The sequence below is a fragment of the Corvus hawaiiensis genome, chromosome 26 (assembly GCF_020740725.1).
Source record: "Corvus hawaiiensis isolate bCorHaw1 chromosome 26, bCorHaw1.pri.cur, whole genome shotgun sequence".
In the NCBI taxonomy this organism is placed as follows: domain Eukaryota; kingdom Metazoa; phylum Chordata; class Aves; order Passeriformes; family Corvidae; genus Corvus; species Corvus hawaiiensis.
Genome location: NC_063238.1, coordinates 13454745 through 13526833, shown reverse-complemented (window position 1 = coordinate 13526833; position 72089 = coordinate 13454745). Strand labels below are relative to the sequence as shown.

The window sequence follows — 72089 nt, the reverse complement described above, 5'->3', positions numbered from 1 at the left end:
TCAGCTTTTTCTTCTGTGAGGTATCAAATCTGCCCCTTTCTCTTTGTGCCTTAAATGTTCAGATTTGAACCCAAAGTCTAAGCTGTGGAAACTGGCCAGAAAGTTCAATGATACAATAAATCCTTGGTGAACTTTGTGACTTTAATTTAAAAAACTTTTTATATCTATTTTTTATTCAGCTATACAAGTTAAGTGCAATGTGGTCACTTAGATCTTCACAGATACGGTGACTACTGTATTTGTAGTGTGCAAGATCTAATAACCAAGAGAGGATTTTTTGCGTTTCAATATACCCTCCTGAATACCAAGAGTATTGTTTTATATCTTGGTCTGCAAAGAACAGTGCTATAGGAATGAAAGATCTCATACTGCAAAACGACTAGGCCAGAAGGAGGTTTCTTTGTATTACCCACTGAATTCACTCCAGATGATCCACACAAATTTGAGTTTAGTTCAGTGTGTATATTAAGGTGATAGTCTACAGCATGCTAAACTTTTATGATTTTGAAGGGGGAAAATAGTGTCTTCAAGTGGCATATTAAGCTGGAGTTTCTGTGGGAGAAGGAAGATGCATTTATCTTACTTTGGATATCTACGTTAGTGTGTACGTAAGATGTAAAATGATACTGCAAGAGGCAGTTTCTTCCTAAAACTGATGAAGCAGTTGGAATATTTCAATGTTTATTATATAATTGACAGAGAACCAATAAATTGTATCTGCTAAAAATTCCTAAAACATTGTGCCAGTCTTTATGTGCATACAGCAGTTGATCACTGAAATATAAAAATATATACATATATAACTCCTATGTGTATATACCATAATCTGATGCTTTATTTAAATAAGCTTACAAATATACACTTTTAAAATAAATAAATGTCTAAAAATTTTTCAACAGGACCTTTGCTGTCAAAAAATATAATTCTGAAGGCTCTCAATACCAATATACATCACAGCTCAATTTTTTCTAGCAATCTCAAATTTTTACTTCTCTTTTGTTTTTGTCACACTAAAGTGAATTGGAGATGTGGGTTGTGTGCTGATGTGTATGAGGGTTATGTGTTAGAAATATGGCATCTCATTTTCTTATTCATCTCCTCTACAAACCTCTGGCCTGTGGAGTTCTTATGAAATTTTGTGTTGCAACAGAAAAAAAGAGATTATCCATCTGACATCTTAGCATGAATAAGTCAAAGATCAAAAGCAGCAAATTTAAAAATCTCCATTTTGTCTTTGGTTGGAAGGATATTATGAAAAATGGGGACGGTCAGAGGTGGCTTTGGGTTAACGAGCAAAGTTAGAGAAAAATACTGTGGAACTGTAGGCAGGGGCTGTATGTGTCCCACAGGTCCTGGACTCTCCTAATTGTTACAGTTTCATCCGTTTCATGCAATTTTTAGGAATATATTAAACAAAGTTTGAGGTAGGGAAGACTGTGCCTTGCATAAGGAATCTTCTGGGTGCTGGGCTGCAGCACCATCTGACACTCAATGGCCACTGCACTGCCACAGCCCTCCCTGCCTGTGGGACCCCCCAGAGATGCTGGCCAGCAAGGCAGGCACCCAAGGAGCATGCTGAGTCCCAGAGATGAAAAGTAGACATCACACGGAGGTGAGATGGGAGACAAATGTATTTACAGAAAAAATAACATGCTCTCATGAGCAATTCCTCTTTTTCCTCAGGGAAAACTTGGTTTAGTTTTACTACCATAAGTTACAAAGATAATAAATGCAGGTTTCTTCCTCTCCTCTGCTCCTATTTTCATATCACCAAGAAACATGAGAGCTGTTTTCTTACTCATCCTTTCAACTGTACTAAAATTTACTTGTTCTTTTGCATTTATCTTTTTTTGCCTTTTACTGAGAAAAAAAAAGAAACCAAACCTGTTTATTACCTTCACTCTTATAACTTTTGACTTACTTAATAGATTAAAAAGTTTTTTGGGTGACCAAATATATTTCTACATTCCTTTTCCAATGTTTTGTTAGCATGCTCAGGAGAGCTCTGGTATATAAAGCTTTGATTCATCAGATCGCTCAATCCCAGGTTTAAATCTTTTTGAAACACACAATTAGGTGGGTGTTCTACTGAGTCAGTTCTTCAAGATGTGATTTTCTTTTATGAAAGTGATGTGACATAATAAAATGAAGGGACCATTGAACTGGTTCAAAATAGCTCATTTAATTTCTGTGGGGTTTTTTTCCCTTTACTGTGCCTGGTAAGATTAATATACTTGTAAGTCTCAATATAATTTTATACAGTTTATTCAGAAGAAAAACATATATTGTCTCTTTGTCAGTCGTGTAAGACCTAATACAAAGAACAACAGATTATCATGGTATAGTTCAAGTATCCTACTGTCAATGTGTTAAGCTGATTGACCTCAATGTGTCTATCTTGCAGGTAATGTAAATTTTATTTTGCCTTGACCACCTCTCTGAGCAACACATGCAAACTAGGGTTGTGCAGTCATTTAGCATGTGTGGCCAGATGATTCCCTGACCTCTATCCTCCAGAGGAGGAATAAACAGTCTGGCCTGTGCTGTTCCCCAAGGCATGTCCAGGTCCTATAAACCCCTGGAGGGTCAGATATACTTCCTCTGGAGCTCAGTCTCACATCAAAACCCATAGGCTCATGCAGAAGTTCATACTGAAGTTGGCAGAATGCATGAGGCCAAATACATTATTGCACACATCTAGTCCTTTTTCATGGTACTTTGAAGGTCTGGCTAGAAATAAAAATGTTTCCCATTCGCAGAGAATATGTACAAGCCTGTAAGGCTTAGGGGATCACAGTAAGTTATTGGTACTGAGGTGGTCTTGGTTTGCCTGTGTATCAGCCCTGGAGACAAACTGGCTCCAGACAATACCCTCTCCTGAGGCATTTATAATTGCAACAATTGATAGAATCACAGGAGTGCTCTCCTTCCACTGAGCACTTGCTCCTTCAGTTTTCTGACTAGCAATTTAGCCTCCTATACATAATATCAGTGCCCTGACTCCTGCTTATACACTAAATAGAAGAATTATACAAATAATGAAACATGCAAAAAAACCCCAACCAACCAAAAAACCCCCAGAGAAAGCCTCATCCTATTCAAAGCTAAATCCAAAATTTCTCAGTGCTCATGAAGCTTAATGTCAAATTTTGAATAGGGTTTCATATATCCAATAAGTCTTTCCTCTCAAGGCTAAAAATTGACCTTCCTTTCTGAAGAAAGAACAGGGAAAGGTGTCAGAACATCTTGAAAATGCTTTTTTGGTTACTCATTTCTGTCTATTTATTTCAGCAATTGTGCCCTTAGTACTTCTGGACAATCACTAGATGACATCTGCCATCTCCCCGCACTCTGACATTTTAAAGGCTAGTTTAGTTGTACTGCATTTTATTACCATGTGGGAGACCAATACAAATCTACACTGTGGGAAATGATAAGTCCTGGAAAGAAAAGGATCTGTGCCAAACATCTTGACGGTGGGCACAAAAAGATGTTATTTCATTCAGTATATACTTACTGGAAATACAGTAGCACCAGTCAGCTGAATATTTGTTGGAGTGATTCTGGCAGAGATCCTTTAAATCACCTTCCTATTCCTTTGTTACCTCACCTTTTAAGTATATGGAGTTTAGTAGATAGTTATGAAGAAGATCATATACAGTTTTCTGCAATTTTTTCTATTACTAGCATGAACTAGGGCATCAGAACAAGCAAATGACTGGAGAATATTTTTCCCAGTTTGTGCTAGGTTCTGGTTTCTGCCCATTGACTTCAGTGCCTTGAAGTATTTTGTAGTTTTATTTCTTGAAAAAATAAGCTGCAGCGCTATATTTCTCCAATAACACTCGCCTAGCAAATTCAATCAGCAGAATTTGCTCTGCAGGCACTTGTTTGTTTTTTGGTGGTGGTGGTCAATTACACAGTGACAATTGTCAGGACACTGGAACAAGACTGAGTTCCCTAAAAGGCAGGTCAAATGATATTTCTGCTGGTAAGTAGTAGAAGCTCAATTAGTGCATGAATCATTTAAAACCAAAATGAACAGAACAGTCAATAGCATTCTTTTGGGAGTAATCTTGCACTTGCAGAGGGATCTGTCTGTTTAGCAAAGCTGTCTCAGGGCTTCTCTAACCTTTGCCTGAGGGCTGGTCCCCACTCAGCAGCCCAGGACAAGGGGAGGGCTTAGGTAACTGTTCTTGTTGTGCATTCCCACCCTCCATCCCCAGATTGAACCATGCCCTTAATCATCACCTGGCACTATCAGCATTTTGCTCCTTAGCCACTTCTTCACTATCCAACACCTTAAATCAAAAGCCATGGGAACATGAAACCAAGATCGTTCATTTTACTATAATTGCAAACCATTTTTTTTTCTATTATTTTACTATTTTTATTGCAACTTTTGAACTTGCAGAATTGGGACAATAACAGCAAGCTGAGAACATTCATAGCCATCAGACTTAGGCATGTACTTACTTCTAAGCATGATGAAACCCCATACATGCTTAAGTCTCACAAATTTCACCACACTATTTCCAGTTAAAATTATTGCTGTCATCACATTTCATTCTCTATCAGCTTGACTCTAGATTCATGTAGCAGTTATGTCATATTCAATTATATTTATTTTTAGAATTTACTTATTTCTGTCACCATTTCTGCATGCATAGGATAATTAAGAAATCAGACTTGGGGAAGTGGCAAAGAATGCTCCTAAGATAGCACTGAAGACAAGGTCTACAAAGGAATCCAACATAAGTACGTGCCTGTGCTGCACAGTGCAGCATATGTGAAGAATGCCAAATTAGCACAGACATACCTGAAAATGCAAACGTGGTTCTAAAAGTAGTTTAGTCATATCAGTGCATTATATCTTTGAGATGATGTTGTACTGACACAGGTATCATGTCAGCTGATGACAGCTGGCTTGACAGTGAGAGCCCAGAGGTGGTTCAGAGGCCACAGTATCATCCTGCAGCATGTAGAAATTGCTGAGCAGTGATTGTTCAGCATCATCAAGTTTTGGAGTGGGATATCTATAGGCTGTTTTTTGCCTGTTCTCCAACATCAGGCTAGATATAAGGAAAAACTTTTTTACAGTGAGGATGGTGAGACACTGGGACAGGTTCCTGAGAGAGGCTGTAGATGACTCATCACAGGAAATAATCACGGACACGTTGGATGGGGCTCTGGGCAACCTGATCTAGTGGAAGTTGTCCCTGCTCATTACTGGACCAGAAGACCTTCAAAGGTCCCTTCCAGCCCAAACCATGATATGATTCTATGACCAAAGAGGAGCTGTGGTGCTAACTGCCATCCTCCAAATTCTTCTCCATCTAACACCATGGTCCTGTGAAAAAGCTCCTAAATTTTTACTTGTATAGACAGCCAGAAATATCTTAGCCTCAACGGCTCTGAACTTGAACAAATTTCCTCAAGGAGACCCAAAAAAGGGAAAAGGGATGAAGAAGAAGGAAACCACCTGTTCTGCATTTTAGTAGCCAGCTCAGTGGTTAGCACACATGTGAATTCCCACAGGAGAGATATCTGCACTAGGAATGTTTAACTTCCTAGCTCACTGGCCACCTGTCAAATTCTCATTCTTGATTTGGGTTCTCTGTCTTTACCATATTGGAGACATACTTTTAATGATAACCATGGCAGTCTAGTAAGATAAATTATGAGATCCCTGAGTTACCCAGCAGTAAAGGAAGGTTTCATGCTTGTTCCTCAACAGGGGTTTGCTCAAAGAGGCTGAGTGTCTCCATTCAGGATGCATCCTTCCCCAGAACTGGATGTTTGAGATATGTCAGTCCTTTGTCTTAGAGAGAGATTCTGCAGATACAAAATTGGGCAAAGGCTTCCACAAGGGAAAATATATCACTGCTACTGTAAAGATCTCAACTTATTCTTTTCAGTGATTTATATACTGCTAGTATATAAACCTTTTTGTCCCTATATGTACCGTAAATGGTGGCCACATTTTTTTCAGATATGACAGACTCATGTAATAGGTTATTTTTTTCCATTAGAACACATGCCATTAAATCCATTATCCTTTCTAGTTTCTCTGTCAAGGCAATCAGTCTCTTTGCTTTGCTACAGTTAATGCCACTATTAATTAATCTTATCCTTAATTCATAACTCATATTTTTTTTAAAGTAAATGTACAGCTTGTAATGAGCTGGACTGGCAGATTTTGAGATCAGAGGCACATATCCTCAGAGATACATGCACACTTAATTACTATTTAGGTAACCAGCTTCCATTGATTTCTGTGGTGGTTAGGTGACTAAATATCTTTGAAGATCGGTGCCAAAGTTTAGATTCATGAGTTATTTATAGCCCAAAGTTCCCATCACTAGATCCATTTTGAGGAAGGCTGTGTGAAAAGGTGTTAGAACAAAGTGCAGGCTCTCATAGTCCCTTCAGCCTCCAACCTTGCTGCAAAAATGTGAGTGCAACTATTTGTGGGCACAGCTTTGATTGGACAAAACTTTCTACCCAGCTGGTGGCTGAACATTCAGTCCCAACAGTACTTCTCACACAAATCATAGAATCACAGACTCATTAAGGTAGGAAAAGACCCCCAAAATCATTAAGTCCAGCCTTTGACCAAACACCACCATGCCCACTAAATCATACAGCAAAGTGCCCACTTACGTGGGAACCATGTTCCAGTACTTAACCACTCTTTCAGTGAAGAAATTTTTCCTAATTTCCAACCTGAACCTCACCTTGAGCACCTTGAGGCCATCACCCTTGTCATATCATTAGTTGCCTGGCGAAGAGGCCAACCCCTACCTCACCACAACTTCCTTCTCTTGTCCAGGCTTAACAATCCCAGCTCCTTCAGCCACTCCTAAGACTTATTTTCCAGACCCTTCACCAGCTCCATTGCCCTTCTCTGGACATGGTCCAGCACCTCAACGTCTTTCTTGTAGTGAGGCACCCAAAACTAAACACAGGACTTGAGTTGTGGCCTGATCAGTACTAAGTGCATGGGGATGTTCGCTGCCCTGGTCCTGCTGGCCACACTATTTCTGATACGTGCCAGGATGCCACTGGCCATCTTGGCCACCTGGGCACACTGCTGGCTCATGTTCATCCAGGTCTTGACCAGCACCCCTAGGTGTGGATGGAAAGAGCTGCATGTTTCCTTCAAAACCAATGTCCAAGAATTAAAATCACAACTTTCCATCTGTGATTAATCTTATATTCAAAATAAAGAGGATTTGAGAGAGCCTTTGTGATTCATAGAGGACCCTTATCTCAGACTAAACTTGTCTTCTTACATTATTTCCTGTAGATGGGAGAAAACATCCATTCTGCTGAAAGTAGGTGGGGTCTTTTTACAGCTGTGGCTGAAGCAGCAATAATTTGTATGATGGGCTGCAGCACTGCAGTGCTTTCTGTTCCACAGGGTGGCACGCAGTGGCACACTGTCTATCCCTACGTGGTACAGCACGTCACAGTGTGCTCTCCTTTAAGCCTACCAGCAGCTCCAGTGAAGTCAGCCATGACTCTAAGTTAAGTTTTGCTCAAGTGCTCTGTTAGATCAGGTCAGAGTGCTAAAGGTTGTTTGGATTCTATCTTAAATATCCTAGCCTGAAGAGCTCTACCTTATGTTCTGAAGGCAGGTACTTTTATACACTAGGTTATAATAGCAAATGATACCCAAATACTCTTAATTTCTAGGATCCCTATTATCTTTCCTCAAGTTGGCTTACTCATTCAAGAAAGTGTGACCAAACTGTAAGGTAGGCTTGCTATGGCCTTTAGTAAAATTTTCCTTTCAATAATACTATAATGCTTTGTATTATGTCACAAAAATGCACTGTAATATTTTTCATATAAAGAAACAAAATGCCCAGCGCATGGATAATAATCATTCCAATGTAGCAGCATCTTTAGTGGAGGCTGAGCTACCTTTATTCCACAGAAAAAGAAGCAAAAAGTAACTCCCTTCCAGTCACAGGGTGATGTAGCCCTACAGACATGCTGGAGCAGGCACTCCGCTGCTCCCTAGCATTAGGGGTCACCTGTGCCACTTAGCCTCATTACCAGGGAGGACATGTGTCACGTGGGACTGACCAAGCACTCTCAGTGGTATTCCTCATCATCTGAAATGAAAGAATATTAAAGGAACTCGACATTTTACTTCAAAGGTCAACAAATAACTCTCAGTGTCTCCATATATAAAGCAAATGACAGTAGACAACGGGCACAGCTTTGGCCCTGCAGCGGTTGTAGTTTAAAACAAAGTGACAGGAAATAATGAGCTTTAAATTGGTGAACTGGTTTGTTTGTACTGGGGATTAACCTGTAATACACAGTGCACCCACATTACAGAACTTCAGAGATGAGCCACTTTAAAGCATTGTAGCATACACTCTGACTGCAATGATGCCTCATTTACAGAAATGCTGGTATACCTCATTATTCTCCCACAATCACATCACAAAGTTAGACTAAAATCTTAAACTACCTTGCAATGAAATCAAGTAGTTTTAGAAGATAAACACAGCTGAAAACTATTTTAATAAGGTGCGTGATAGAGAAAGTGAGAGGCATCAGCTGAGGTTTAAGTGTTACATTTTTACTAATATGTCAACATCAGTATTTATGAATGAAATGACGTGCAAAGAGCCAAAGGATGACTCAGACATTTGTGGTTTTTAAACAAAAGAACGGGATGAAATAACTGTGTTGTTTGCATCCTTCTAAACACTCCCCATAACAATCCAGATGTGGCTTTCACAGAGAAAATAAGTGGCGGCACGTAGACCTTTGTGTCACCATATGTCTCCCTGTGACGTGAGGAACTACCGTGCAGTCGCTAACATGTGCAGAGGTCATACAGAGTAGGGAGTGAATTCAGCAGCAGTGAGTAATAGAAATGACAGGATGCTCTGCATCCTTCTAAATCTGCTGCTGTTTTGTCTTTCCTTTTCTAGATATTCTAATAGGTGAGGGGATTGTTTCAGGAAACAGCCTGAGTTCACATGAAATGGGGCTGGCAGTGTGACAACACAAGTGTTGTAAGCTTGATGGGTTCAAGGATTCTCAGGCACAGGATTCAATATAAATTAAACTGTAAATAAATAAGGACTCTTACTGTGAGAAAGATAAGATTCACGTGAGAGGGAGGACAGGGCAATGCAATTAATAGTTATTGCACTAAAGAACCTTTATCACCAGCAAACAATATTATTAGGGTTGAAGACAGTAATTTGAGGAAATGGTTCTGTTCACATGCTTTAGTTGAAGTAGGTTCCATGAGTCTGTTTATTGTGCTGGAGAAGGTATATTCTTTGGATTGGAGAGTTTCCACAGCTTTGGCTTTTTATTGACCTTTTTATGTCTTCATTCACTGCCCCCACATCCCCTTAGCAAGCAGAACACTAAGATGACATCTGACATATCACAGTCAATTCCAAGCATTTAAAATCTGAAAAGAGCACTCAAAATACCAGAAAGATTGACGTGTATAAAAAATCAATAAACTGAATTATTTCCAAATCAAAATAATATTGCACCTTATTTTTCTGCATGTAAGTTTCATTGTTTGAGGAGGTTCTCTGTTATCCATGGTGCCTTCAAGCTTGCTTTGACCATGACTAAAGAAAGATCCCTTTCACATATTGACATACCTCCAGAAGCTGAGGCATTGCAAAAGGCAATAGCACCGTGTTAGTTCCTTGACTAACTGCCCTTCTGTGCTCTTCAAGCCTTCTTGAATCTATCCTAACTGGGTACCTTTGAGACTTAGAGCACTATACTTCTTTTTCCCACTATTACCCCTATCTTCAAAGTGAAAATTTCTCCTTAAGTAGGTGTCTCCTTCTACACATCAAAAGCTGAAAGCTCCAACAGTACCTTCCTCATGAACAGGGAAATGGGGATTCCTCTCCTGCCCTCCAGAAGGACTCCATCCCTCTTTTCATTTTCAAATTATTTGTTGGTTAATGAGCAGCACCTCAGGCTGTCAATCTCTGAAGAGGCACAGTGTCACAGGGATGGAATATCTGCCTCTATGTTTTTAATCACACAATGCAATTTTAATCAACCTGCAAAAAAGCCCACATTAAAATAGAGGACAGATCATGCTACAGTTAAATTGTGATTTTGGTGTTGAGATAAAAAATGGATATTAATGTTCATGTTGCAAAAGAAAAGTGTACTTCACAGAATATAAATTAAATATGTAAACCTTGTTATTTTATAGTACATCTGTCTGCATATTTTAGAGTATTGTTCCATTTTATTACGTTTCTGATCAAGACTAATGCTCATTAAAAATCTAATATGACAATGAAAAATTTTATATGGAAAATTCTTGTCCTCTATTACAATTGCTATCTGCTCCACTTTTTGGAAACCACAGTAAATTAGACTTGGGCCACAGTAATCTTAATTATATCTTGAAACAGATGATGTTGGAAATATATTGAATAAACTCTTTTGGTGAGATTGCCTTTGCCTCTTAATTCAAAATCTATGTTCATATGCTTACATTATTTAAATTACAAAAGGGAGGCATCTGAAAAACAGGATGCTTTGTTGGGCAGTCATATTCATGAAAATTCATTCAATTGTGAGGAGGTCAAAAAAACAGGGGAGAAAAAAACTGCTTGCTGATCAAAACGTAACATAAGCCTCACCATTTCATTTAAGCAGCAAAATGCATAGACTAAAGAAAGACAGTTCAGTATGATCTCAAAACTGTGTTCTGTGAATTTGTCATAATTTTAGCTAGAGAGCAGTTGTAACCCAACCTATTTAATCGCTTTATTTGAACAAGACAAGAAGTAGGGGCCATTCTAATAGGCGACACAAGCATATTGGGCAGCTGATGTGAAAGTGACAGATGAGAATATCACCAGATCCAACACTTTGGTTTTTTCTCCAAAGTTTTATCAAAGTGAAATGTTGACTCTGAATGCAACTAAAAACCTGACCAAATTTTTATCTTGTCTCAGTTGGCCTTGTGAGAAGCATGAAACAGAGCATGACATAGCAGGTGATACAACTGGCCTGTTCACCTGTGTCACATGCAACAAGGTGTGATGATAAAAGGGGATTGGTGACAGTAAGCACTGCCATGGGCTACATGAAGGGTATTGTTTCACTCCCATGGCATTACTGCCCTTTGATAAGGAATGTATTTACATAATACTGAGAGGAAGGGTCCCAGAGCAATGATGCAGAATGTGGCCAGACCTCCCTGTAGATCAGCCCTGTGAAGACCCAACAAGCTGCCAGTGGGAACTTGAGGGCATGTTAAGATGCTGGGATACATTTCATCAACTGCTTAATAAAAACTGTAAATAACTCAGCTGCTCCAGCTGAGTATGAAGTTTGCAATCTACAGGTGATATACTGAACCACAAACCAAACTATATTGAGCAAAGCTGTCTAATGTTATACCTCCAGTGAAGAGGTTTTCTTAATCTCTTCATGGAATCAACAGCACATGCCAATTTTTGCATGTCTTCTTTCCTTCCTCCTTTCACTGAAGTCCCTTGAAACACTGAAGTACACCTTATTATGTACTCTGTATTTTTCTAACCCATCACTAACTCCTCTAACTTGTTCAGGTGATTTTACTCCCAGAGACACATCTCCCTGCACAATCTTTATGATTATGCTTCCTTGAAGACCTTCAGTATTCTAAAACTGAAACAGCAACTGTTGTCTGTTTGGTCAACCTGCCAACAAACTGGCAAAGGAGGTTACGTAGGAGGCCAAACCGCAAAATGTCACTGAGCCTAATCAGACACGAGACACTCAACTGTTCAACTCTTGCTCCATTAAGACTCAAAGGGACCAGCCAGTGCTATTCAGATCAAAACCAAAGACATTTTAAAACTGTGGATTTCTAGGCTTTCTTCTTTAGTCTCAGAGGAGAGTGCTAAGCTTTAGCTGAAACTACCTCTTGATCAGACTAGCTAAAGTAAAATCTTCAACACTTGCTGCTGTTTACCTCATCACATTAGACATCAGTGAGATTCACCCTTCCAAAAGGAAGAAGTGGTGTCAGGCCCAAAAGCACTGGGTAATTAAGAGATCTGTGCTGGTGCAAGGGTGTCCCGCCACAATGTGACTTGGAGAAGCTGTCACATCAGGCCTTGTTTGTGAGGAGGTGGCAACCCTCTCAGCAGCACCAGTAAATCTAGTGTTGATGTGGCATCTTTGACTGACACTGGATTCAGATGAACTACCAGATAATGTCAGTAGCAATCATAGCTCCACCACAATATTAAAGAATAGAGATCATTGTCATAAGAACATTTTTAGCCATTTGTCTTGATGAGATTTTGCCCATCCTGTTTAGAAACTATTTAGTTATGCTGGTGTTCAAAAGGAAATTATTATAGCTGGTGATACAAGATGGAAGTTCTCTTTCACTGTCATTACATAAAAATCTTTGTATTTGACTATGTCTTCAAGTTTCTTACCCTTTAATAGAAATATTTCTGGTTTTTTTTAGAAATCAGGTATGCATTTTAATTTTTATGAAATAATTTTTTGAAAATATATTCCTGCAATTGAGTACCTTTAATCCTCTCTGCAACCAAATTTAGCTTTTGGCTTCATAGAGGGCTTTTTATTTACACATAGACTATTCAATTAATGAAAATACTTGGATTTGCCACAAGAAAATAAGGAACCAGAAGAAATCAGTGATTGATATCAGCCTTGATGACAACCATCTCCTCTATCTCCATATTAGAAAAACAATAGAAGAAAGGGAAGTGCAATTATATTGCTAATGTCATAAAACTAAATTTGGGAATAAATACTTTTTTTCCAGTTCTTGGTTATTCTTAGGGAGAATAAAGGGAAAGAAGTAAGCTAATGCTTTAGCTAAAGCTAATCAGGGCCAATATGAAAAATGTAAAAATTAATTGCAAACCAATACAGAAGATTTTTGAAGGACTTATTGAAATGTGGATCTAGGTATTTCTTTACTATGTGCTTTAGCATAAGTAATACAAATGTTGGTGGTGCACAACTAGTAATAGTCTGTTGAAAGACATAAAAAAATGTTAGTCCATCACAGACTGACAGACATCCTTGAGGTAAAACCAGAACTTTCAAGTATATGAATATAACAAAGAATTAAACAAATTTTTTTACATTCTGTGAATGCTAAATTTTCTGTCACAGAATATTCCTGGAGCTCAGTAAATATCTTTGCTCACTTTCAGAATTTTTTAGTTGGGTGGAATTCTTGATAATGATTAGAACTGAAGGCTAGTTCATCCATCTGTCTCTGTAAAACACACAATCCTGATTTACCTATTGAAGCTTCTTGTAAGGCTGATTTATGGAAATCCTTGAAGAAGGGTCTGTCAGCACTTCACAGCATTGAAGTTGTAAGGGGGTTTCCATATTTTCTTCACTGTAGGCTGAAAAAAAATGTCTTCAGTCCCCTAAAATCATAAACCTCCTACACCCCACTCAGCATCACAAGCAGAGGTTTTCTGCAAGTAGAATAAACATCCATTGACTCAAGTTCCTCAGAGAGACCAGATGATCTCCAGCATTCAAAATGGAGTCCCCTCTTCCTCCCATGGCAGCTTTTCCCTGTAGTTGTGCACTCCAGAGTAGAGCCCATTTGAGCAAAAGTAAGCAGCCCAAATCCAAATCACTGTATTATTACTACCACCACCACCACCACCACCAAAAAAAAAAAAAAAAATATATCCCTAACCCCATCTCTATACAACTGAACAAAATTTCCAAGGCTGAGGAGATACTGGTTATCTAAAAAAAATTTTGTAAAGAGTTTTTCTAAAGTTTTCAACATCTTTATGAACAAGTTGCACCTAAATTTGTCTAAATAACAATGTGCTGGAGGAAAGGCAGTGATTTCTTAAGTTATCCCTGACCAGAAAAAAACAGGCTGTTGAACATATGGTTCATTTTAAACACAGATGGAATTAAGCATATGCTTCAGTCCTTGTCTGAGTCAGAAGTAAAAACTGAAGACCATAACAATGTAATACTTTGCCATGTTACAGCAGAATCAACTAAAATGTTGCTATCATATTCTTTCATATGATTTCAATATCCTGCTTGAGCAGAGGGGGTTGGATTAGATGACCTCCAGAGGTCCCTTCCAACCTCAGCCATTCTGTGATGCTGTGAACACTGTAGAGATGAAAGCATGTTAGTTACATACTTATCCATAGTGTAAGCATTATAAAATATTCTCATTGTTTATGTAAATATGAAAAAAAAAATACTAAAAGGCAAATGTGTCATTTGGATCATTCATTTTTCTTTATTGAGCTTTGATGAAAAACAGTCCATTTGAAATATTTCCAGCTACCATTCCAATTCCAAATGCTCAATACAAAAACTTGGTATCAGAATTCAAACATATAAAGTTACATCTCATTATAATTTAATATTTAACAGCACTAATCATTTCTGATTTTTCATAATTAAGTTTACAAAAATAATGTTACATTTATAAAATAAATCAGCTTTTCCCAATAAATTACAGTGGTAATTTTACAGTGGAAATCTTATTCAAAAATGTAATATATCATACAAAATAGACAACAGCTTTTTGTCAGATAAAATACTAACGTATATTTTTCCTCCAGTACATTTTGGCAGTGTGTGAAAACATTTTATTGTACACTTGATATCTAAAGTTCATTGTGAAAAATAAACTAAACTATTATGCACATCTCTTATATAAGGCAAGGGTGGCCAGCTTGGGGACTAATCTTTATTTCCGGTTATATGTTTTTTAGTCAGACCAATACTGCCATGTTTATGTTTATGCAACTGACTTCATTTATCTGACCCAATTAATTCATGCAGATCCACCTAGAGTCCAACACTCTTTCTATGACAAGTACACAAAAGTGAGCCTCATCAGTAAACTTTTCTTTTGAGCTGCTCAGTATCTCTCACATTTGTTTTACCTTTGTGTATCACTGTAGAGCATTGGTGGCCACCTTGTAAAAATAGCACAGTCCAGATACCCTTAAAGTTAATGGCAGAACTTCAGTACATTATTCTGTCATAAAAACTCATACTAAAAGGAACTTGTAAAAAGAGCAATGCATTAATAAAAAACAAACAGTAAACAGCAAAAAGAAAAATCATCTAAAAAGCAAAAGGCAAACATTAATAGCTACTGTACACAGACTTTACAAAAGCAACTACTTTAAAATAAAAAAGAAACACATTGTCTACCTGGTGATAGGTGCATTCTTATTAAAGCCTTTTGAATGCTCAGGTCAGCTCAGCATTTACTGTGTTGTATTTCCTGCCTACAAAAATGTATTTGAAGAATCATTCCAGATTGTTTGAATAACTTTTACAAGCCAAAGGAGTAACTGCACCATCTCTGGATGCTGTGATCAATGAAGGTGTGTGGTTCAGGATGATCCACATCTTACCTTGAAGAATTTCTGACTCCACTATGTTTTCTCTTTGCAATAGTTCAGCAAACTTCAATATTTTATTATCTCTTTTCTGTCTGTTTCTCTCTTACCTATCTTCTGGGAAGAAAGTCTACTTTAAAGTACTAAGAAAAAATCATTGCTGTCTGGAATAAATAAAATGTGCAAAGTGGTGATTTTCTTATGATGTTAGTATTGTATGAACAACATATCATTTCATATATCATAAAAGATTACTTTCACAAATTGTAACTGAGTAGTATAAATGCTCCAAGTGAGCATGTGTCACAAGGTTCACTTTGTGCAAATTCACAGAGGGTTCAAATCCAGATGGGTTGTTACGGACTCCAGAGACAAAAGTTAGTCAATGTTGCACCCCCGCAGACTGGGAGGGGCGGAAGAGGTGGAGAAAGGGGTTCATCACAGAAAATCAAGTCATCCCATGCTTCTGAAAACTCTTAAAAATTGAGAGGATGAGTATTTGGTGTGCTGTCTTCTGGCTATCTTCTCTTGAAATACAATGGCTCAAACCAGGAACACTTGGAGCTGAATTCAGGCACATTTGCCACTGCAATTAGTAAGTCATACCTCTCCAAACACAGAGCTACTATATCAATTACAACTTCTCTGTAGGTGAATATTAGTGATTGCTGAAACATGCATTTACCAGCCAGTTAGACAAATAAACACAATGGCTACTCTTACAGTAAACCAAACATCACAAAGTATACTCCAGCCCTGAGGTCAAATGGCATGGTCCTAGTTAGACCTCATTGCAGTCTACAGCTTCCTCGTAAGGGCAAGAGGAGGGGTAGGCACTGATCTCTGTGGTGTCCAGTGACAGGAACCAAGGGCATGGCCTGAAGCTGTGTTAGGGGAGGTTTAGGCTGGATATTAGGAAAAGGTTCTTCACCTGGAGCGTGGTTGGGCACTGGAACAGGTTCTCCAGGGAAGAGGTCACAAAAAAGCCTGACAGAGTTCAAGAAGCATTTGGACAACCCTTTCAGGCACATGGTGTGACTCTTGGGGATGGTGCTGTGCAAGGCCAGGAGTCAGACTTGATGATCCTTGTGGGCCCCTTCCAACTCAGGATATCCTATGGTTCTGTGATACTCTCTGTACCCCTAAAGAGAGGGGCTGTACCCAGAGAACCTGGTGAAAAGTTTCCCTAGACTTGCCTAATTCCCAAAGCGTGCCCAGGAATTTTTTGGTGAAGTAGTACTAGTTAGTCCTAACCAAAAAGCCTACCAGTCCTTGTTCTAACTATTTATCAATATAAATGCTTCAGCACTGGCCAATCGACTATATAGAGACCTTATTGTATATATACTTTCAAAACAGGATTTTTTAATATAGTTGGGTTTTTCTTTCCATTATGTATGTTTTCCTTTTTTTTTTTCAATTTGTGTGCTTTTTGGCAGCGTACTGTTCTACTCTTAGTGGAATCTTGGCTTTTGCCTGATTAACCCACTTTTCCAAGTCTACAATTCACAGCTAAACAAGCACTAAACAGTTCCATTACGATGAAAATTATATACACACCTAAAACAATAATATTAAGACAACAACTAAAACAGGAAATAAAAACATGAATCTGTGCAGTAATAAGATCTAAAAATAATATCAACCTCTATACATATTTGTCAGACTGCAGCATCCATAGTTACAGTTTGCATGCAGCAGTCAGAACAGCATTACTTTCCAAATCATAAGGTGTTTTAAGGAACACCCACAGTAGTGGCTGCTGAGGAAATAATTTCCTTTATCAACCTGAGATTTAAATGTGCAAGTGTTCTACCAATCTATCTAGTGCATGAAAAGGAAGGGGAGAAGGGAAGGAAGGAAGGAAGGAAGGAAGGAAGGAAGGAAGGAAGGAAGGAAGGAAGGAAGGAAGGAAGGAAGGAAGGAAGGAAGGGATAAGACAGAGACAGAAATATTATCACAATGGTTTTTGTTTCAAAATAGATTGCTGTGCAATGACTGAAGCTTGATTTGCAGACATTTTGTATTCTTGCCCAGAGCCTTGTGGAGGGGAAGGTAATGGAGTTTCTGGAGTTGCTGAAAAAGAACATAGAAAGAGTTACATCTTTTTATAGACTGGTGTACTCTGCATATACACACTACTGCACTGAAAGGGAGTCCTGTTGTATTTGACATGCTAGGGAAACAGGATATTTTAATTATCAGAATTTTTAGTTTATTAAAGATTGTGCATGTAAAAACAATGATATATCATAATGATGTTGAATTTTTAAAATTTAATTAAATTCAAGTCAAAGTCTCTTACTTAACACCCTTTATATACATACATTTTTAATGCACAATTATTTTAATTTAAAAATGATGATGAAATAGCTCTATGAACACTGACAGGCCACCATTCTAATTAATATTTTAAAATTAAACAGTGAAATGTTATGACAGAAGGCTAACTTGCAATTACTTACTTATCTGTTCTGTATGTACAGGCGCAGACATTGAACTTATGAGGACAGTTTGGCCAGTTAATGGATCTTGGGCTAAGTGAGGATGCATTGGATGATGCAGATGACTGGCATCATTAGAGGTACCTGCAAAAATAACATGAGCATATATCAATTCAAAAGAGCATGTTGTTGCCAGTGACTTATACTTCAGTAATTACATTTCCACAGAGTAAATATTTTGATTGGCAATTTGAATAATTGCCTCTGGGTATTCATTAAACAATTTAACCAGACTTCAAGCATATTAAGCACTGCGTTTATTTTCACTGTTTTGACTGCAATTACAGTGCATTTCATGAAATATTTGTAAGGATTCTTTAATCTGCCTAGGGAATTGTAGGACAACCCAGCAGTTACTGAGAAATACATAGCACAATCTGTCATTGTAGAACTAAGTTAACAAGAGGAACTGCCAAGACAAGAAGACTTTAGCTAACAGTTACACAACCCAAAGCTCAGACAGCGAGTCAGAGTGGTAGCTTAGATCAGGATTCCCTCAACATCTCAACATGCTAAATTCAACATAAGACGGTAAATTTAACAAATTGTTAGCCTACCTCCCAGCAACATTTCCTGAAGCAAACTGTCAATTTTAACAATCCCAAATAGCTTAACCAATTGTATCTGCTCAATCATTTGCCAAGTGATACTTTGGAGTGTAGGCAGTAGAAGAAGAAGTTCTCCAAATCTTCCTCTGGAGTCGTACTGACGGTCATTAATATAATCCTCTAAACTGATCTGGACTTGGAATCGCATATTCTTAATCTTCAATGGATTACTCAAGCCTTTTGCATCTTAAAAAATGGCAAAAACTGAAAGTCAAGGCATATCACGATTTGGGAGGAGCATCTTACTGTTTTTCATTTTATTCTTTTCCATTCAGCTAGATAACATGAACAGATGCTACATTCACAAAAATTACTTTCAATACAATCACATGTAAAATAATTGAGAGATATTTTTGCAAAAATACCTGGATCAAAAAACACAATTGCTTTCAAGCAAGCATATTCATTGTCATCTATCTGAATTTCCTGGAAGGGACGAACTAATTCATCCAGAATCCGATTTGCCACTCGACAGATCTCTACTTCAGTGCTGTTGCGATGAATTATGTAATTGTTGCCTTAGAAAGAAAGAATACCAACATGTGAATTAATAGAAACATTTTGATGTAATGTATTAGTTGAAGGCAATTTTCAAAAGTACATTTCATATTGCTTAATCAAGTTAATAATTTTTTTAAGTAATGACTCTCCCTTGCATCACACACAACTTTTCCTTGTAAACAGAGTATATGTGCAAATTATAGCTGTCACCCTGTAAATAATCTATACATCAAAGTATGCCAACATGTGGAGTTACTGATTAGTCCACAGGACCAAAGTTTGTATTTGAATGTACAAGTATGAAGGAAGTAGACCTTTATGTTTAAATAACAGATAAATATACTAATGAATTGATCTTAAAATGTTTTCTTCCCTAATTAAAATAATATATCCCAAGCTGAATGACAAGGATTTGTCAATAGACAAGAGGAGATACTGGAAATGCTTCTTTTTCTAATGGATGTTTCTGTTGTTCCTAATAAAATTAGCATTGTAAAATTTTCAGTCAAGAATTAATTTTACCTGGGGCTTTTGTTTTTTGGTTTTTTTTTTAAATATCCATTTTGGAGGTCTCCACTATGGCATCTTAATTCACCTTCTGGAGAACAATAGGAATATCACGAAGCTTTCAGAAGCCACCACGCAGTTTTTGAAAGAAAAACTGATAATTATATCACAAGAGATCCATGTCAAAATTACTCATAAACTTTACAGATACCTGCCTCCAAGTATCATAAACAAGCCTTGAAGCCTCAAATTGTTTCTTTTTTTGGTATATATGCTGATGCTGGTGATACTAAATATAATTTTCTTACTATTATGTTATCATTATTTTTCTTATTACCTTATTATTAATTGCAATGAAACTGCAATTTTTTTTGTTTTGTTTCTGTTAATTTTGTTAGTGAAACTGTATGTAGGGAAATAGCTACCTTAAGAAAGCCATTTGTATAGCTTTTATCTTGAAAGGTGCTGGTGAGAGAAATACCTTCAGACCAAGCCCTTCTTGTCCTGTTAATGTTTTAATATGTGTAAAAATAAATTCAAGCTGATTTAGGGCTATGAAAAGGCAGGCCCAAAGAGGAAGGAGAATAAGTAGTAGAAAACGTCCTTGTACCACACTACCAGTGAAGAGACAAGTCTGAGTCCATATCCCATATAGTCTTGCCTCACACCAAAAACCCTGTCCAAGACGACGGTCTTGGGGTGTCTTTATGATGTGTATCCCCTATCGCTGCACTATGCCCGGAAATTAACTCTGTGCCTCTCTGTGCCTTTAAACTGAGCCTGAGAGGGGGGGAAAGGAAAAAACTGAGTGAACTTTTCAAAACAGTTGTTCAAGGACACAGACGCACACTCCTCTGCTTCTGCAGCAGCAAGAGTGGAGGAAGCACCCTTCTTGCTTTTCAGCCAGTTTTCGGCTCCTTTTCTCCAGAGGGAGATGGAGAGGTGAACTTTGTTTTCCTGGGACTTCAGTTTTTCCCCTTCTTCTCTTCTGGACTGTTTCAACATCAGAACACATCGAGAGAATTTTCCACCGAGGCCCTGGAGGTAGGCCCACACCGGCCCAGCTCCAAGGAGGAGGAGAGAGACCACACCTACAGAAGGACTCTGAAATCTTCCCAGGTTTCTATCCACAAGGAGAGGTTTTATTATTTAGCATTATTATGCTTTCGTTGTGTGTTTGTTAAATAAATAGTTTTTTATCTCTTTCACTTTCCTTCAAGGAAAGTTTCTTTTTTTCCTGAACCTGGTGGGGGAGGGCCAGTTGTGACCTGCCTTCTATCAGAGGACATTTTCCTCCAAATTTGTCCAAATCGGCACAACGACCTACAGACTTCCTCGCGAAACAGCCCCAGTGCTGAACATGTCTAATGAAACTCTTTTTGGCAGAGTACACTTCAGAGTGGCAGAGTATTGTGTCAAACAAGGCTAACAAATGCCTCATCACATCACCCTCCACACAGGCTCACATCTAATCTTGCAACTGGGACTTCCCATTGCATGAACTAGAAGACATGCTTCCATGACGTGACAACATCCTCTTCCCTGACAGCCATGCTCCCTTTATATAACCCAGCACAGGAGCTGTTTCAGCTGACCAAGAATATGCTCCTGCAGGTGTGCCTCGGCACTGTGCCATGGATGCACCCATCTGTCACACAGCAGGGACAGTATGAATGATGTTTATGTGGTGGCCCTGTGGCAACTGTCGAGGCACCTGTGAGAGGGCTCTTGGGAAAGTGAGTTGCAGGGAACAGGCTATTTAATATTTTAGGCAGTAGAGTCAGAAGGACTCCTGAGAAAGCTCCAGACAGATGGTTTTCATGAAGACTGAAAGTACTACATGGGCAACATGCTGGCTGTTCCTTTCCTAAGCAAAGGGGTTTTTATGGTGTTTTTGTGGTTGGTATTGTTTCGTTCCATTGTTTTATGGGACAAAGGTGTAGAAAGGACAATAATGTAAGGAGGCAATTGCCGGGAACTCCCTTAAATTGTGGTTTCTGGTATCCAATAGACCTTTAGCTGTATTAACTCACATTAAACCATCCACCTGCTTTTGCTAGAACAGGCACGTGACATTATGTCATTAATAGCTATTTAGCATTCACAGAATGCATTGCTTTGATTGTGGCAGAACAGTTGTCCCACTTAAGTGATTACATCGTTGCTAATGTACTATAACATCATCATCAGTAAGTAAAACAAAACCAATATTTACCTAAAAGTAAAATGTCCTTATATGCCATGGATCGTTTTGCTGCTCCAAGCAACAGGTGCTCCCCAGCATGTGCTCTTAGCAGGGCAACCTCACAAAAAACCAGCAGACTCGTTAGATGATAAAGCAGTAAGTTTCAATAGGAGCAAAAAAAAAGAGGATACATATTACTGTGTGTTTGGTACATGTTTAAGACTGTTAAGATTCCAATGTAAAATGTAAAGTGAATGTAAAAATCTTAACATGATAAAAATAGCACTCTCTAATTAAACTGTCACCCTCTGTCACTTCTAGCATTCTGTCTAGATTTTAAGTATCAGGCTCTGCAAAATACTTTTCAATAAATACACTACCTCCATTTATTTCCTAGTGCGTATTCCCTTGACAAAGTTTTCTCTGGCTTTCTAAGTTGACATTAAAGACTCCAGTGGGCTGGAATGAACTGTTACAGTAAATTTGGTTCCATCACTGCTTTTTCTCTTGAACCAAAAATTTATGCAGCATTTCAAAGAGCTTTTTCCCAACAAAGCCAGATATGCTAAAAGAGCCACTATTGTCCACAAAGAGGAATCCAAATTTGTACTGCGAAGGCACTTATTAGTTTACTCTTTGTCACCTATTTACTTTCCTCTGGTTTTAATGTCTGCTTGAAATCTCAGCAACAGCCTTTATTTCCTCAAGGAACTCATCTCTTGACCAGTCATTCTAATCCAAGACAATCACTTTAGGAGAGATATAAAGGTACACAGCATCTGGGTAACACTTATCTGTTAAGACATATCGGGTTCTCAGTAGAGTTACCTTAGCTGCTCTGGCCTCCTCTGTGGTTTGTAAATCAGGCTGGTTCCCAGATCAGGAATCGTTTTTTCAAAATCAGATGGCTTATTTTATAACTGAATGCACAATGCCCCTTAGAAACCCGTTATCACAAATGAAAAAGTGGCATTTGTTTCATTTCTCAACGTCTTTGTCCCTACTTTACTAAGGTACTTAAGGTTTCAGAGTATTTTCCAATATGTACTCTTCAAGCACCGCAGGAGTGTTTTCAGCTTATCATTCTGAGCTGATATTTTATTTTTTTAAATGCAGACAAAAACATTTTAAGGACATTTAATACGTTCTCTTTTCCTTCATGCCATCATAACAATAAAAGCCACAATATCTTTTGCTTGCTTTTGTTGCCCTTGTGTAGCCAATGCATTTGAAATTCTCTTTCACATGAGCAGAGTTTTAACTTATTTGAGTATGTTGAGATTGTGCACGTATGTGCTCTGTGTGTCTGCAAAGACATCACTAAACTCCTGTTTTGGGGGGGTGTCCTGTGGCCTTAAACATGATATTCCTGAAGAAGGATATAAGAGAGAAAGACTCAGTTCAAAACCAAGGATGATCTAGCACTTGCAGGATTTTGTTAAAAACTGAGAGACAGAAGAAACAAAGATTTACACAATTCCAGTTCACAGAGTGATTTTCAAGATTAATCAGATTTTTGTGTGGAATCAAGAGATCCCAAGCAATGAATTAACCTCCTGCTGAGGCTGCTTGTCAGAGAACTGCTCACCACAATATGGAGATACTGGTTCTGGGTTTGCCAGCACAACCTACTCTGAAAGCCAGTGATATATTAGGATATATTACAGATATGATGATAGATCAGACCTCTGTCATAAAAACACTCATGAATTTTCAAGATTTGATGCTTTTTCCCCTCTCATTTATTATATACAGTATAATTTCAGTACATTGGATTGTATGAAAGATTATTTGCTATGGATTGATATCAGTATGCTTGGAATTTTTTTGAGATGCTATTCACTTTTGGTTTTTGCAAGTAGAGAAGACCCACTTCAAATTAAATAACATGCTGTCTTAAACCATATTATAATGAAAAGTGAACACGAAATAAATACTTTTTAAGGTCACAAAAAAGTTCTGTTTCCAAAACACTAGAGAAAGAACAAAACACTTAAAGACATGCTGCTTTGCTGCTTCTTTTTGTTAATGTCTTTTCTGTGGTGGTGGTGGTGTTATTTCAAAACTTTAAAAAAAAAATGGTGGTCTAGTAAAGGATGGGTCTAGTACCCCACTCTATTTGTTCAGACAAAAAGGAATGAGTGCTTCATCATGACATTGAAATATCACAGGAGTAACACAGCATTAATTAGAGTTTTCTCTTTGTTTTCCTCTTATACCTGGTCATCGAGTGGTAGTTCACAGAAGCCTGGAATATATTTAGCCCATTCCACCAGGACCAAAAGTTGTTGCTTCATAGATTCACAGACATCACTAACACTAGCAATTTTCTTAACATTTATATCAGTGCTAGCACCAGGACTGGAGATTGAGATCTGGACATAATGAGAGAAAAAAATGAACAAGGTTAAATTCCATATAATTTTATTTTCACTGGTTAACAGCATATTTAAGAAAAAATCACAGCAGTAATCGCAGATGCTCTTGAGAAATTCCTTGACCATAGGGACCACTACCCTGCACGTAAATTATACATTTTTATTTCTCATTATTGCCAGTGTGCATTGCCGAATGCTAAAACTTTAATTAATCATATCATGATACAATATCCTCTCATTCCAAAATACTATTTTTAAATGCATTAGAGCTCTTTTCATTTGTAGAAGGGAAGTGTTTTGGAGTTTTTTTCCTTTAAAATGGTTGACATTTACTTCATTTCAGAAAAAAAGAAGAGCTCATAGTGGCATGCAGTAATATTAAGGGATAGAGATATTAAGAGAAAGAGAGTGATAAAGGGTTAGCATGTTCTTCTAGTGAAAAGATAAGTATCATTAACTTTAGAAGGTAAAATAGGGGGGGTTTAGTGCCTGAAGGAGAATGGTTTGCAATGATGAAGCAGCGGTATAGGCAGAGACCTGCGACATTTCAGAGGAAATGTAAAGGATATGAGAGTGCATTAGACCACCTGCAGTGAACAGTGCTCTGTGAAATGGCAAGAGAACAATATCTTTCTGGGCCTGAAGCTGGGGCACTTCTACTGAGCCAAATTCTTAAATTCTTAATGACTTTTCAAGGAAAGGAACAAAACCAGGCTTTCTCTGAAGCCAGGAAGGAAAGCCAACTTAAGACAAAGCCAAACTGGAGAAGGTAAAGTCAGTTTATAGTTGCTATCATACTAGGGAAGCAAAAGAAAAAGGAAGCTGAAAAGGAAAAAAAAAAAGAAAAAAGGAAACAATGAAAAAGGGAGAAGAGAAGAAGAAGAAGAAGAAGAAGAAGAAGAAGAAAAAGAAGAAAAAAAGAAAAAGAAAAAGAAAAAGAAAAAGAAAAAGAAAAAGAAAAAGAAAAAGAAAAAGAAAAAGAAAAAGAAAAAAAAAGAAAAAGAAAAAAAGAAAAAGAGAAAAAGAAAAAAAGAAAAAAAGAAAAAGAAAAAAAGAAAAAGAGATCACTGTACAAGGCCTATGAAACTGACTTTCCCTTTATGTTTTATTACCAAAAGCATACTCGGGAAATGATGTAGCATGATCATCTTCCTCAGGAAAACAAAATAATTGTTTACTCTTCCAACACTACATTCCTACACTTTTCAGGATAGTGGAAGCTACTTAGGTTGACTCCTACCAGTTCCCCTTCATTCATATATCCATGTTAAATCCCACAGTGGGATCTCTGGTGAAATCCCTTATCCTTGGGTAGTCAAAAGGAGTTGAACTTCTGAACTAAAGCTCTGTGCTTCCTACATAATTCAGTAGTGTAAAACACTGAAAACAGCTTAGATATTAATGTCAGTTAACCAGATGAACATTAGTTCTCAGGGAAATACAGCAGTTAGGCAGGTGAAAAATTCCTCTGACCCATAATTCAAAGGCTATCATGTAGGAAAAAGGTTAGAGGTATTGCCTCTTTGTAGACAGAGAATGTGTGAAATCCATGCTATAATCATGAATCCATTTCTGGCATCTCCTGTACAAAAACCAGGTTGAAAATACTGAATATTGTTCAGGTGAGAGCTATCAGAGTGATTCAGTCTAGAAAACCTTCAGTACAGAAAGACAGTAAAGAAATTCAATACCCCTTTTCCAGAAGAGTAAAAGGGGTCTTGATCATGATTCAAAGGTACAAAGAAGAGATTTCTGATAGTAGGTCGCACTCTGATCTACCTGAAAATGATACTAACTATGCACCAACTAGAAGATAATACATGAAGGTAAAGAAGAGGTAGATTGTTTAATTGTTAGACATAGTGACTCATGAAGTTAATACATTGTCCTTCCCTTAATATATTTTAATCAAAGCTGTGCATTTTTATAAATTACATCTTATATTACAAACTGCAGTCTCCAGGCTGAAATTACTTGGTGAACTTCTGCTGGGGATTCATGGGATAACTCCAGTGGAGTTCATTATGAACCTAGGATTTCATCTCTTGACAAGGATATGAAGCTATGTGTTTTTCAATTTCTATTTCTGTATTACTTTTACCTGCCTCTCATTTATGGGATACAACACAGGAGTCATTGTGTTAGCACAGGTTAGGAGGGACCTTGGAAGATCATCTAATCCAACCTTTTGTGGGAAAGGAATCCTAGAGGAGATTATCTAGCACCCTGTCCAACTGCATCTTGAAAATCTTCAGTGACGAGGACTCCACCACATCCCTGGAAAGGTTGCTCCAGTAATCGCTTGTTCTCACTGTAAAAATTTCTTTCTGGTATTGAGAAGAAACCTTTGCCAGCATAACTTCTACCATTAATGACTTGATGAACATGACAATATAACACTGTATCCCAATTGTTCTGCAATCCTTCAGGGACAGATTTCTTTATTCATATGAGAATCCAGCATGCCCTTTTCATATTTACATAATCCTGAAAGCCTCTCCCAGGTCTGTTGGAGAAAAATTATACTTAGACAATTCCCCCCTGTAAGGGATCTTAAGGAACAAAATAACTATTTTTCCCTATTTAATATGAAAATTTCAAAAGGGATTAATGCCACCCTCTTCCTCATTTCACAGCTGAAGTACTTGGATAGTGTTTTGGGACACTATCAACTCCTCTAAGTCTCTTCTCAGGACTGAACTCATCATACAGACCTATGAAATTGAGGGAAAAACAAGTACTTTTAAGACTTTGATTTTCCATCATGTTAATGGAGCCTCTTGGATTTTGAGGCCAAGATTGTATCTTCATATACGCTTGACATAGTGGAAGCAATTCTGTTCTACTAAAACATACCAAATAGTAAGTACAATAAATTTGTGTACACACAAGGTGATGTTTTAGGCCCAGAACCTACTGTTTGAAAATAACTTTGTGCTATGAACAGCTGAGGATGTGATTCTGTTCAAGACAGTTCTTATTCCTGAATTGCATATACCAGTTGGAAATGATTAAGGAGTATTATAAGAAAAGCACAATAAGCAAGTTAAAAAATTACTAAGGAGATAAAAATAGCTATATTTTTTCATATTGTATAGGTATGAAAGGTAGGAAGGTACATTATATTCATCTGCTCTGCCTGGACATGCAATATGTGCCAAAGACTACTCCCCAGTAATTCCTGCATCAATTCTTTACAGACAGTTCCAGCCTAAGAGAGATGCTGATAAAGGATGAGATTACAAAGCATTTTGGGATGTATAAATCAGTCAGCATGAAATCATAAAGGTGGCAGTTAAATTCTAAGCAAGTTAGTAAGAGGTGCAAGAATGCAGAATCAATGACCATGATTTATCTGAGGTGCAGAAAAGGACTGGAGACTGTTCCATTCAGCAATTGATTGGATAGGAAAAAAAAAAGAAAAAGAGAAAATGAAGTTCAGATGAGACAAAGAAAATTTAAAAGCAAGATGTGAATAGACTCTGCAGTTGGAACACTTCTGTTTGCCTTACTTATAATGTCTAAGGATATTAAAAATGGGATTTTCAAAAGAATGTAAGGAAGTGAGTGTCCACACCCCTTTGAATGTAATGGCTTTGGACAAATTTTTCCCTATGTTTGATGGGAAAGGCAGCTTCAAGGATAGATAGATGCCACCAGCTGCCTAAGACAGCAACTGATTTAAAAGCAGATAGAACAATAAACCTTTATTAAGAAAGGTGCCTAAGACATATTGTCCTGGACAAAGTAGAATTTTTTTTTATTGACTTTGCTTCAAGAATGTATTCTATTACCGCTTCTTTCATTGAGAAGAGGAAGCTGTGTGCATTTTGGAAGTAGAAAAAAGTAATCTCAACAATTATATTCCTAGAATAAGAAATTGAACAGTATTTAATTTTAGTAAAAGTGGTCTGAACATCACTAAATAATTTTGTGATAGTTCTCAGTACCTGACGCGAGAGTGTCTCAGCTTGCGACAATGTGCTAATAGAGGGACTGTTGCAGCCATCAAAAGTGTTTCTTCTCGTACTTATCCTGTCCCGTTCATTTTGTACAGCTGGAAAAGAATAATCATCTCATTTATTGACTTGAAAACACTGACACATAGTATAATTTCAGAACTTTACTAGATTTCAGAAGATAACTGTAAGAACTGAAAGGTATGACATTCAAAGAAGATGATCTGCTTTTAGCTCTGAGTGATGAGGAAGGATGATAATACATGTTTATGGTCTGTATTGGTACACTACTTGCCCGTAAAAAGCATGTATAACTAATTGTAGAGGGATTATTATTAATTATCAGCACTTTTGTCACTGGATTAATTACAGTAAAACCTCTTCCTTTGAACTTGAACACATGGTTTCAATTTTAACCAATTTATTAAGTCAGGCTTTATGATAACAGCAGAAATGGACATCTCCAGACTGCCAAACAGGTCAAGTAGTACAGCACCACTACTGAAAAAATATCTGTCAGAGGAAGTATGAAAGCCCTATTCATGCTCTGCTGTGTGAAACAATGAAACAGGAATGAATCATGACTTTAATCCACTAGTAAAATAATTTTGAAACTCAAATCTCATGCTCCTCGTCAGTGACATTGCATTCATAGCCAGTTTATGGAACATTAATTTAAAGGAAAAAAAAAATCAACCCAAAAATAACACACCAAAAAATTTTAGGACAGTAAATTCAGTAAGTTTTGTCTCATGGGGTCCAAAAAAAAGCATTTGAAAGAGCTTTGGATAAGGAATCTGCAATCAACACATGCGAAGCCTATGAAGCAACAAGGCATACTTTTGAACTAAAGGAAGAAGAAAAAGTAAAAACTATCAGTCAGATCTTTCTAAAACCTAGATCATGTCCAAGATTAGGCCAAGGAAAATAAAAAAGGAGAGAAAAAAAGAATTGCATCAACAGAAATCTTTTTATTGTATAAGGACTCCCATTGTCCTTTAAGAGCAGCAGCTTTATTTCCAAAGATACATTTGCTGTTTTGTGGGAAACAATCTGCATTACAGAATTTAGGAGTAGTACAAGGGGCTTCAATAAAAAAAAATATATTCTCTGCACTGAGTAGGTTCAGGGTTTATCTGAACAATGCACACTGTTTATTCCAGAGGTGTACTAACTTTTTGCAAGGACACTCGCTGATGGGCCTTTTATTAAGGTCACTCTAAGAAATCTTGTGGGGTGATAAACACATAGTATGTTGTAGACAGGAAAGAGGAAACATAACCTTTTGTAAAAGAATGCTGAAACAAACATCCACTGAATCTAAGCAGTTTAAGTTCTGCACAGATAATTAAAATAAGTTCAGCACTGATTAGTCTTACAAAAATAGTAAGGTGTTCTGACAATACTCCACCTTTGAAAGTCACTGGTGGAGTACACTGAAAACCATAGTTGTATGCTTTAATTTTCTTCTACACAGACATAATTTTGGATTATTAGACTAGACTATCTGGCTAAAGCCTTTTTGTCAATTCAGGCTAAAATAGCCTTAAACAGACTCCATGAGGAGGGTGGTATATTTGCTCAAAGAGGACTTTTAAAGCTTTTACAAATTGAAGCCTTTCTTATCTTTGTCCTGAAGAAAGAGATTTTCTAGAAACAACATGAGAAACTATCATAGACTCTATGCCACACTTACACTATGAGACATGCCCTAACCATGTAGAGAGGTTATAACAAAACAAAAGTAGTGTTGAAAGTTTTAGACACAGTGGGATCAGAGTAGGGCAGAATAGTGTTAAGTAGGTTAAAAGTTTTGTGCCGTGCACCAGGTTGCATTGGTATATTGAGGGAAATGAGCATTTCTGTGGTTTGGGATCTCCAGCACATGAAAGATACTGGAAAATCAGGCAGTGTCCAGCAGAGGGCTACGGAGATGTAATCCACAAGATGCACAAGGTGAAGCAGAGACAGGCATCTTTGCTTATGTGGAAACGAGAAGACCAACATGGATGTGAGGGTCTTCATTTCTGTAGCATACAGAAAATGGAGCCAGATTCTTCTCAGATGCATAATGAAAAGACAAGACCCAATGGACACTACCCTAACTGCAGTAAGACATATTCCAACTAGTTATAAGGAAAAAACCCTTCCCATTGAGGGTGGTCGAGTACTGGAAGAGCTTGCCGAGCAAGAGGTTGTTGAATCTCCCCTCTCAGGACTGTGTAAATCTGTCTGGACAGGGTCCCAAGCAACCTGACTGAACCTAGATGTCAGCCTTGGTTTAAGCGGGGAATAAACTAGATGAATTCCAGATGTCCCTTCTGAGATGAACTATTCTTTAATTCCAGGTTTTGAAAGTCTCTAAAGCTTGCTATTTCCAAAACTTTTATGGCTGCTGTGGATACACAGATCTTTCCCTTTCTTCCCATTAGATTGATAACATATATACAATACGTTACTGATTTAATGGCTCAAATTCCAAAAGGCCGAAGTGTCTTAAAGGAGAGCCACAAGAGTTAACTAACCTATTTCATACCCTGTGTAACACTGTTTAGAATATCCCCATCCAGCTTCAAGGAGAAAAATCCATTTTATCTCATACCAGTGACTTGAACACTACCAAAGCACTGCTACAGTACAGATACTTAAGAACATAAAGAAAAAGCTTCCTTTGTACAGACTAAAAGAATGATTGCCGCGTTACAAGAGAACTGAGCACTCACATTTCAGACTGGCCTGCAAGCAGATGCACATTGCTCCAAACAAAAAAGGTAGCAAAGTTTGTGACAAATGACTTTTGAATGTGTATTTGAAAAGGATAAGGACATCTTTTGCCTCCACATCATAACTGCCCTTGAAACAACAGCCCCAACAAAAAAAAAAAACCACCTCTAATATTTGCACGGCCCTTCTTTCCCTATTGCTCTGCTCTGTGGTCATTTGGTCCTTCCACTCTCACAGAAGAATCACTGTTACACGTGTTTCTCATATCTGTCAGTGAGATGCATAAGTAACAATTTTCCTATATTAAGCCCTAAGGAAATTAGATTTTTTGTTAATTAATGTGAGCACTCCACTGACAGATACCACTATTCTTCTCACTATTTTTTCACTCAATTTCACATTCCTTTCTCTGGCTTGAATGCTTCATACACTTACATTTAAGGGAAGAACCAGTAAATTGGCACTGTCATTATTTAGTGTAGGAAAAAAAAGCCAGATAGATATTTTATTACACAATTTGGTGGAACATTTTAAGTAAAATCTATTGGTTTGAAATATTCCAGCATATGGCTCAATAGGTAGAAATCAATGAATTTTGGTGCCAGAATTCATGAATTAAACAGTTGCAAATTCACTTTAAATCTATGGACTTCCTTATGTTCAAAGTTCTAGAACTGCTTACCCACTTGAAAGTTAGAAGACACATATTTCACCTTAGTATAAAAGCACTTCCCCATTATGAAGGCATTGTAGCAGATTTTCCATTGGTTTATTCTGCTGGAGTTTTTTAGAATTTTCATTATATTTCAAAGCTAATTCAGATTTTTTCTCTTTGTATATCAAATAATAAACGACTCCATTACCTTCCTTTTTCATTCCTGCTCGAAAACACTTTTTTAAACGACAATATCTGCATTGATTCCTTTTGTCCTTGTCAACAATACATTGTCGGTTGAATCTATCAGAGACAAGAAAAGGCAAATGTATAAAGCATTAATAAAGTAGGACCCTGATTACAAAGAAGCAAACCAACTAATCTGTCCTGTCAGAATAATTTCTATAACCACAGACTCTCTTCTTCAGTTGCACTGATTATTCTTCTTTATTAATCAGTTTTGAGAGCTGTTTTGTACCTGCTCATTTTCTAGGAATATATGCATGTGTACAAACATGTGTATGCATTGGAATAGGCAAGTGCGGAAAATTTTGTAGTTATGTACATCATTTACACCTCAACTGATTTCTGAGGTATATCAGTAACTGGCTGCATCAAATGGTGGTGGAGGAAAAAAAGAAGAAAAACTGCAAATAGAAAAAGGAAAGCACAATCAAGGAAAAAGCCAAGTGTTGCTGCCATGGAGGAGCCCCTTAGCTGCAAAACCATTACCCTTGTCTGGCAGTGTTTACTCCTTCTGGGAGATAACAATGAACAAGCTGCATGTTTTATCACTACAGGTGGCAACCTAAACAGGAAATGAGAGGAACCAACACAATGAAATAAAGGCTTGAGGAAATACACGGAGCATGACACTGCAAGGTGGCTTACCCAGGCTATTGTGCACATCTACAGGTGTGCCTAAAGTGAATGCAGATGAGCCATTTGCCCCTCTCCTTGTCTAGGTCTGCCTTTTTTTCTTTTCATGTGTTTGTTAGATAAACAGACTCTGAAAAAGCAGAGCTCTTCCTGAAATCACTTGTGTCAGCTCTTGACACACCACTTTAGGGGTATGCCTATGCTATATCACTGTGCTATGCCTGTAAGGGAGAGGCTTCCTTATAAGAGTATTACACAACCAAGGAAGAGTGAAGGAAACAACATTTCCAGTAACAAGCCATTCTTAGAAATGTTTTCTCGTTACCCCATACAATGGCATAAGGGACAGAGAATGGGGGCTACAGCCAGTTCACCACATGTTGTCTCTGCTGCTACTTCCTCCTCAAGGGGAGGACTCCTCACATTCTTCACCTGCTCCATTGTCAGGCCCCTCAAAACAGAGACAGTTCTCCATGAACTTCTCCAATGTTAGTCCTTCCCATGGGCTTCTTCATGAACTGCCCCAGCATGGTTGCTTTCCACAGTGTGCAGTCCTTTAGGATTGGGCTGCTCCAGCAATGGGTCCCCTGCAGGGTCAAAAGCCCTGCCAGAAAACCTGCTCCAGTGTGGGCTCCTCCTTCCATGGGGCCATAGGTGTGGCCAGGAGCCTGATGCTGCAGAGTCTTCTCATGGGGTCACAGCCTTCTTTCAGGCATCCACCGTCTCCAGCAGGAGGTCCTCCGTGGGCTGCAGGTGGATATCTGCTCTGCTGTGAATTTCCATGCATTTCACGAAGACAGCTGCCTCACCATGGTCTGTACCATGGGCTGCAGGAGAATCTTTGCTCCAGCACCTAGAGCACCTTCTCCCCCTCCTTCTCCACTGAACTTGGTGTCTGCAGAGCTGTTCCTGTATCACGTTCTCACTCCTCTCTTCTCTAGCTACATTTTGTTTCTGCACAATGATTTTTTTTTTTCTTCTTAAATACATTATCCCAGAGGTACTACCACCATTGCTGATAGGCTCAGCTTTGCCCATCTTGGAGTTGGCTGGCATTGGCTTCACCAGATGCTGGGGACACTTCTGACAGCTTCTCACAGAATCCACTTTTGTAGCCCCATCGCTACCAAAATCTTGACTTAAAAATCCAATATAGCCTTTCAGTGATTTGTTTAAACTCATTGAGTTTTCCATATGTTCTGCTCATGGCTCAAAATGGACAGTTTATGGACCTGAGCTTGCACAGAAAATTTCATCAAAAATTGTGCAGGGTGATATTTTGGGCACCATTCAGAAAGTAACAGGTTGTCATTCAGACTGACGGGGGCAAATGGCTGCTCAAAAAGACCTGTGTGTCACACCAAGTGGGAATATGTGCAGAGGTGTTTGTATGGCCCTTAAAACAAGACTCATAAATCTTAGACTTACTATTCAAAAACAACCTTCAAAAGGAAAGAATTTTTGAAAACAGTTACGAATTACAGTTTTCACATTGCAGTGAAAATATGAGCATTTTTCCTTTTTTTTTTCAGGAAATGACCTTTGTAATCATAAATAAAAGAGTGAAACAGCTTCTGAGTGATGTAATGATATCAACAACATCAACAAGTATCTGGAATATAGTCTGGAGTGTGTAATATCAAGTAGCATTCCTTAAGAAAAAGCTGAAAATACCCCAACATAATCTGAAAATTCTGATAAGGTCTGAATACAATTTTTCCTTAAATTCCTTAATTTAGTGCCTCTAGATGATCTTTTGAAATACCTGCATGTATAGACGTGGTTTTTCCTTATGCTACGTCTAAAAAATCCCTTGCATCCATCACAGCTGGAAGCACCATAATGTTTTCCGGTCGCTCGGTCTCCACATATTGCACAGAGACTACTGACCCCGTTGTCAGCAGCATTCATGTTGATAGCTTCTCCTGAACTGTCTGACAAGAGACAAGAACATACACAGTTATGGACAAAACTTCCAACAACAACCTCATGCGCAAGTTGTACCTAAATAGAGGTTTTTTCTGGCCTTTTCTCTTAATTGCCACTTAACAATTTATACAGCATGACCTATCTCATTACGTCTGGTTCTTACTGACGTGAACACTTTCAAAATGATAGAGATGTTAAAAGAATTTATGAAGTTCAAAACAACAAATAATTGTGTTCTAAACTCTTTTCAGCTGAAGGGTTAAAAATTAAAGTGCACTTCTTCATTTATAATTACACATACATTCCTACTAAAGGAATACTGAAAGATTCCTGAAGTTCCTGAAGAGGAACTTTGGCACAAAGCGGTGTTAACTGGTAAAGATCTCTTGTATCAGTTCTCATACAAGCTGGCAATAGCCGGTAACTCTCATACAAAGGTTTGTGACATTAAACAAAGAAACAAAAAAAAGAGGGGTTTTGCACAACTTAATTTAAAAAAACCCAAACAAAAATGCATGCTAAGAGTCTGTTATTTCCTCAAATATATTTTTGACAGGAACACCGGTGCAGTCTCTCCTTGCACAGAATATTAGCTATGTGATTAACAATTAGTTACTGAATATGGTAAACACTACTGAATAAGTTCACCTGAAAGCAAACCAGTTATATTTATACTTTGAGTCACAATGTTAGCAGACATGTTCAAAACAACAACTGCAAAATAGCTTTTTGTTTTGCTTCTGGTTTAAATGAAAGGAAAATATGCCCTAAGCATTTGTAGCTGTTTTGTCCAGGAGAGGAAAGAGTGCTACATTAATTAGATATGCAAACAGATTCAAAAGTCAAGTACATGAGGTCATGAACAGTGTACAGGATGAAGAGCAAAACTGTTAATATATATATTATTCATATTATATAGATCCAACTGAAATGTATAACATAAATACATTATAAAATTTTCATTGTGTCTGGCAGAGCTTAAAAGTTAAAGAGTTCTTTAGATACAGAGAGAAGCAACCTTTCTGTTTTGTTTTGGTTTACAGAGCTGTAATTGATAGGAATTACATTAAAAATGATTAAATAAAATGAAATCTTATAAGTAAGAACTCAGTTCTGTAAAGATTTTATTTTAAAATCAGAATTTTCATGACTGGAAAATTATTTTTCAACTAGGTTACAGAATTGTTTTAGAAAAATATAAGACTTTTCTTTTGTGGTTTTTTAACTTTGCATCATACAGCAGAATAATTAAAAATACAGTATTTGAATGTTATGATGAAAAATTTCACAGCAATATAAACAAGGACATATTTATTTTCTTTGGTGTTATTCTGAAACAAAATGTCTGGAAAATTGACCCGATGTTGAAAAATTCTTTGATTTCAATAGAACTGTGTAATCTGCCTGAATGTGGCTTGTTAAAGTTCTCTAAATGCTCCCAGTTAATTTAGACAGCTAGAAAAGATACACAGGAAGGTTCATAAGTGGCAGCTTTCAGTTCCAGACTAGCACTGTAACAAGACAATGTATTTATAAATGCTGTAAGAAAATATTTAGGCTAAACTCTAAACAAACTCTAAACATAAGAAGGATGTACCTGATAACTAATAATTATCAAGCTAATCACTTACAGTGATAATTTAACCAGCTCTATCGCCAGCACATAATGCAACCAAGCACAATCTCCCTAATCTGGCTTCCCATTTTATTTAACATTAACAGATCCAAAAGGGTGCTATTCAGCAAAAAACAAATGACCAATGAAATACCCATATTAGAACAAAAAGCAGAGAAATCATCTAAAGTTATATAATCATTGTTGATAGCTTCAAATTCAGTTAGGGCATAAAGTTCTGTTTTTTCTTCCTAAATCAATAACCAAATCTACTCTTCTATTTACTAAGCTTGCTGTAATGCAACATCAGAAATTCAGATAAAACTTAAAGCCCAACAATGAAACCTTAATTAGTTTCTATATGGCAGGAATATGTGGAAATTCAGGTGCTAAATATTTTTCCTGCAAATCACTACATATTGGTTCTGCCTTTTAAAAATACATACTACTATATATCTATGAATTGTTCTTTAAGATACAATAAGCCAACATTTTTAGTGTATTAAAAGATTTGGAAGGCCATTTTTGAGTAGTTTAACTTGCCTGATACTTTTATTCTTTTATTCACTTTTTTTTTTTTTTTGGTCAGTACTCAATAGCAGAATGAAATGGCATGCTTTCTATTTCAAGCATAAATTATTGATACAACTTCTCAAAAATTGCATATAAAAAGTCTGCCTAAAGTGTTACATTAGCCAAATGCAAATACTTTTTCTCAGCAAAACATTATCCTCTAGAAAGCCAATGTGATTCTTTTTTAATCACTCTTGTTCCTATATACACTTAGCTAGAAAGGTTAGATCAACACTTAAATTAAAAAAATATTGGTCCAACAATTAGAAACTAGGCATCAAGAAACAGTAGCTAATTTTTTTCACAAACCTCTGGATGATTTTGTCCTTTCTTTCTGAAAGTTATATACGAAATATACTTCCATGTCCAAACTGTCAATACTAGTTATTCATTTGTCTTACAGTAAATAAAACAACTGCTGAATAGACCATTTTCTTCCTTTGATTAACTGACTGGTGACAGTACAGCTACTTTATTATATATAACCTCTCTTTTATTTTCCTTAAAGAATTATAATGTTACTAACTTAGAGTCAGCGATGAAGCGTAAGAGAGCAGATTTGTAGTTTGAAAACAACCCCCAAATGCTCCATTAATAAAACATTTAACTAACACCTTATAGCATTACTAAACTTCACTTTTTCTGTTAACTGGCTTGATTTTGCCTCACAGGGCAGAACTCACCATTGCCATCATACAGAATCTGCATAGTTTCAAACTCCAGTGCTGTATATGTCGGATCTAAAACTTCACTGTAGTTTGCCATTTCCATGTCCAGTATTGGTTCTGAGAGCCTCATCATTGAATGCAAAAGCAGTGAAAAAGCTGTTCAAATGTACAACCTTCCCATTCTGTTTCACAGTGATTGATAATCCAAAGTTAACTATAACTGTGTCACTTACGTGCAGCAATGGGAGGAGCTGGAAAACTGCTTCTGCATGCTGTATTTTACCTGGGTATTTTTTTCTTTTATGATACAGTGCAACCCTTCTGATAATCTTGGAATGCTTTTTGAAATAATCTTATCAGGAGTTGTATTGGTTCCAGTTCTTGCATGAACCCAAGGACGTGCAGGAAGCTTCCTATCCCTTATTCTTTGCTGCACATTTTGTTGTCAATGTGTGGTAAAACAGTTCTAAACAAACTACTCAGGTTGTTCTGTGTAGAGACTTTAATTTCATATGCCATTCTGCTCTCTCTCTTCAGAACAATAAGGAAATGTGATATGATTATGGACTATCTCAAACTATACCCATATCGCCCACCTTCATATTTTAAAAGACAGCTGTAAAAACCTCCCATTTTACAGCTGGTAGTATTCTTTCCCACTGTCAATGACCTAGCTCTGTAGGCATCCTTAAGCAAGACTTCAAGTCACACAAGCGTGCAGCAAGGCCAGTTCATAAATCCCCTCTATCACACACTGTGCTGCTGCAATGGCTCTGGGCACCGGACCCTCCACACTCTCAGACAGTGGCTTCCTGCTCTAACCCTCTTTCATACAAGATGTGATGGCTGCATGGCATTTCCAAGCACCATTCAGATGCACAGGGGGAAAAGAAATATTAATCACTTTCTCTGTAATGAAGAATCTCTGGGTAGGTCCACAGCTCATCAGTTGGTAGACACGGCATGTACAAACCCAGTTAAAAACCCCCTGTAAAGCTGCTTGAATCTGTGCCAAATATATAGCTGAACAGCAGAATTTCACTTGCTAATCTGGTGCTTTCAAATGTTGGATAGCAGGATTTCAAATGTTATTACTTCTCAATACATTCTTTAAAGAAAACTACCCTTTACACTGCTGAAAAACAGTTACATAAAGATTACATATACAGGAAAACTGCCCAGTTTATGCCTAATTAACAAGTGCTAGTAACTGTATACACAGCACTGAAATGCATATTTGAATGGAGAAGAGTGTCTGCAGTTGCTGTTCAGTAAAAGTAGCTGTAAAAGGGCATCTGTAGTGGTTTAGTAACATAAACCAACTCCTTGATTAACTAATTAAATAAATAAATATTTTAAAAAGCTATTTGTGACAGACAAGTTACCAATGAAGGAGGAAAATTTACATGAAAAGACCTAGAAAAAAGCCTTTCAAAATTCATACTTCTAATATCCATGTCCCCAGGGTTACCTGAGAGTCACAAATCATCCTGTCTCCTTGTGGACATGTAGATGCAGTCTCAGGCCAGTTCTCCTCCTGACTCCAACAGAGCCCAGTAACATAATTATGACAACAGGATTCTTGTATAATTCACAGACCTATCCCTAAACCAAAGCATATTTACAGTTGTGTTACTGCTTGCACAAATTCTCAGATTTTAGAGGGTCTCCACAGGGGCTGTCCTTTTCAACCTACTGCTATTCCTTTTCCTTTAAACCATTCATCCATTACTGTATTTAATGAGATATCAAAAACTGAAAAAGGTACTTCTTAAAAAGGGCAATCCTATAATTTCATGCATTCATATGAATAGCACATTTATTAACAACTGATATGACTACAAATACTTCCTATACACAACAAAAGACAATACCAAGAAATGGCAATTTTTAAAGATATTTAAGAATATGACTGAAATTTTAGAATATTTACTGTCTAAAATCACATAAAAAAAAATTACTCAGAAAGTGTCATTTCACAGTACTGAAAGTGTACAAGGTTTCACAGTTTTTAAACACAGCTAATATTTCCTCCTTTTTCTTAAAGAAATATATTAAGATTGATGAAGAGCTATTTTTTGACAGCCAATATTGCTTAGGAAATCACTGTAGTTTCATAATGAGATGGAATAATTTTATATTACCTGATGGCTCAGTTTGAAAAGTTTCTTCTGTAGCAGAATTTGTTGTATTTGCTACAACCATTTGTTGTGTTTGTATATTATTTGCTATAAAACTAATTACTAGTTACGTAAAAATTGATTCATTGCCTTAAGATGCTAATTAGCAAAATATAAAAATGCTTACACGTTAACTAGAATTCTCTTTTGTTCTTCAGTGTACACTTTCTGATAAGATTTTCTATAAATATTATCTGTGTTTTAATACCAAAATTGTATGCTTGCAAAGATATCCATTGCATATTTTTTTAATTCAAAATGCCAGTTCTGAAAACATTCTGGCATACAAGTAAATTTAAAATAAGGGAATGGATGGAAGATGGAAGATATCAAGTATGACATGATCAAATCCTGCTATTCCCTCTGCTATTAGAAGAACTTCTTCAATGCTGCCAAAACAGGTCCCTTAGTGACTGCTAAAGAGAGGGAATGAATTGACCCTTCATACTTCTGTCATATAAAAACTTATTTCAATTGATTTTTTAATATGGAAAAATGTACGCTACAGGAAAGACATTCTTTATACTATTTTTTCATGTTTTGCTAAGGAAACTTCTTACAGTCAAATCTTGCACTCATAAAAATGTGCTTTCTGGGGGATTTTTGGCATCATGAAGTACATCATGAACAATTAATGTATACTAAATCACTATGGTAAAATATTAATATGTTCTCTTTCAGCCTTATGTGGATTAGAATGCAGTCCTGGAATTAGAGCAGTCGACGAAAGAAGCTAATGATGAACAGCTTTTGGTCTTATGTCAGTCCAAGCTTTATACTGTTCACTACTATTCAGACTCCCACACAGCAGATTTCTTTTCATATTGGACACCTGCACTGTTCTTCAAATGCTGAATGACACCGCAGCTTGTAGTATAAAATGTTCTAAGTGAAGTCATCTACTACTGACAGCCAAGAAATATCAGCCTAAGGTAAGCAAAAGTTTTAAAACTGTGTAATTAGTCAAACTGCTAAGCACTTCTTTGAGATAAGTGATAATGTAAATTTGAGTAAGAAATAATTTCTCAAAGTAAATTTACCAGTAATTGTGAAAAGAAAGCTACACAATAATGGTTTTGTTCATGTGGTTTTCTTGCTTTTTTTCTTTAAATCTGATGACCTCAGGATCACATACAGATCCTAGCATTCCTATCTTATCTTTAAAACTATTAACTCTGTTAATTGTTCAGCTCTCCATATTAAATGCAATCATTCTTTCTGACTGGGGTATAAAATACAGCACAACCTACTAAAATCAAGGTTCTTTCCATAAAAGGCTTCCTGAAAATAAAAACAAATCTGAAACTACTATCAACACTGAAACAGTTTTGGTTTTCTTTTTTTTATTTTTTTTTTAAATAAATAGTAATATGTCCCTTTATCTTTCCAGCTTAGTAAGAAATGTAGGTTGCCAGAATAAAGTGTTAATTCAAAGGAATATTTTTCTTGTTTCCCATATATTCTAGGTAAGAACACACCTTCGCTCTATTTCCTGCTTTGCAAGTACAGTGAATTGTGGCACACATACTTGGAAGGCATCCTGCTTTTGTCAATAACCTGTCATATTTATCCAGCATGCTGGCAAAACACACATTTTGATCTGTTTCCCCTCTTGATGGCTGGCACATGTAGGACAGGATATGCATGGAGTCCATGCTAACAAACCCGAAAGAAACCATATGAGCTGAGTCAGAATGTTTCCTTACTACAGTGAACTCAAAGAGACCTGCAAGCGAGACAGTTTATTTGCCAAAAGCTTGCTACCCAGGAAGCAGTGTGAAAATTTCTGCACACCCATGGGCAATCTCATCTTTGGCTTACAAAGATACGCGCCCATGTAATACCACAGACTGTGCTTCCCTCTGCTAGAACACACCCTCAGTGCCAGGGAGAACACTGCTAGTCACCATCACATCAGCTCTGCTGACACCCACCCCCAAGTGCTTCATAAATGGTCCATGAGTAATGACTGGGAAATGTTTGCTTGTATTGTATATGTGTTTGTCATGGAAATGTTTGTAACACTGTGGCATTATTTTATTTGGTAGAGATTGCTGGCTTTTTGTTTTTTAAATAAATAAAAATGTTAGAGTTGGATCAGATCTAAAAATCCGTGATAAAGTATAAATGTGTATTAAAGTATAAATGTGTATTACCAAGCTTCTTCAAAAAGAAATAAATAGCCTTTTTACTTAACACCTAAATAACATGATGGCAACATGGCTACAGTCCTCTACAACTCTAAGATGTTGCAGCAAGGCTTGTAATGTTGTGCCCTCCTCCTCTCCCCGGCCCTCAAAAAATTTCAGAGCCAAACAAGGACAAAGTTGCCTTTGAGCTGGTTAATGTGAAAGGATTTTTCAGAACACTTTTTGAATCATGAGAATAAACATATAGCACAACTGCTTCCACTAAGGTGACCAAAGGCATGGTCTCATACTCCTCAAACCCAGCACCAACTATCACCTTCAACAAATAAATTTATGGCACTTAGACTTTTGACTTTGTCCTAAAAATTATAGTGATTAAATAAAACACTAGAAAAGCAAAGTCAGTACCAGAATTGAGTAACAGCTTTTCACAGCACACTTATTAGGGAAGGTGGTAAGATTGGCTGCAACAAATCATGCCAGGTGAAACCAAAGTACAGATCTTTGTGGGAAATCTAGGCTAAGCCTGTTTTCATTACTCACATTTTCAGACACTTAGACCACCCCAGGCATTCTATAGAAAGCAGATTCTTGCACATATTGAATTTGCCTCTTTTTTTCAGTTAAATTGGTCATTCATTATGTTGAGCTCTGCTCTAACACACAGCACATATAGCTTTCTTTCATAAGTTATGTTGAGGGTTGTGTTTGGGTTTTTTTTCATTTTGGCATAACAGGGAACAGACAATTATTGTGAGGTCTGATTGTCTTCATATTTATGTTTTTGGCTTAAAAAAGTATTCGTCTTTCAGAACAACCAGCTACAACTTCAATGGTCATGAATGTGAATGAATATAAAAAACAAAGAACATGCCTGGTGTCTGACTTGTCAAATACTACGGACCCACCCTACAGCACTCTTTAAAACTTGAAATAATCCCAAAATAGTTATGAAGACATCAATGAGTAGTCTACACCAGAGTTTCAAAGCTGAGTAAGAGATCTAGTACTCCAAATCCTATGAAGTGCAATTTACAATTTTAATCTTGCATCCACCTCAGTATTTGCCCTGTCAGTAGCTGAGGGGAAATATCAAAGGAATATGAAAGCTCTAAAATATTTTTAGCCTGAAGAATAGCTGCTGCAGTATAATTTTAAGTATAATTTACACTTGCTGAGGATATATCTTGCTTTCAGATTCTCCCTCTCTATTCCAAATATAATTCTCTCCATCTTATTCTAAAAGGTTAAATGATTTATTTATTCACTTTATATACCACAGTGTCATTGAGGGGATATGCTACTAGGATAGCAACAGTAATATAATGGTGTCATATGCAAAGAGATGTTACATCAACTCTTAAGGTGAAGGTAGACAAAGCTATCTGGTTTATCTGGTTTTATTTATCATTTACACATGCACACATACATCAGTGAGTGACCTGGGTAGCATCTCACAAAGTATAAGATACATTGCAGTTCACAAACCCTTAGCTGTATTCTCTCTTTAACAGAAAGGCGTTCTGATGATGATTCTCACATTGTATTCACCCACAATCTTTGCAGAGCAAAATTATTAAGGCAGTATCTTCTTCATTTTGCAGATGTCCCATGCTACTGTTTGTCAATGGTTTAGTGAAACCCATGGTGTCTCTGTGACAGCCTTTCAGCAAATAATACCACCAGTAGGAAATATTCAAGGAAAAGCCATCTCATAGCCAAGAGGTCAAACATGGACCATTGCATACAGGGCATCACTAAATGTCAACAGCTAGCTGCACAACTGCGCTGAGGGAGAGCATTGTGTCAGGGTGATGGAAGGGTCAAGGCCGCGATGGTGCCAGTTGAAGTAGCACATTTCTACAGGAAGATTTAGAAGGATGAGTAATGGTGAAGTGGAAGCTTGAAGACAGTCATTCAAAAAGGAGGCTGAGGGGTGCCCTCATTCCTCTCTACAGCTTTCTGAAGACAGGAAGTGGAGAAGGAGGGAGATTCTGATCTCTTCTCCCTTATATCCAGAGATAGGCTGAATGGGAATGGTTCAAAACTATTTCAGGGGAGGTTTAGACTGAACATTAGGATAAATTTTTTTACCAGAGAGTGGTTGAACATGGAAGATTTCCTAGAGAGGTGATCAGTGCCTCAAGCCCGACAGTGTCTAAGAGGCATTTGGACAATGCTCACCAAGGCTTTAATTTGATCAGCAATGATTTGGTCAGGCAGTTGGACTAGATGGTTGCTTCAAGTCCCTTTCAACTGGAACAGTCTATTCTATTCAAATCTCATCTAGTCTAGTGTATCCTAATATCTTCTATTCAGTCAGAACACAGTATGCCAGATGCAAGGTTTAGGTGGTAAAGACTGAGGACACAGAAGAGTTATATTCCTTTAGCCATTCCAGGAGGATGTCCACAGTAGACTGCAAGGCATGTAGATATCAAATGCTTTGCAGATTTAAAGTCTTTCTTTATGTACACATACATTTATACTCATGTACGTACACACAGGAATTTACTGTCAGTGCTTTTGTGATAGCTGAATTTGCCTCTTGAATTATCACTGATTATACCTACAAAAATTAATCTGACAGGGTGAAGCTCTCCCTTCTACATACTGAATCTTAGTAATTCTTCACATTGTATTCTCCATGTCCAGATTCTCTCCGTGAACTAACAGCAAATTTGTATTTTGCCAGTTCAGTCCATTTCTGTGCTCACTTTGTGTCCAGATTAACAGTAGATTTGCTAACCCTATCTAAGGTTAGCAGGCACTATTAGAAAACTGTGCATATTTATGGGGAGAAAGAATAAAAACCAGTATACTTTTGCTTTTTACATTGCAACAGATTAGGTTTATTGTTAGGTATGTGAAATACTATTAGGTAGACTTTAGTACTTAATATTTCTGTTTTAACTTAATGTTCTTTAGTTCATTTTATTCTTGAAAACTCTCTATAGCCATGAAGTGTTGATCATTTAGAGTGCTTAAAGGATTTTTGTAGCATAGAATTTTGTGGTGAGAATTGCTGAGGTACAGTTAAATGACTGGATACACTTGTTAATTATTTGCTTAAATTAGGTAACTTATTATTTTCTGCTACACACAGGAAAATTAATCAGAGAGTTGTCCTGGAGAGCAGAGTGAAATGAGAAGAAAAGAGAAAAGAGTTCAGGCATAAGATAAAACCAAACCATCATGCTATTGATAAGCAAGACTAAGCACTCCTGTTCAGTCATCCCCAGGTGATTAGTAATTTTTTAATAAGCCTTCTTGGCAGGTTTTATGCAAACTTGCATCGTAAACAATGTTTTATATAGCCAGTTAGATAAAATTTACTTACAATTTACCCACAGTTATCTTAGAAATACCATATAATGAGATTTTTTTTCCACAGATAAACACCCTTGCCTTTGCCATACACAATAAAAGAGTTCAAAAAAAGGTTAACCAGTATCAAGGCAAGGTTTGTTTGGTATTCTTTTTTTTTAACTTGCCTGGATCTTTCTTTTCTTTGTGATCAATTAATCATAGCAAGTCTTCTAATTCCTATATTCTATCCCCTGCTGAATGAGTTATGTACTCTACATAACATTTCAAAACAAACTCAGTACACTTCTGCCCGTGCTAGTGACTATATAACTCTTGGTCCTACGTAAAAAGCTAATTAAATAACTGAATAGTTAGGCAAGTGCCATTATTTTCAGTTACACTGTCTAAAATTAAAATTTTTAACTAGAGCCTAAGCTGACTCATCACATTCCTGCAGAAAGAATGCTGGGTCAACACACTCAGTTTAACTCTTCCAAGACACTAGCATGGTTATCCTTAGCTTAAAAACTTCTCTAATTGCTATTATTACAAAAATGAATTAATGAGAAGTTCAGAGCATACTAAAGACAGTTTAATATGCTCTGAACATCAGTTTAGAGTGAAAGTACGACAAATGAACAAACACTTCAAATACTCCCTGAACAAAGGAACAATGAGAAAGCATAAAGGCATTGCCATAGTTTAGCATAGTTTGGGGTTTTAGTTAAAGAGGGCTCCATCAGCCATGGAAGTGATTCTCTTGCAAAGAGGTGCTTACAGCTTCCTCTAGACCCGACACAACCAATCAACTGGCTAGTTTGAATACTGGCAACTTTTTAAAGCCACTTAAGAAGCCTGACACGCCTCTGTGATCCACATTTAAGAACGAGCAAAGCCCGGGAACGTTCCCTTGCTTCCAGCTTTTGGACAGGTAACGTGGGGGCCCACAGCCCAGCGGGGCCGGGCCCAGCTCGGCGCTGCCCAGCCAGGTCAGCCGTGGTGCGGCTTGGCTGAGATCTCAGCCACTTCTGCTCGCTGGACACCCGGCACAGCCCCCTCAGTGCGGGCCGGGCCGGCCGGGACACAGCCACCCTGGAGCCGAGTGGCCCTGTTCCATCCACGGCCCTGCTCCGTGCAGGCGGCCCCACGGCGTGGCCAGGCCAGGCCAGGCCAGGCCAGCCCTCACCCAGTGCGGCCAAAATTCATCTGAGGCCGCTGTCTGGCAAAGATCATGTGAACAACAGCGAGAGGCAAATTCCAGCTGCAAGGCCCGGGTGAGATTAACTCTTTTAGTGTTGTAAGATTCCTCCAGAACAGATGAAGCCTGTAGATATCAATCCTCTCCCAAGTTGAAGGAAAGGGAAGGGTGAACTCACATGAAGAAAACACCATAAAGACACCAAAATCAGTGAAGAAGGAAGAGCTGAAACCCCAAAAGAGGAGAAAGAGGAGGTGCTTCAAGCCTAGAAGCTGAAATTCTGTTGTAAAGCTATGATGATGGACTATGATACATCAGAGTACCCGTTGTAATTTCATGAAAGCATGGGGAGTGGGGGGTTCAAACTGCAATTGTGAGCAAAAGTATCTGTGCTGAAGTAAGCAAATGTTGAAGTAGCTGTGATTTGATGAGAAGCTTGAACAGAGAGAGATGAAAGTCTCTTACTCCCAGGGAAGAAGAAGACCTCTGTTCCTAGAGATGAAGATGCTCTCAGAGATAGGTGAAGAGACCCTTTGTTTCTGAACAGCTCAACCTTAAAATGGTACCCCAGTAGCTCAAGATGGAGCCCTGAAAAGCAGTTGTGGGGAAAGCTGTAAGACAAGGGAAGGGACTTTCACATGTGAGCAGAGAACCATCCTGGGCGGCTGTCTTGCTGTGACATTGAGGCCATAAGAGAACTGTTTCTTGCAGAGATGTCTCCATAGCAAGAGCAAGAGAGACTCCTCTCCCTAAGTGAACTGAATAAGACTATTAGAGAGGTGGTAAACTGACTGAAAATCTCAAGGGTTGTCTTTTTATCTTGTCAGTGGGAGAAGGGAGAAAGGTAGGGGGAGGAGAAGTGTTCTGAAGGTTTAGTCTGACTTTTTTTCTTTCTTTTAGGTCTGTTAATAAACTTCTTTATATTCTTTTAAGTTTTGTGCCTGCTTTGCTTTCTCCTAATTCTTATCTCACAGAAGGAAAATACGTAAGTAATGGATATTTCGAACCAAACCACTACACTTAATTGGTGTTTCCGCCCGTTTTATGAACTGAACCTGCTACAGGCATATTCTCTGTTTTGACCATATTTCAGATCAGTTCTTTAAAGTATCAAAATAACTCCATTTTATGCATCAAATAAATAAGTTTCTAGAACAACTCACAGCCTAGGAAGGTATGTGTGTAAAATACCCTGATTTTCATAAAACCATAGAATGATTAGGGTTGAAAAAGACCTTAAAGATCTAGTTCCATGCCATGGGCAGGGACACCTTCCACTAGACCAGGTTGCTCAAAGCCTCACCCAGCCTGACCTTGAACACTTCCAGGGATGGGGCATCCACAGCTTCTCTGCACAACCTCTTCCAGTGTCTCACCATCCTCACAGTAAAGAATTTCTTCCTAATATCCAATCTAAACCCAGTGTCTTTTGGCTTCAATCCTTTCAACCTTGTCCTATCACTGCATGCCCTTATGAAAAATCCCTCTCCAGCCTTTTTGTGGGCCACCTTCAAGTACTGAAAGCCTGCTAAAAGGTCTTCCTGAAGCCTTCTCTCTTTCCTCAAATTATTGCATTATATTTCTAACGAGAACAAAGTCATTCTTGCTTTTACCAGACATGAACTGACAACAGTATCTCCTTGAGAATTCAAACAACAGGGTTGTCTTAAGAACCAGGAAGGTCAAGGACACCTGATATCTTTATTGGCAGAGGCATCTATATTCTAAGCACAGCAAATTCAGATCCCAGTGAGAACAAAACAGAATCCTCTGGAGAAGAAGCTCAGGTCTTTGCTTTGCTGTGCACAGACTCTCTTCAATTGGCCAGTGGTTATCTCTTTAATTTTAACATGTTAGGTGTGTTCCCAGGTAGGAACAAAACGTTAAATACTGTGACTTCACAGAAGTACAGATATATCTGCTCCCAACAGATTTTAAACGGTGATTTTAATAAGCTCAAAATCTGTTGAAGTCCCTTTTAAAAGCTGATGATAAATATTAGAAAATAAATTGGGCTGCATCTCTTTTAACTAATGAAGCCAGACCACTGATTAAGCTGAGCAGGGGAAAATTCACTGGCATAAGAGATATGAGAGAAGTGGTCTAGCAAGGTTTTAATTAGTCTCTATCTTGAGAGCAGGTAAGAGGAAACTTTGAGAAATGGTCATAAATGCCATTATGCGTAAAAACACAGTGCAAGTCATCAAGCTGAAATATGAAAAAATATGTGCAGCTGCAATAATGTAGGTTACATGATCAAGTTTACCTTCAATAGTATAGATAACAGTAGGATCTGGGTGGATTTTCTAGACATGAACAATATTCATGTGGCTGTATTCCTTGTTCTTAATGTATTAATGTAGGCAGGCTCCATCATTTTATCTGAGAACTTTGCAATCAGTAACATGATTTCCCCATCTGTGAGAGAGGTACAAACTATAGTCCCCTTTTAATAAACAGAGAAATGAGGCAAAGGACAACCAAAGATAGTGTTTATGACACTTGAGTCCACGTGTCTACAACACAGTCACCTGCATACAAACCAAACATTCAATTCCCTTTGCATATAATGATCAGAAACAGGCACATCTACACAGATTCCTCAAACTTATCTTTAACAGGACGTTGAACTGAATCATCTCTCAAAACACCCATTTCTTCCCACTGGTTGTCTAACTAAAGTGCTCAAACAACTGCAACAGACATCTAGAGTTAGGTGAGTTGAATGACAAATGACTCCCCAAAATCTGAGAAGAGAGCTGAAGGTGGAGAGCCTGGATGGAGACCCAGCTCCTGTCCTTTCCACTGGAGCAAGTTCTCAAAACTGAAAATATACCATATAGCACAACTGCTACAGCTTATGAATACCAGAAAAAATACCCTTTATCTATTAAAGAAAAATTAAAAATATTTTAATGTCCTAGTTCAATAAATAATGTTTTCACCAACTTAAAATATATTTCAGAGGGTGTAAGCTTCAAGAAGAGTCAGCCAACTTCACAAAAATGGCCATGTGTGAAATCATAAAATGATACATTACACCAATTGAGGATTAACAGAATCAGACTTAAAAATCAAACTAAAAATAAGCTAGATAAAGAACATTCCTCAGAAAGCAACAAAGCTAATATTAAGTTACTATACCTAAATGTGGGACAGTTTTCCTGCATGGTCTTGCCTGCATCCCTGGTTTGTCAATGTGCACCCAAAATCCCCAAGATCAAAGGACAGGACTATAATTTTGTTTAGAAGGTGCACCAAGCACACAGGTTCTTTTCCTGGCTGATACCTTCTCTGGCCTGACAACAGAAATGCAAGTATGCAGAAGACACAGGTCACTTCCCCACCTTGCTGGGACACTGTTCAGGTGCATCTCCTGGGGCCAGGACTGTGATGCACATACACACAGTGCAGACACAGTCGCAGGAACAGCTTGAAGTTAAGCTACCTTGTCAAAGCTACACTCTGTGTTGATAAAAAGGAGAAATCACAACAGATCTGTCAAATTTATCTCCAAAGACACATAAAAGTTGCTGCACTCCAAAGTTTCAGAGGTTTTTTTTAAACAATGCAGTAAAGATACACTTCTTTTTGTCTGATTAAGGAGAAAAAGCAGCTGTGGACTGTACTTGCTACAGATTAAATGCCCTGACAACACCTAAAATTGATTAATCTTCTAGATAACATTGCTTTAACGTGACACGTGAGAAAATATCTAAGGTGACAGTCCACTTTTGATAAGTGATTTCTGTTAATAAATTGGCATTTAAAACACATTAGTATTTCAATACTCCTATCTGATTTACGAGAATGGCAGAAGTAACTTCTTGTGAAAATTTAGTCCTTCGATTTTGAAAAAGAAGCAGTAGAAAAGACTCTCCTGATCAAAAAGAACAATTTGTTTAGGAATCTGGAAAGCTGAGTCAGTAGCAGCTGTATGCACAGAAACGAAGATGGCTTCACTTAGGTGATGGAAAGGTCACTACTGGGTGTATGCTATTTATGTTAAAGTAGATTACACATAGAACAAAAAATCCATTTGAAAACTTTCAGAATCTGCAGGTGAGTGGAAAAATAGGGGTAACATGATTTTCCTTTTAAGGTGGTGTAAGGTCTAGAGTCAAAGTCTAGCAGTTGTAGTGTCTGACTGCTATACCTATCAAAAACATAATAGCCAAACCAAGGAGAATAGCAGTGTTGGCTGTTTGAAGTGAAAGTCCTGCTTGGTCTAAGAAAGATGGCACTTCTTGCTAAAACTTGGGCTTGCCTGGGCTTTTGGGTAAGTACAACTCTGGACAATACTGGAACTTCTTTGTTACACTTACTTTTTTTTTTTTTTACATATAATAAATGCTAGGGATAGGAAACACAATAGATATTTTCCAGTTGAAGACTGATGTGACTTGTCTCATTTGATCTACATAGTGTTCTTGGAAAAAAAAAAAAGAAACAAAACTACAGTGTTGTCTACTGTTATCTTGAAAGGAACAGTTTAAAAAGATGTGGAAAACCAACAGTTCCTAGTAAGTGTGGCAGAAGTAATTACTTCAGGAACCCAAAATACTCAGAATCATTGAATACTAAAAATACTAAATACTAAAAAGACATGAAGACACAATCTTTTCTGTAATCAGTTTGATTCACGTAAGTGAAGTCACACTTTTCATTATTTAGGAGAGAAAAACAAAGAGAAGACTCAAAGGTGAAACTGGATACTGGGCTATTTGCTAATTTCCAAGACTGAAGAGAATTAAAATTACTAAAGTAATATTGTAGCAGATTGCTGTATTATATTGTTTTGAAGTGCAGGAAGAAAAAGAAAAGGAAAAAGAGAAAGAAAATGGAAAAAAAGATAAATAAGAAATGTTATTCCTAGTGTTATTTTCTGAAAGGGATCTGAATATTAAACACAGGCAAGAAAGAAGAGATACAGGAGAGAACTAAATGACTGGGTATTTGTATAACATCTATTAGCAAGTTTTATGAATCCAAAAGGAGGAATTGTATTAATACTACTACGAACATGAGGAATCTTGAATACATTCTTAATCCTTTACTTCAAGGTTCTCAGGAGATGATCGAGTTGAACTTTCTTCTCAATGCAGGTCACATCAGGTTGCTAAAGGCTTAAAACTGCCATATCCAAAAATACTTTGAAGAATGGAGACTGCCTAACCTCTCAAGGCATTCTGTTTTCCTACTGGACCTGGTGTCCCCTGGTTCTCCCAGGGGGAATTTTTCTCCTTACATAGCCTGAAATACTTTTATTTCAACTTACGTCCACAGTCTCCTGTCCTCCTACCTGCACCACAGTGAAAGCCCATCTTTTCACAAACGGCCTTGAGGTACCAGAGGCTGCTGTGAGGGTCTCTCCCACAAAGCCATCTCTAGGCTGAAACGACTCTGGTCCATCAGCTTCTCCTCAACTGGGCAGGTGCATCAGCCCCTTACCATCTTGGTGGCCCTCCACTGAACTTTCTTTAGTTAATCTATTTATTTCCTCAAAGAAAGAAGGGGGCAAGTGGACAAGGATGCACCATTTTAGACACCATCTAACAAGTGCTGAGTAAAAGGGAGTAATAATTTCCCTCAGCCCTGCTAAAACAGCCCAGGATGCTGTTGGCCCTCTTCTGAGATTCACTGCTGGCTCATGCTCTGCTTGCTGTCTACCAAGACTCTTTAGTTCTTCACAGCAGAGTTTTTCCCAGCTAGTCCTCTAATTCTCTCCCCAGTATAGGATTGTTCTCCAGTTGTTTCCCAGTGTCACAATTCTCAATTAATATTTTTTCCCTGAGAACCACAACAGCTTTTTAGCCTGCCCAGGCTAAATTACTAGCATTAATAGCATTCCCTGTTTTTCAGGTGTATATGTAAATAAAATTACCATGATGGACTTAGTTTGAAAAGATTGACTTAGCTGTCTCAAACAGCTGTAATTAAAATACTGCCATATCTGTTAATTTAGCCAGAATAAGAAGCCAGCCAATCACTTCCACGAGTACTTCTGGACTCATTTCCTAAAGCCAGCAGAACTCATCTACACCTCCTGCTATCTGTCATTCATCTGACAGTGAATGGCATTTCTGCTTCTATCTGCACGAGGAGGGGAGTTAAAAGCTGCCATTACAGCCAGAATTAAGGAGCACAAATGGCTTGCCAGCCATGTTCAGGGCACGAGAATGTAGATCTTACTGAAGGAGACTAGAAGGAGTTGGCTTCCCCATCTCAGGGAAGTGAAAAGTGAGAGGGAGTTTATTTTACAAATAAATCATGCTCTGTAAGCTACATAGGGGAAAAAATTATTTAGACAATAAAACGATTCTGCCGTTAGAACAAAGGCATAAATTTGAGGCTGGCAAGTGGAAAGCTTCTAAGGGTTATGGTACTGCAACAAACCTCTTCCATTTGGGCAGCAGAGGTGAGGAACCTAACTGGTTTTAAGACATGGAGAGAAATTTATGAAAGGTATTACATGGGTTGGTGATGTCAGCCAAATTGGTGATTCAGGAGATCTCTTCTAGTCTTACTGTGCTGAACATTTGCATCATGACTATTTTTTTATAAAGTGGCCAGTGAAAAATATCAAGTGTATTATTCTAATTAAAAATTAAAGAAATATAAATGACAGAAAGTTAACCTCATTGTGATAAGCAATTAACAGAATTATGCTGTGATTGAAGCTGGTGCATAATTAACAACTGCTGTAAATGATGTTATCCATCTAATTTGCCCAGATTGGAATAGCATTATTCTTAGGCATGTTTAGCAAGTTCTGTGGTAATATGCACTTGAATGAAGTGCTCTTTACTAATGTGTTCAAATTCACAAAGCTGTTACTAGAATTGCAAATAAGGTACACACCAGCATCATTTCCTCTGCCCATTACTGTCTCTTCTTTGGAACTATCCTTGACAGAAAATCAAATTATAACAAGTCCAAAAGATGTTTGCACAAATTGAGCTAAAGTAGTGTTATTAAACATGAAAAATGTGCAAAAAAACCATCATGATGAACCAAGTGGGACTGAATTCAAAACACAAGCTGCTGCTGAGTAGAAAGGAACAAGAATCATGGAGCTCACCAGGGGACAGAGGAAAACACTCAAGGTAGAATTCACTTAACAAGTGGAAAAGAGAAGAATATTTTTTCAAGTGGTCTATATTTAAGGCCCAGAACTGAAGAACCTCTGATCATTCAAAGTCAAATGAAATCAGTCAAAAAAACCATCAGCTTTCAGGTATAAGGTCTTCATGGTCAATACATATTGGAGTTGTAAAGTTCTTAATTAGCTGACTAAAGCAGACCAATTAAAAAAAAGAAAGAAGTAACAAGTGGCTCACAAGTCTTCCATTCAACTTTTCCCAGAAGGATATTGAAAAATATGAACTGGAGAAAGTAATAAGATATGATGAGGAACAATTGCCTGATGAGGAGCACACACAGCCTTGGGTGGACAAAATAATGATATCATTCAGCAAAAAATTTTGGGGTGTGCATACCTTCCACCAACCTACCACCAGCACCAGCTTCTCCAATTTAATAGGTATTTATATGGCTTTCAGAAGCACATGATCTTTACAACTGATTCATCTCTAAATGGCCATCAATTTCTGAGTGAGACGCATGTTGAAATAGGACAGGAAATTAGTCTCTAGCAAGCAAGGAGGTTAGTGAAGCATGCAGCAAAACTTTACTTACATTCAAAAAAGAAAACAACAAAGTACAGACACTTCAGTTCTTCATACACAGGTGAGGAAAGGCTGATTTCCTAGGCTGAGTTTCCATCCTCATATCTACGTAATACCTGCAGCCAATAAGAGTAAAATAAATGCTAAGCTACCTGCAATGCAAACCAACTATGCTCCTAAATAAAATTCGTATTTGGAGTATAAAGATTGAGAATACAGTGCTTTCATTCAAGGTATAAAGGCATTTCTGAAGATTAAAGAAAATTCTTAAGTCATTGGACAACATTGATGTCAGATTTTCTTCCACTTGTACAGGAAAAAAGCATAGAATTTATACAATGTCTTGAAATACTACCTGGAAGGATTACATATAGGGAATAGAAGACAAAATGGTTTTTAAGACTGCGGTTCTGTTGACATAGAAGCATATGAATAAAAGATCCCCTGCTCTTTGGATGACTAATGTTTAGGTAAACTGGGTAAACTACATAGTAAAACAGGATTTGTAGTAGAAAAGCCTGAAAGAAAAACTATTTTAGTTTGACTACGTGCACAGCACCTCAAAAAGGATAAAGACATGAAAGAAACAAAGGGACATTTTGTAGTAACCTTGAGAACTACTTTACAACTCTTGCAGCCTTGCTGACTTTTCTTGGGTGGGGTGAACTGCACTTTTAAATGCTAAGCTTTAGCTAGGCAGGCACTACCTATTTATTGCTTTATATATATTTATTTCAATGTCGCCTTTTAATTCTATATATTCTTATGAATGTGTAGTCTATGCATTTATGAGCAACTGCTAAATCCAAACAAAATATGCACTGGTCACTCATAAAGCTCTGAAAGACAATTTGCTTTCTGCACCCCAAATATAACCTCATGCTATTAAGTTCGAAATAAAAGCATGTCATCTTTAGGTTTTCGTATTTCAAAAATATCCACTTGCTTCAGCAACATTCTTTGCTTTGCCTTTCACATTACTTGAAACCTTATGGGTAATACATACTACTTTCCCTTGGAAGAAACTGACACACAGAAAATCACTTCTAAACACTAGGGATGAAACTAGCTCCCCTTATTTAGATACAACAGGACTTTAGACAAGAACAGAGATTCTTACAGTCTAAACTGTAAGTCTGCTGAGGTACTACATTCTTTATTGATCTTGTAAACTGCAGTGAATGCAAAATAGAAAGCAGTAAAATTATTAGCCCATCAGTACTTTCTGTCCTCAGAAGTGATACTGTTACACCAGCATGCCAGATTGATTCTGGCATTATCATATATTAGAGTATTTTATTCAATAGTTAAACATATAAAAAATTAATTCCTCTCTGTATTTTCATGTATAGCCCCTGGATCAGGAATATACCATTTGGCTAACAGTGGAGGAAAAAAACAATACTTGAAATGACACAGCCTCTCCCACTGGGATCACTATAAAGGCACATAGAAATCATCAGGGGTACTAAAGTGAGGATGAAGCCTAGATATGGATCTGTTCTTGGGGTTCCCTCTGTGCCTCTCTCCCTACCCTCACTCATCTTTGCAAGGCAAATTAGTCTCGCCATCATCCATGATGAGAAGTTGGATTCTCTACAGGAAGCACACACTTTTCTATGTACCTCTTTTAGTTCTACATTTTCAGACCTCCCTTACACACCTAATTCTACAGTCATTAGTAGGGCAATAAAAGGACATAAAATGAGCAAAGAGCAATAAAGCAATCATATTCCAGCATGTTTATTTAGTGTGGTCCTTAATGACAGAGACCTTCGCACCCACTGAAACCTGGAGCTACTACTAATTCTCCTCTGCCTCAAATCCATGGTTATTATTACTCTCAGACTTATGTCCAATGTTTTAAAGCCTGCTTCACATGAACAGTGCAAAAATATAAAACCTCACAGAAAGAAAAATCAGTTTTAAGGGGGAAAAGAAAGCTTTTCAAATTCAGCCCAAATCTACTTGCATGTAAGACAGATACAAAGAAAAATTTCCATAGCTGCACTGATGTTGTGTTAAAACATATTAATTTGTTCCTTAGCCTTTGAGTGTACTGTCCAAACTAGCTGGAAATATCAAATGGTATTTTGGTGGCTATTGTTATTGGACTATAGACATATGCTTAGTTGTAAGAAAGGTATTTAAAATCTAACTATATACTTGTGAATCTGATGACAAATCAGACTTTCTCTCCCCAAAATACTTAACAATCAGTCAAATTAAAGTTGTACTAACTATAGCATACTGTGATTAGTGATTAGTTCTACAACTCTTTCTATGTCAATCTAAAATCTGTTGCATTGCTTGTTCTTCTCTTGCTGTCTCCATCTTCCCTAGACTTTTCTAGGTTTTACTGCAGATTTCAGCAGTGGTTTGTTTCTCTGCATTGAGCTCTGGGTATCTGTCATCTTTGAAACTGGAATGAGATGCACAAATGTGGAAGCCTGGCCATAAAGTAGCAACTAGTCAGAACACATAAGTGATGTGACTCAGATATGCTGCATTAATATTGTAAACAAAACATACAACAGGCCATGTTTGCACAAGCAAGTGCATACAATATATAGAAAATGTATATAGATTGCCAAAATTATACAAAAAGCATGCTCTACTTAGAAAAGTTGGTCAAAAACTACTCAGGAAAAAATTTCCTTTTTCATTTGAATTTTCAGATGTCCAAACAGTATCCTACTGTGCAAAACAATGGCTTGCCGAAATAAAAGCATAATAAAAAAGAGCTATGTGTTGAATTATTTTAGTGAGCTAGGATCCAAAGTAAAGCACTATGATAAATCACATAATTTTGCTTAAAAGCAGGGGGAAACAAAACATGGACACATGGAGAAAAAAAGAAGAAAAAAATAATGGGAGTAAACCAAAACACAAAACAAAGTAGTGCCTCTTTCAGAATGATTGAATCTTCCTTAATCCGTATTTTATTCTCTGCTACATAATTTTACACTCTTGACAAAGTGTCAGGCAGTTGGAAGAGGGTTGGAAAAACATATGTAGCTTTTTGTCAACTTTATGCCTCCCTAAATTTAGAAGACATTTTTAAATAAAGAAGCTAAAAATAAATCACAAGATAGTGTCAATAATGTGGTCTGAATTATCCAGCAATAAAAAATATGAAAACATTTTTAATATATTTTAATAGAATTTTCATAACATAAATAATAGCAACAAGACGACTGGCAACTAAAAATTGATTTGTAGCTGACTTACACAGATGACCTTTTAAAAAAACCCTACACTGACTATATATACTGCGGCTTGTTTACCTACATGTTTAAACTATTCTAAAAACTTGCAGTTAAAATGCAGCCAACATGTACTTTACCTAATCTTAATAGCAAAACCTGGCACTGAGGTCTTGGATAAGCAAATACAGTCACACTAATAGTTACAATTTTAGTTTCCAGAATGAAAATCAATACCAATTTACCTGGATACTGTAAATTAACAAAATATATAGAAAAATTAATGTCTACAAATTTAAATTACAATTTTATTTTCAACAAATATATACATACAAATATATATAGAGAGCATGCTTTTGTGTATATAGGGTATTACGCAATTTGACATATTTAGATAGGGTCCTGTTTCAATGCAATCCCATTATCTTTAAGGAAAAGTGCTCATAAGTTAGAAGTTACAACACATGCACTTTTATAAATATAGCAGGTTTAAATGTGTAATTTCTAAGAAGAAAACTTCCAGAATTTTGTAAACATTCACCATATTCATTCTTTAGTCATTACAGTAACATCATCAAGAAGACCTGACAAGAATGGTAACTACTAGGCTAAGTCAAAACTTTGGCTAATATATACACTTTCTGAAAAAGCACCTACAAAACAATGACAGTGAAAAATGAAAAACAAGGGATCAAGCAAGTTGTCAAAATAAAGAAAATGTTAGTTAATTGAATTATGAAAAAATGTTAATTAAAGTTAAAAAAGGTTCCTTAAAACTTTAGCAAATTAGAAATTTTCTCTCTAACAATAGTTAGATGCAACACTGAAACCAAGGTTCATGTTTACATCCACTTCCAATTCATGGCCTCTACCCAATAGCATTTAAGGCCCAGAGCTGCAGTACAGCGCCTTACACCAGGCCAACCAGCCAACAAGATTAACCTTTTTTATTTTTGGGAACCTGTGACCAGTGAAGAGCAGAATGATCAAACAGCTTTTTTTCAATCTCTGGATGAGATTAATCATGTCTCACCTTACAAGTCACTCAAGTCCCTGAAATTTTTCATTCTGCTACCCTTTCTTGTCAGTCCTCTTGTTCCTTACTCTTTACAGTCTTATTAAGCTTTTATTTTCCTGAGTTAATGAACAGAGACTTTTACCTCTCACTCTGACAAGTTCATTGCTGAAACCATTGTTCATCAGAAATATGTAAAAGAAAATGGTATTAATTCTATGAAAAATGTTAGTAGATCGATGCTTTATCAAGCCACTGTTCTTGATTTTCCAACATATCTACATCAAGCTAAACAAATACGATCACACAATAAACTCACAATATTTAACTGAATGTAGTCATAAAGTATACCATTCAGTAACCAAATCCACACACAAAATGTGCAAATTATTACAGAGCAGCACTACATCTCAAACTGTAACAACATGTACTATCTCCCAGGTAGTACTAAGGGACAAAGGACACAATCCCTTTTAGTCTTAAAAAAACATGTATCATTAAGGATAAGTCTTTCAAACAAGCTGATGAAGAAAGCTATCTGGAACTCAATGTAAAAAGTAGAATTAGAAAAGACAAATTTGAACCTAGAAATAAACATAAGTCTAGAAATAGAAGCTCACATGAGTCTGAGGACAATCTTCAGATGATGGCTGGAATGCAAGTCTGATAAAAGATAATCAAATTTTAGTCGGACCAAGAAAATAACATTTTCAGGGGTTTTATGCCATAAAAAGGAAGCTCTGCAATTGTTTTATGCCACAAAAATATTTATTAATTGGTTTATAGGCTCACAATAATTTTAGTGGAAACAGTCTGTTTTGGAAGACATGGTACAGAAAACATTGAGCCAACCAGTATCAAGTCTTTAGAAAATTGAGATGAGATGAGATGAGATGAGACAAACAGAAACAAGAAGAAACACTGAGATATACCACTCTGCTCATGTTCCTTTTGCAGAGAACATTCTGACCCCACTTCTAAACACTGAAGGTGGTAAACAAAGAGATCATAGGCCTGCTTACAACTCATCTTCTCAAAAAAATATCAGTGGGCAAAATGAAAAATAAAGTATCAACAAAACACAAATCAGCAGAAGATCAAATATGCCCACAAAAAGGAGCTGTGGAGATTTTTCAAAAGTATTCAGGCACCTTAATATGTAAATCGGCAGTTAGAGAGCCCATGGTTCTTGATAATGGCTGGCCTCACCCTACTAGGAACCAGCATGCTGAAAAATATCCTCAACTGAAAGAATAAAAAAGGGAAGAAAGAACAGGATCTCTGGCATTCAGAAGAGGCTGAATAAGAGCACGTATCTAGTGCAGCAACTTCTCCCACCCAAAATTTCCTCCTACACACACACACACACACACACACATAGCAACAATATTCATTGTACCACCATTCTCAAAAGAAAAGATAACTAGCAACCACAGCCATTTATCTTCCTTTTTGCTTGCAGACAAGATGATCAGTTTACAGACACCACATAAGATAGGTAGAATGTATTTTAAATAGCATCTAATAGCAATTTTTTGATGCACGAAAATCTGACCCTCGTCTTAAATTTTCTCTAGAGTAGCATGATGATAAGAGTTTGTATTTCCTAGAAATAAATGCATTATAAATTCTAGTAACTGAAAAAACTTAGATAATTTTAAATATTACCAGGTATTAATTAAAACCATTTTCCCCCCAAAACTGATTTCCATGTATCTAAACTGCATGTGACTTTACTATCAGCCATATTCTGATATACTAAAACAACACAGCCAGTAACAATTGAGAAAACACATTAGACATAGCACTTACTTTGTCATGAAATTCTAGATGAGTTAATGATAGATAATGGCCTACAATTCATGTGTGACTTATTTTAGCAAATCTCACTGATATAGCAATTCAAGCACGCTGCATCAAGGCTGCACTAACTATAATCAAAGGGACTTGCAGAAAAATCAGCAGAAATTACAAAACACTTAATGGAAAAGAAAGTGGCATGCTTAAAAGTCCCAGTGTTGACTGCTTTAACACATCTGTTTTACCAGAATTTCCAGTGCAGAGTTTGTGGAGAAAAGAACTAAAGTGTCTGCTCTCTTTAGTACCCTGCTCCTCACCCAAAACAAATGAAATAGTTACAAAATCCTGCCCAGTATCACTGTGATGGCTGCCATCTTGACTGACACTAAGGTGAGGTGTAAAGGGTATCTTTGCAAGCTCTCTTTCAACTTTTGAAGTGGGTTACCAAGTCCACATCCAATACCTAAGATGTGGGTACACATTAGATGTACCCCGCAGCAGCAGGTTTGCAGTAATGACAAACTTTGCAACCTCATGTATCGATTCCTTTCAGTAAGTCCTCATGGATGTATTGAACAACAGAAGTCCCAGGAATATCTGTCTATCTGAACAAGTCTATGTGTGACTTAGTTAGCAATTTCCTTTCAGTACAAAAGCTAACTTTAAGCCTAATCCTAGCCCTGCCCTTTGTTTTCTATTAAACAATCATTAATCCAGGAAAAATCTTCCATCTTAACCCATTGTAGCTTTGTTCCCTTACGTGTTTTTTTGAGGAAATTTGCCAAAAGCTTCTTGGAACATTAACTATACTGTGACAATGTCTAAAACCACAACCAGAAAGCACTGAAAGGTCCTGAGCCTGACATACCCCAGCTTTGCTACATCTTGCATTGGGATGAAGTCTGGAAGGGCACTGGCAGCCTTGCTTCCCTCTCATTAACCCTGCTGGCAGGAGAAGAGCTATGGTATTTGCTTGCTCTCCCAAGGCAGGACAATCAGAGACCAGGACACAAGGAGCACACACCATGAGGACATTCACTGAGGCACACCTATGTCAATAACATATCTCTATCCTTGCACCTAGTGATTCTTTTGCAGTGTGCATTCTTCCTGCAAAAATTCTTTGTATCAGACTTTCTTTTTCACTGAGCTCAGACTGTAGTTCCACAGATTTCATCTGCAACCCGTTTTAGAAATAAATAAAAAAATAATTTTAAAAATGGCATAGTATTTACCATTTTCCATAGTCCTTTGATATGTGACAGACACAGACTAGTGAGACAGATTAGTAAATACAAACTGTAACAAGATAGCTGAAATAATAATACCTTCAAATACCTTCCTACTTGTGAACAGCATGAAAGTAAAGCCAGCTTCACCAGTACTATGTGCAAGAACTTAATAGGGAAAAGTTGAACAGCTGAGCATTTAAAATAGAGCAAGAAGAATCCTGGTTGCCTGTCTCTTGCAGCCCTTCACACGGCTGCTGTGCCACCACAGGAAATCATGTCACTACTGGTCACCCCAAATGACCCCCAGCCACCTTGGGCTCTCAATGGCCGCTCACTTGCTGCAGTCACTGCCAAACAGACCAGTCATAATGGATTCGCCTAAAATTTAAAAATAAAAAAAATCTGCTTTACTAAAGCAAAGTGAACTAAAAATACACATGCAAAAGCCCCAAACAGATCCTAGAGAACTTGAAACATCTTTTTTGATCAAAAATATAAATAAAAATACAGGTGACATATAATCAGGAAGAAAAGTCATTGCAGTAAGATTTTTCTTAAGAGATCTGGGAAAACTAGGCTATTTCCACAACAAAATATAGCCTGAAGCATAAATTTTACCATTACTTACTTTTCTCAATTATCTTCATTCACCTAGTAGAAATACAAATTTGTGTAACTGCATAGATACAAAGATTCTTTGTGTGATCATATTGCCTGAGTATATGCTTTTTATTAATAATGAGCAGATATAACAATTATCCAAAGCTAAATTACCGGTTTTACTTTGTATTACCTTTCCATCCTCTTCAACAAAAAACCATAGGAACAAGATAAATGTCTTTGCCCTTCTGCTACTGTTTCAGTGTCAATCTAAAGATTTAGGACTGTTTTGAATCAGGTTTTATATACTGGAGTTTGAAACAATGTAGTTAATTCACACATATAAAGATGGACCCTCTTCAAAAACATTATCTTTAGAAGTAATGGCCATTTCTCAATAGGAAAAATGTAGTTTAAAGAGACTAAACCAGTTCAAACTACCTTATTTGCAAGAGCTCCCCTATGAAAAATGTGCATCAAAATCTAACACACCATTTTTTGCAGGACCAGACATTACTTTCACCAGAAGAAAATTATCTGTAAGAGCATGTGTAACAGTGCCCTCTGGTGAGAATGTGCCCGAGAATATGCTTGCCTTGTAAGGGTAAAGAGATTTTATTGGCACAGCCAATAAGCAATCAGATGATTTTGCATACTGAATTATGGTAACATTTTTCAAAACCAGCAATGAAGAAAGTTAGGTTTTTTGAGATTATAATTACTTTATACTCATTTTAAATGGAAAACATTTATGCTCATTTTTTAAAACACAACCTTGTATGATGAAAGAGACAGTAGCCTTGACTAAGTGAAGATTTATGAGTGCTGTAGACAGCATAGCTACTTTTATGGCTGAGAATGCAATAGATCCTAAGCAAACATTGATAAGTCCTCTATTCTTCTGAGAAGTATCCACCCACCAAGTGTCCTGACATTGGAAAGCCCCACAGCTTTGATAAGAATGAAGACCAGCTAACTGTAGAAAATAACTTAATTTCTTAGTCAAAGACATTCATCAAATGTGTTGTGGGCAAGGGCTGCATCTCCCTTCATTATTGAACAATGACCACCACGTTTTCAACCCTACTGAAATGTGACAATCCTAATGAAATATATAATGTAATATATATATTTGCCCCATAAAATACATGTATATGCACCTATGTATACGTATGCACAGAAAATTAAGTTAAAATTTTGGGCAGACTTGTCATTGAACCAAGGAGTAACATTCTACTTTCAAAAGGTTTAACTGTCACACACACCAGAAGATGCTTCATAAAAAATAGAGTTGATACAGAGTTGATACAGAGTTGCGGTGGTGGTCAATGCCTGAAAATACCATTCTGGTCGAACTTATTACCTATTTGTGATGAAACCAAAAGTAGCTTTACCGTGACTGTCATGGTCCTTCACCAGTACCTCCCAATGATCCCATCTGCTGTCTTTGAAACTACCATGGCAATTACTTTTAGCCTCCTGAACTCCTGCAACCTGAACTGTGGCAGTATTCTCCTAAGGGTAGGAAGACTTAGAGAAGATACTAAAGCTGTTTGTAACGATGGTATTTACATTGCATAAGAATGAGAATATGACCGCAATGGAATTATTACTTCAGTCAATTTCTCCAACTCTTAAGACAATCCATCTTCTCATTCATATCAAGTATGTCTCATCACACTCTTGCTCTAACTTTGGTGACTAATTAACTTCATGGTTTTTAAGGAAGGAAATTGGCAGTCCCAGTTAGTTGTTTAACAAATAACCAGATGTCCCCAGAGGACTTAAAGGAGTCACAGGCAAGTTCCATTGGGTCAGGTATAAACATCAAACAAAAACTCACCTCAGCAGATGGCAGCAAGAAGTGTGGGGGAACAAGATTGGTAAAATGTCATCAGCAAATAGAAATCTCATTTTACATTATTTCAATGTTTGGTGTATTTATTACAAACCCATCAGATATTGTAGCTTTCATTATAGTGTATGCATTACCCTCCTCTTATACATTTACTTAACACCTCTGAACATCCAGCTGTTAACTTTCCCAAACCAGAGGCACTAGTACTTTCCAAGGTTTCAAAGCTAATTAGTTTTACACACACACAGGAACAAAGTGTGGAATACTGCAAACCACAACAACAAATCAAAATACTTTCAAAAAGTTAAAAGTTCTTCCTTCTTTGCAAATTGTCACCCTGGCAAAAAAGTGGATGGAGTAAACTGTTTTTCAAAATCTACCATGGCTTTGACAGAAAATTCCACTTATGAAAAATGAAGCCAATTTATTTCGGCAAATAAAGAAGGGCTGTGTAAGTCAGGTCTGCAGTAGAAACGTTAACTTTCCTGATCATACTTTACCAAGTGTTAAAGATCCTAGAGCAAAGGCTACCTTTTTACTATGGTAGCAAATGGCATTCGGCCTAGTTAGGCCAACAAACATCATGATAATATATGAAAAACACAGCAATGGTGCAGATCAGTTTGGGGTCTGCTCTGAACCTCAGCTATAGGGTAAATTAGAAGTCAGCAAATTAAATTATGGGCTTTTAAACTGTCCCATCATGTATTTTTGTATAGCTCCATGGATACTTCTCAATTAAGGCAACTAACTAAAGACTATCCAGTAGCAAAACAGAAGAGTGAAACTACAGTGTAAATTGTCACCATTTGCTTATGCAGGAGAAGTAAGAGCTCGGTGAAGTCACATTACACAAGCATTCCTCACTGGTGAAGTAACTGGTAGCTAAAGTGCTTGGATGAGAATGTGGCTATTTTGTGCCAGACTGGTAATTTTGGTAGAGTGAAAAATAATTATCCAGAATAGCTGCAAGCAATACTCCATGGGAATCTAGTGGAAGTAACAGAAATTGAAAAGCAAACAAATATGAGAATCCACATTTCTGCAGAAAACCTCAGCAAACTGACAAAACCTGAAAAATATGTTACAGTCCTCACACATTCAAAGTCAATGAGATTTGACTGCAAAGGATTTTTTTTCAGGTACTAAAATCAAGAACATAAAAAAGTCAGACAACAAACACTGTCCTGCTTGGGGTTTAGCCCTGGCTTGTTCCTCTCACTACAAAGCTCCACATTCCTAGGGTGCATCGAACTCCCATGTGTGCCACCAAGGCTAGCAATGGCTGCTTTCTCTCAGAGCCGTTGTAAAACAGTTAAGGAAGCTTTCCTGAAATTAACTCCTTGTTCACCAAAAGTAAAAGAATTCTCTTTCTTCCAGCCATGTGAGAGAGGATGGGATAGTTGTTCAGAAATTGCAGAGCTCTGTTAGCACTCCAGGCTTTTTTAATTCCAGCCAGCACATCTCTGTCAGTCCTGCAGCACGATGGCATCAAGCCGACTTTATTATTCTGTTCACAAAGGTGTATTTCACATGTCTAAGACCAGTCACAACTTGCCCCACTGCTTCTAAAGGAAGTAAAATAAATATACTATTAATCTAGCTCTTTAAAAAAACAAAAAAAAAAAACAGCTGGCAGAACACACAGATTTTACTGTGTATTTCAAAATCTCAAGGTGCTCTGACAGCAATGTTGCATAGTAAATAAAGTAAAAAGAAATCCACTCTAATCAAATCTATTTATTAGTCCTTTAGATGCATTACATTGACAGAAGATGGACTCTGGTTTGCTTTCTTTGGGATCACACAGATAGTAAAACACAACGTTACAAGAAAAAGCAGGATTAATTTTTTTTGTTGTTGTTTCCATCAAGTTTTTATAGTGTCTAGGTTTTCCATCTCAGCTGCCCTTGTTCAAAGTAAATCTAGTTCAGTAAAAAAATCCCCACCTCATTTCCCTGAGAACCTAGTTATTTTTATCTACCTCAACAACCAAGCTACTCTACCTTGTCATTTCAATTTTCACATATTTTCTCTTTGTGTATTCGTTCTATGATTCAGTGAAATCTCATCTCTTCAGCCCACTGTCATAAACTACTGTCCGGAACAAAGCTCTCTCTCAAATTCAATCTCAAACAAAATGAAAAAGAAAAAAAATCACAAATGAGAAAGTGGACCACAACCAATCCTATGGGCCCCATTCTCACAAGATCTGTGAGTTATTTTGCTTCATCAAGTAAACCCAGACTACAGGAAGGTGCTATCACTTCTTTTGTTGCCAAATGAGAAAGTGTTAATAAAAACAAGACCTCCTTCCCGGCACACTGGAGTGTCAATGTTAATTGCTGATTTGCCTAAAATACACTTTTTGATCTTAAGTGATTTCCAGATGAAATACAAACAGCTGAAATTTTATCATTCAAATAAATGGGGACACAGACTGTCACACATTTAGTGGAATTAATGTTGCTAAACTATGATTACTGTATATAGTAATTATTTACTGTAATAGCAAAACCTAAAAATCCTTTGTGCACATCTGAGTTTTCTCTCAGCCATTTAACAGTCTGAATGACCAAGAAGGCAAGAAAAACCTTTATGTTTACATCATCTATACCTTAGCACAAAGGACTGCGCTTCAGAGGATCGCACAGTTGAAAGAACTCTTAGAGAGGAATTAATTTATTTTTGTTTCAAAATTTACTGCATTTTTTCTGTGGCCTATTAAAAGCTTTTTAATTTCTGTCTCTAAGTCTATGCATTATTTTTCTTCTGTTGATATGACTTTAATAGCTTTGTACAGAATACAGAATAGTAGATTCCCTAAGTAGACTGTAATACCTGTACCTCATACGACTGGATTACAAAGCTTTTCTTTCAAATGTATGTCTGGAGAACACCAAAAATTAAGCATTTATGCAGCAGGCATTTACCCAGTCTGGAATTAAGCCACTGTATGTGAACCTGTGAGTTAAAGGGACTGAGCAAAGAACCAGTTACGGTTCTCTACTGTAGAAAATGCTTTGTCTTATAATGGCGGCTCTAAGTAATTTCTGCAGTCAAGAACAAGCAACTATCTGTATCCATACTGTTCCATTGTTGAGGTACAAGCTAGGCAAGCCCATAAAATTGCTTCAATCAAGCAACACGCTAAGGGAGTTAGCACTGAATTAAAAAATTAGTGTCGCACAATGAAAATATGTTTAATGAAAATGATGATAGTAATTTTACCTTCTATCACAGTGATTTTTAAATTGGTGTAACTTAATTAACTTTAGTTTGGTCAGCAGAGTGATCTGTAACAGAGTGTGCAGAACTGATGCAAATATTCCCGCATGCCACACGACAGCAGCGATGTACTAATAACAGTATATTGATGCTGATGTTCTGGCATCTCTGTGGCTATTAAAATCTAACAAAATTTAACATTTTGTTAAAAAGTGGTACTGAGAATTCTTTATTCAGCTGCAAATATGAAATGTTATTAATCAAACTATTTTTCACTTTTTCAGTTAGAGCTTTTCAAATGTTAGGCTGCAGTGAAAAATTGCTAGCATTTCTTGGTGACTTTTCAGGGTAGTGTCTCCTTCTTATCAGGTTTACACCAAAGTGTTTCCATACAAGTGCATTTGGTATAGAATGAGACATTAAAGAATTTGACAAACTGCAGTATATTAAAAATGAGCCTCTAAGATGCATATGTATACATGCCTTGTAATACATACACATTTCTCTAATTCCTCAACTGCCCCACTGTCTTTGTAACATAAATCTATTGCTACTATTTTTGCTCATTTTTCTTGTCTCAATATCTGTTTTTGTCTAAGCAGACAATCTTTCCCTTGTGGACTCCTGCAAAACTCAGTTCCAAGCCCTCTACCTTCTCTCCCAGGTCATCACTTTACTACTGCCTAAGCACTGAACCTGAGGTCTTCAGTCACCTGTAATCTTAACCACCACACCACCTCTGGTGATAATTATTGTTAGAAACTCTAATGCCTACTAACATACCTCCGTCTCCTTTGCCCCCGATTTTCAAATTAAGTTCTATGCTTCCTCTTGGCTTACAACACCACAGTCTGAGATGTGCCTAAAGAAAGCACCTCTTTCATTATTTACCCCTTCTCTGTGCTCTTTCTCAACTGCTTCCATATTTCATAGTTTTAGCATCAATCTGTTTTTTCTCCTCTGCTTGCAAACAGCTTGCTGATTCCCAAAACATATAAAAATTTCTTTGCCACACAGACAGAGTATGCTCTTTTTCTCCAAAAACTTTGTGGACAACAGATTACTCAGAATTCCAGGCCCAGCAATGGAAAGTTTTGCAGACTTTGTCCCTTTTCAAACATAGTTCCATCTGGAAGTCCAACCTTGTTCAGTAGCTGCTGTGACTGATGTCTGAACTGTGATCTTCCTGGCCACAGCAACTCCAGGTGCTGGAGGTCAGTCACTTCATTTCATCCCTTACAAACCTGAGGTGGGAGAGCCTTACAAATACCCTATACATATCTTCACCAAATTCCTCATCTTGACTTTCATCTGTTTACGGTTCAGCTGTGTCTCTTTCTGCCCTAAAGCCAAGCTCTCCAGTCCTAGAGATGCACAGACTGTAATAGATGCCCTAACACACAGGATGGTGTTCCTGCTCCTCATTCAAGAGTAAGTTACAGTAACAAGAATAAATTTCCTCCAAGATTAACCCACTCTCTCTCCAAAGAATTTGCTTGTAGAAATCTACAGTAATGCAATAAGAACATGGTATGCCACATTTTTTATGCTGTGACTGTCCACCAACAAACTACATTTAATACCCTGGCAGCTGTTCTCCTTGCATCTTTAGCAAAAGCTTGTGGGCTACTTGAGAGACAAAGAAAAAATAAAGCGAAAAAAAGCCAAACTCCCAAATACAAGCACAAGACATATACAATCAACCCTTGTACAGAAAAAAAAATCTCCACACACCATTCTTACTTATTAAAACTCGTGTATATAAATAACTTGCACACACTTATTTTCATTCAGCTACAGCAAGGCAATTCTGATGGAACTGCACAGCTATAATAAAAATGGAAGAAAATATATATAGTGGGAAAAGTCAAGGTTTAACTTCACAGAGGTCAAAAAATCAACAATTTTGCTTAAATAAAAATGAACATGGTTGTTCTTTAATGATACACATGCAAAGTCTGAAATTGATTAATTTGACATAGGTAATAATATAGACAGAACAGGCATCAAGGCTCAATCAACAGGCATCAATAGGCATGAAGAAATTACTCAGGGAATTCAAAATGAGTGGGATTCTTTCCTTCATTACAACAAACAATGTTTCTTACCATAGCTGCTAAACCTTAATGTTTTTTTTAAGTAACAGTCTACAGCAAAGTTCTCGCACGGGTGACATCATTCCAAAGTGTTGCAAGTGAAGTTCCTACAAACTGAAAAATAGGTCAAGACCTAGACTACTCGAAAATTTTAAATTACTAAATTTTTTTACAAAATTTAAATAATAATTTAAGGATCTGTTAAAAAAGCCAAAACACACACACACCAAAAAACCCCTATAAACTATAGAAATACTTATTGCTTTTGCCTTTATTTTGTTGGAGACTGTTCATAAAAGATAAATTTAAATATGTAAAGAGTTTACTTAATTCAAAATTCCTCAGTACAGACTGCATGTGAAAAATAAATATACTATAAATAGAAATAGAAATAGAAATAGAAATAGAAATTTATAAAATATATCTCCATTATAAAATTTAAGAATTGTTTAATAAAGCAGCTGTTAAATGTTTTGCATTCTTTTCTTACAACTATGCCTACTACAGCTGCATCTGCTTTGGTGTTGTGGCACATTTTACTACTTGATAAAGTAGGTGTCACTGTACTAATAAACAAAGCAATTCTTTTTTTTCCACACATTCATTACACATGAGATTTAAATAATGCCTATCTTTGTTGTTTTTTTTTCTGTAGGTCATCATTAGCCCCATTCCATTTCTTTAATTTGGTGTAATTCCCATGGGGTTACTACAAGGAATATGCATAAAACCTAGTGACTCTTTCTCATACCATAATCTTCTCATGGAACTTCAAACACACTCACTCAGAGTTTTACATAGAAGTCAACAATATTCTTCTATATCGCATGGTGCCTTTCCTTTCAGGAACTTAATAACTTTTGCTTTAAATGTTGACTGTGCATAAGTATAAGGTCTGTTTTTAAAGCAATTTCTTCATTTATTCACATTGACCATCCACTTTCTAATGGGTGATTGCACAGAATATTTAGGAATGTGTTTCATCTGGTACCTTTAGTTTCCATGAAAGCACTGTAGCAGATGAAAGAAAAAAGAAAGGTAGCAGTGGCATAATGCTACCTACAGCACACTGTGTATTATTAAGTGTCTGAGAGAGCACAGTTTGAGAACCACTGCTCTGTTCAACTATAAACACAGGTATTTATAGACTAGCAGATATATTTAGTGTCATAAACATCCCCCCTGGTTGGAAAAATTAAATTACATACACTGTTTAATATTAGGTGGCTGGTTTGTTTTCTTTTTCTTTTATTCTTTCTTAAATTACAAGGCTAATGAGGCATACAAAATGATTCTAAATGAATTTAAGAAAGGATGTAAGACTTGCTTTATGGGAAGGTTATTGATTTTCAACAGGAATCTAACTATGTCACATAATAATAAGAGCATTACATGTTTTGTATCAGGGCAAGAAGGCAAGCAACTTGCAGACTTGTATGATTCACAGATAGAGAAAATACATATATCTCCAAACGCTGTATCTAAAAATGTAAAGAGATACACTATAAGTAACTTCCAGCATTCCCAGCACGAAAATACCCTATCCTTGTCCATACACAAGCTCCTCTTGCAGTTCTATTTTAACTACACCGACTCTCGGCCAAGATCACCGCAAAAAGCCAACACTGGGTCCGAACAAAAATTATGAGGAAATCTGAATTCAGTGATATTAGGATCAGGACACAGAGAAAGAAGGTAAGATGAGGATGTTTGTGTTCTTTGGCAGACCCATTCCAAACTGTAAATGGGAAAGCACAACAGCTGAAATAAAGGGATTCCTGCAAACAGGAGCCACTAGCAAGCCACAGATTTTTCTTCATATCTGAAAAAAATCTTTTGACTAATCAAGGATTACAGGACATGCTGAATTCTTTACCTAGCTAAGAGCAATGGAGTATCTTTGATTTTCCAGGATTACAAGCTGCACTTGTGGCGAGCAGATGTATCCTCTGTGGAGAATGCACCACACAATCCATTTTCCAGATTTCTAAACCATGTTCCCTAAAGCGTCTGCTTCCAGTTGTACTGGTCTGAGGTAGACTAGAGCTCTTAACCTGAAAAATATAAATCTATTACTTTGGCCTCCTTAAATTACCAGAAAAGGCAGAAAAAGAAGCTATTTTCATAGGAACTTCCAAGAGCATGCTGCCTTTCTATGTTTGATAAGCAGTTAAGTTCTAAACAGCAGCTTCCCTCCAACTATTTAACTATGTTACTTTGTCCAGCCAATAAAATACTTATGTACCAAGAGGGGTTTTCCTTCATAACCTTCACTATACAGCTGAGGTTTAACAAGCACTTTGTTTACTTGGACTGCTCACAATGCTACTTTTCATCCTCTTAGAGAAAGCAAGAGCTCTGACCTACAAATTGAAAGCTACACAATGTGTAAGACCACTGACCGTAAAGGGTTAAAAAAATTGCTGCAGTCTCACAGATATTTTCTTCAGGCCATTCAAAGCTGTGCTCATTTTCTGCCTGCCAAGTTTTTTGCAATTCGTACATGTATCTTAATTTCAGGATAGTCCTTTATGCTCTATGGTATCACAGCATCTTGCGAATTATCATTAAGAACGTCTTTCATTTTCCGCCCTCTTTCAGCTTCAAATTCATCTTGGGAAATAAATTACTTGACCTACTAGATTAAAATAAGATAAAAACTCCACTATTAAATTCTGCACTAACAAAACTCATGGCAAAATTTCTGTTAACATTTGAATACCTTTCTCATCCAGAGCATGCAAACTGCTTAACATTTCCTTGCCCTTGAAATATAAGCCCATGAATTGAAAGTTTCCAAGTTTTACTCCACTATTTAAAAGATCTTTATAGACTTGATACTGGAAAGCTTACATTACTGGAGTTCCTTGCTCTTCTATTTACCTCTAATCAACATCTTAAACATGTGAAATGAGTTGCCCTCCATAAATTTTTGAGCAGGCAAATGCCCATTCCATTATGTATCTACCAGTCAGCCTACTCTTTAGCAGAAAATAAATTACGGATTTTGTTGACTGACTCTTCTTTTCAGCGGGGCCAGCACAGGCGGGCACACGCGCAGACCTCAGCTGTGCAAGTTCAACATCCACTTGATCAATGCGCAGCTGCCTGCATTTGGCCATTTAAGCAACCATCTCAACTGGGGCCAAGCATATGTATTAATGCTGGCACCTTTGTTATGGGGACGATCACATTTAGGACAGGTGAGAGCTTAAGTGGAGAAGCAAGCGGTGCTAATGCCTTACACTGCCTTGGTTGTTTCGGCCAAGCCGGAAAATGGAAGTAAAATGCATCAGCCTGCGCTAGGGAACTTGTACACTTTCTTCTCAGCTCTTACATACGTGCAAACAAAGGCATCTGAATGAAACCTGAAAAATCTGGCTAAGATGGACCTTAAATTAACCCAAAAGCTCAAACCAGACTCATGTTCC

At 37.2% G+C, this 72089-nt stretch overlaps 1 protein-coding gene across 3 annotated transcripts; it reads right to left on the bottom strand.

Moving 5' to 3' along the window:
- Positions 1-14273: 14273 nt before the first annotated feature.
- On the bottom strand, positions 14274-53718 carry HNF4G (hepatocyte nuclear factor 4 gamma). Of its 3 annotated transcripts, none has more exons than XM_048287195.1 (10): positions 53634-53718; positions 34079-34247; positions 31643-31737; positions 28047-28153; positions 23938-24093; positions 21749-21836; positions 18891-19043; positions 18475-18711; positions 17879-18001; positions 14274-17489 (listed from the first exon to the last, which is right to left on the bottom strand). In XM_048287195.1, the coding sequence occupies exons 2-10, from the start codon at positions 34222-34224 to the stop codon at positions 17371-17373; spliced, it is 1224 nt and encodes a 407-aa protein (XP_048143152.1). In that variant the 5' UTR covers positions 34225-34247; positions 53634-53718; the 3' UTR covers positions 14274-17370. The 3 variants fall into 3 exon arrangements, with proteins under 3 accessions (XP_048143152.1, XP_048143151.1, XP_048143153.1); XM_048287194.1 differs by lacking the exon at positions 53634-53718 and adding an exon at positions 37114-37258; XM_048287196.1 differs by lacking the exons at positions 18475-18711; positions 53634-53718 and adding an exon at positions 37114-37258.
- Between the last annotated feature and the right edge of the window lie 18371 nt (positions 53719-72089).

Coding starts and splice junctions, on each gene's coding strand:
- HNF4G (XM_048287194.1), bottom strand. CDS start 37,231: ATGATGAGGCTCTCAGAACCAATACTGGACATGGAAATGGCAAACTAC. Junction 24,094..28,046: donor CTGAGACACTCTCGCGTCAG/GTACTGAGAACT, acceptor CATTATGTCCAG/ATCTCAATCTCCAGTCCTGG. Junction 19,044..21,748: donor TAAGGACATTTTACTTTTAG/GTAAATATTGGT, acceptor TTTCTTTCTAAG/GCAACAATTACATAATTCAT.